General features: G+C 38.8%; 1 protein-coding gene across 1 annotated transcript; it reads left to right on the top strand.

The window, feature by feature from the left end:
- Positions 1 to 9,829: 9,829 nt before the first annotated feature.
- Positions 9,830 to 52,777, top strand: LOC128792447 (vitellogenin-1-like). The gene is made up of 36 exons (XM_053950881.1): positions 9,830 to 9,869; positions 10,183 to 10,203; positions 10,427 to 10,578; positions 13,016 to 13,267; positions 15,396 to 15,557; positions 16,236 to 16,387; positions 19,059 to 19,209; positions 19,313 to 19,470; positions 19,564 to 19,729; positions 20,799 to 20,921; positions 22,488 to 22,706; positions 24,761 to 24,978; positions 25,058 to 25,155; positions 29,386 to 29,510; positions 29,596 to 29,697; positions 29,782 to 29,901; positions 30,155 to 30,344; positions 30,433 to 30,526; positions 30,639 to 30,824; positions 35,895 to 36,039; positions 37,556 to 37,775; positions 38,660 to 38,829; positions 39,462 to 39,882; positions 40,060 to 40,316; positions 40,399 to 40,455; positions 41,279 to 41,485; positions 42,499 to 42,705; positions 43,881 to 44,023; positions 44,542 to 44,680; positions 45,834 to 45,969; positions 46,670 to 46,856; positions 47,286 to 47,383; positions 47,960 to 48,054; positions 48,162 to 48,321; positions 49,503 to 49,664; positions 52,659 to 52,777. The coding sequence occupies exons 1-36, from the start codon at positions 9,830 to 9,832 to the stop codon at positions 52,775 to 52,777; spliced, it is 5,652 nt and encodes a 1,883-aa protein (XP_053806856.1).
- Positions 52,778 to 67,811: the final 15,034 nt, after the last annotated feature.

The raw sequence follows: 67,811 nt of genomic DNA, 5'->3' as shown, positions 1-67,811 counted from the left end.
TGACTTTGAGACAGTCACTGTGTCTACAATGCAACAAAGCAAGAGACAAGCTAAAGATGGTGGGAGATGTTAAAATAAATTTTCTGTATAAAAAAGAAACAACAGAATATATAAAATTCAGTTATTCCAGAAGTTCTTCAAGACTAAGAAAAAGAAAGTATCTGATGCCCTTTTCTATTCTGAAGGATATGTGAAGGTATCAAAGAGAAAAATAAAAAGTTTTCCTTGGTTCCTTTTTTTCTGCATTGTACACTTGCTCCTGGCTTCAGATAAGAGACTGAAGTAGACACCTTTTTCCAGCCTTCTAATCTGAAGTATATTAAATGGACTTCAAAATGGAAAAGTAGAATTTTCTATATATCTCTATCTTTTTTATTGTGTAGCTTCAAATTATTCTCATTTGTTTCCAGAGTAATTTTTACCATGTATTTATCTAAACTGTTTAAAACCTCTCTATAGTCTTTCATATTCAAGAGCAAATACAAACCATTTTTCCCCAAGACAGAGAGACAAAAATAAACTACTTAATACTGAGGTAATAACATGGACAAAATGTCACTCGTGTCTTTCAGTTTAAATCCCTTTTTCCCTCATGTTATTTCGATCTGCCTATTGAGGAGACCTTAGAGTCTCCCTGTAAAAACAATAGGTTTCCAATTAAGTCTCATTAGTAGGACAAAACCACCTGTTTTGGGTTAAAGATCTTATAAGGCTCTAGAGCAAAATGAGTGACAGTGAGGGCAAAGTGCTCTGATGAGAAATCGAACAACTCCTTCCCTGAGAAGTCCATCATCCCTTCCCGCTCTCCAGATCAATCTGAAGCTGTTGTCAGCATCTCACGTGTCTCGTGCTTTTTAGCAAAGTAGACTCCCCTTATCTCTTGGGGTCAGGGAATACCCTCATGAAAAACCTGGCTGCTTCTCTGAACCTGCACTTCCATACAGTTGTCACAAGTCTTCTCCTCACACCTTGTGCCACCTTTCATGGCAGGCAGCTCAAGTCTGATTCAGGGATATTCTTCCCACTGGTTCTGAAGAATCACACTCCTTGATTCACAATCTTCCTCTTGCCTTCAGTCGTGCTCCTTGCACCTTATTTCTTATAGCTGGACATTCATCAGCTCAGTCCAGGTCCATTTTAAAGAACTGTCCACAGGTCTAACTGTTCCTGTATGAGGAATTTTACCCATTAAATGGCAATGAAATCTTATTTGCTGTAACTTCAGGATGGAAAGACTGTTTCAAACTCTTTGCTAAACTGCTCCTTGGAGTCAGGGAAAGGTATCTAGAAACTCCTATAATGGTCTTCATTTCAATGTGCTTTGAACCTGCTGCTCCAGTAATCTTCAGTGACAAGGCTGGCTCACATACCTGTAGTTCCATGTGTGCTATAGACAGTTCTATAATTTTAGAGCCCATTAAGCACTAACTTACAAGTCTATGGTACTTATATTTTGTGAATGCTTTGTGAGGCTTAGGCTGATAGCCTATTTTCTTGGTTTGCCTTTTTTTCTTGTTTCCCAGGTGACTGGCCTGGCTTTTGAAACTTACTGTGAGATTGGTTTCTTTTCCATGCTTCATTAAGACAGAACATTTGTTACCCTCTCTTCAGACATTGCCTAAGTCTTTGTACATGCACTTTTATCTTTTTCTATATATTTCCCAACATGTTGAATGAGTAGAAACTTACAGATGGAGCTGCTGATGTGCTTTCATGTAGAGCATATTTTCTTTTACAGTTGTATGTCTCATATTTTAATTTTCCTTTGCTGATACCAGCAGTTACTTTTATGCCTGGAAGATTAGCTGTTCCCACACTCCTCCATAGTTTTTCCTAGCAGCATTTCTTTGTAGATTGGTTGGTGAGGAGAACTGAAAGCTTGTAGGGCTGCTACCTTCCAGAAAGACACTGAATTATTCAGTTGTGGCAGCAGCTCTCTGGCCATAGAGAGCAGGCACAGACTTTCCCAGGCTGTGATTTTCCTGAGGAAGGCTGTGAGAAAACCAGAGGAAAGAATAAGAAACAATTATCTCCACTTGTTGCACCTGCTGATGTGGAATGTGTCATGGAGATTTGTTTACCAAAGGGTGATTTCTTAATTGGGCACTGGATGGTGTTTGGATGGATTGACCAATTAGGTCAAAGCTGTATGGGACTGGCTGTAAGGGTTACTGAGTTTCTTAATAAGGATAGTGTGATATAGTATAAGATGATATAACAAAGCAATTAATCAGCTTTCTGCAACCATGGAGTCAATGCTAATTATTACCCAGCTGGGGGCCTGCAGGGACATTTAGTATCACCACTTCTACCTAAAATGATAGCATCATTTAACTCCAAGTTCAACAGTGGCACTGCCATGACCTGCTCAAGCACTCTGCTGCTGCAGAAAGCCCAGGAGCTGTCTGGAGAGGCTAAACATAGGCAGATTTGAAAAAAATCTTTAATGCTTATAAATAATAATTACACTAAGAAAGATAGTTGAGCTTTATATACATGAAAATCTTGTGTTAAGAGCCTTGGCTGTGTTAATGGGCTCTTCTGCTGTGGCCCTGTGTGATGTGGCAGTCAATGGCCCCTGAACTGAAGTGTAGATGCCTGTGATAGGTGGACCAAGAACACAAGTGGTATAAAAGGTTTGTTTAATTAATTAGGAGTTAAAAAATGGATATGCTTAAATGCACATATTTTTTACACCTGCTTGTGGTATATGCTGCATATATTTAGAAGTGCACAAGTACAGAATGGAGTGGTAAAGTTAACATTCACTTCTGAAAACTCACAGATATATGAATCCAAATCAGGAATCACAGGGGTTTTTTTGGTTGGGTTTTTTGGTTTTGTTTGTTTGTTTGTTTGTTGTTTTTGTTTTTGTTTTTGTTTTTGTTTTTTGTTTGGTTGGGTTTTTTTTGCTGTAGGAAAGATCTTAAATCAATCTAAATCAAGAGGAAGACAAATTTCCATTCACTTGTGTCAGTGTCCAGAAATTCTGGGAAGATGAATAGGAATGCTTGAATCATTTACTAGACTGCATTTATGGTTCTTTGTGTTTTGCAGTATAAGTCCTCAATTAGAGGGTTTATGCACTAATAATCAGTTCAATAACTTAGTTGCCTGTAAGAAAGTCTCTAGAAAAACAAGTTAGCATCTACAATATCAACCAACATCTTTCTGTGTTAAAAACTATAAAATACTAAATACACATCTGGAGTAAAGTGACCCAATTCCATTTAATTGGAGCTACATCAGTTTATTCCAGAAGAAATTCAGCCAGTGAATGAATTAGAAATAAATTTTCAGAGGGGAAAGGAAAGCCAACAAGACAAAACTACAGAAAATATCCATGGAATCTCTCTGGCTTCATTCTATTGCCTTCTCTGAAGAATTAAAAAAATGGATAATTACATCCAATTTAAGTTTTGAGATTGACATTATTTGTTGATCAGTGCAGGCACTCCTTGAGAATTAAATTTAGACGTTTCCTTCCCAGTTATTTGCCTTTGAAAACCAAGAAAATAACAATCTTCCTAGTGTTCTCTTAAAGGTGAGCAAAAAGAAATTAATTTAGGTATTGTTATAAAAAATTTATTGAATAGCTAAAAAATTGGATGGCTTCTGAAATGAAGTTCTCATAGGATTGTTAGTGTTCTTAGTGGTACCCATACTAGAGCAGATTTTCAAGTCCTGTTCATACTGAGAACTGTTTTATTCCTCAAGTGTTTGCACTGAAGTTACAGTGAATTCTCAAAGAGCAAATTAGTGTCAGCACACCTTAGATATAGCTCCAGTTAAACTCCATGAACAGATACCATTAACTTCAGTGCAGGGTACAGAGAGTAGAGAGCAGGGCCTGCCTTTAACTTTTTCCTGTATTTATATTTAAAAGTCTTGAAAATAGAATTTGAGCAGTTACACATCAAGGCTGCACATACCACACTGGAGAACAGAATTTTAGTGATATATGTTCTTCTTGCAGGAAAAGACAGTCTTTATCATAAGTGTTAGAATTGCTCCCAGTCAAATGGTTAAGAGATTTTCTGCAAGATGGGAGAAAATGCAGTTGTGTAAGTATGCAAGACAGCAGGCCTGGGTCTGCATCCAGATCCCACTTCTCCTGGATACACAAATTTGTTCAGCCTTAATTCCTTATACTAGGGGGATTAAATTAAATCTTCAGGGTCTTAGCCAAAGGTGTGTTCAAGAGTTAATTTTCCCTCTGATTTTTATTGGCAATGCTGAACCAAAGTGCTGAAGTCCTTGATAAGCAGGTATGAATATCAGTGCTCCATTTATCTGTAACTGTCTTATACAGAAAATATTAGGATGATTAATACATATTGTTGTGGGAATAACCATGTAGCAACTTTCTTTTAAAGTGATGAAACAGAATGATGGTGCTTAATCTATTACTGAACTAACTTTCACACTAACTTAAAAACAAAATGTGTTCTTATTTGTACAGGATTAGACCTTTTATACTTTGGAAGTCACAGTCTTTCATTAAATACTGGTAGGTGATGTTGCCTTTTTTACCTATTTTTTGAGGGTAAAGTCAATGCCTGTTGTTTGAATTGGCTGGGTATTATCTGCTCCTTCCTTAGGAATAATACACAGCTTATCTTATCTGACCCATGACCTAATGTCACAGTGACACAGTGCTGTGAAACTAAGGTATCACTCACCTCACATATTCCATACTGAGAGGAAATTCATGGTGAGCTTCCTCCTGACACCATAAACCTGTCTGTTACTCTGGCACTAGAAAGGGATGATCCAGACCCATCCTGTTCTTGCAGTAGTGCTATGATATAAAGGAATGTGTTACTAAGATGAAGGTCCATGAAACAAAAAAAGAATCACCATTATAACTGAGAATGTTGACTTCTAAGAAAAATCAGTGCTTTCCCCTTCATTCTTAAGAAATTTTGCACATTTTGAGTGGGACCACAATATAAGTAACAATTTTGAGAAATCGTTATATATTTTTATAGCTCCACACTTTGAAAATAAAAAACAATAAGCCAAATTCCTTTCTTAGGAGAGTCTGAACTTTTGCAGTGTAATACACCTGGACTGTTGTCCAGGTGAAAAATAAAGCCTTGAGAATTTCCTTCTTTTTAAAATTCTTCCACCACTGACTTGGGCATTGTTTCTCCAGGGATAGAAAAGCATCCTCATGCAGTACAGCAGAGGGTCATGGGTTGTTTTCTAAAGTGGCAGCATCTGTTTTATGTGTTCACAATGCCCCCTAAAAAGAGTTGTGATGCTGAGTTTCCTAGACCAGGTGTTCTCCCTCTTCCTGCTTTCGTCCTGAGGTGCAAGGGGTGGTGTGGGTTCTCCTCACCTCCCTGCAGCAGTGCCCTCACTTTATAGAGCCACAGTTGTCACAATAAACCTTACACAAGTATTCTTCCCTTCAGGTGAGTTACCAGCCATGCCATTTGGAGGCAGGCATGCAGTCACAAGCAGCAGCTCAGCCTACTGAGCAGGGCAGTGCAGGGCACAGAGCTCTGTGTCCTGTCTGTGCTGTCACCATTTCATCCCCAAAGTGACTGAGCTGGACTCCTGACATGGCTACATTTCAGGGCTACCTGACTTCCTGTCAGCACCAACCCCACAGGAGCTAATCACTCTGTGACCATGAAGTCTAAGGGTTAAGATAAACTTATTAGTTATCTTCTAGTGCAATGGAATTACATAGCAAACAGCAGTCCTCAAATATGACGTGACTCCAACCTCAGATGCAAGTTGTCTAACATTTAACTTTACTGAATGACTTGGGAAATAGTATATCCTGAAAGGGGAGGGGAAATCCTGAAGCCACTGAATCAGTATGCTAGCTGATGAGCCAATGATGGTAGCCACAGTGGTGGACTGTCAGGCTTCAGAACGTGTTTTCCATATTTGAATACAAATAAAAACCTTTGAGCTTCTTAGTAAAACTAAGTCATATCAAAACAATCTATTTTCTGATCGAGAATGTCAGAGTTAGATTCCCCCCTCCTCTTTATAATTTCATTCTTTTGTCTGGAAATGACAGGCAATGCACATTTGGCCTTAGGAACAGTCCCAACAACTACTTCCCAAAATGCACCAAAATGTGGCTTTATCTTAGCAGCATATATTAGCAAAAAGCAAATTTATCAAAATAAAATTCTACAGGTATTCTATTAATCTAGACCAACAGTATCTTTTAAACCATGCCGACATCAAAAGCTAGACAACATAAATAGCATTTCTACCTGTTTTAGTTTTTAAACTTTGTATCCAATTCCCTCAGTTATCACTCCAGTGGTGGTGTGCCAGCATCAAACTGGGATAACGGTCAAAAAAAAAAAAAAACCAAAACCCCTTTTAAAGCAATCTAATGGAAAAAAATCCCTTTGTGAATGTACTAGAATAAGCATATGGCAATTTAGCCCAACCTCGAGCACATTCTCATTCATTAGACAATGTCTCTGGAGAGAATATCAAACATTATCTTGGAGGCTTTGCCACTCTTACAAATGCTGAATGTTTTGAGAAAAAAATTCAAGGAGTGAATGCTAAATATGAAATAGGTGTGAAGCTTCCTTTTAAAAATCTTTTGAAATTAGGAAAACTGAAGGCGAAAAAGCCAACTGATTATATCTATTTTAACCTGCTGTGGTTGCTCGGGAGCTGTTTGGCTAATCTCTGCTTTGTCATTAGGCTATACATTAGCAGGATGGAAATGGTATCACTGCACCATAATTCAGCAATGTGAATACAGAACAAGGAGAGTGCAGAGCTATCAGTGGCAGTACAACAGCAGATAATAAGACTCTGTTACTCAAGCAGAATGTGTTATGTAAAGACAATTGCTGTGTAGAAGCAATAGCTCTAATCAGGTTAATTAGGCTGTATTCATGTTTCATTTATGGTGCAAGTGCCCTGTAAAATCAAAGCAGTCTACCTCCACTTACTGCACTCCTTATACAGCCTTCACATCCTCTGTAGCACTCAGCACCATATATTTTCTTCTTTAAAAGAAAAAAATCCCAAGATATTTCCCACTGCTTTTTAACAATCCCTTTTCTTCATTGTTTATGCCTAAAAGAAGAAAAAAGGAAAAGATACAGGTTGTGTATAAAGCCTCTGCCCACATTAAATTTCCTTCCTCTGCAACCAAATTAGGCACTTGGAAATTGCTTGTGGAGGGCCTGTTTGATTGTGGATTATTTATTTTTCATGTGTTTTCTTGCTCACTAACATGACCTATTGAATGTTTAAGAAAAATTGTACTGCCTTTAAAAAGTGTACCTCTTACCTTTCCTCCTTTTATCCATTTTCTTAAAGTGATAGATCTCCTGTTTATTCACTCAGAACTAGCTGGAATGATGTATCTACTTTGAAGAAAGGATTAGAGCTCAGTGCTGTGACCCTCAAACTCTAGCTGTGTCTCCTCTCTACTTACTGCATTCATTTGGTAGTTCCTTTAAAGTAATAATGGGTACAACAATTCTGAGATCACTTTCTTTTCTCCTCCAAGGGAACCAGCCTGGGTAGAGAGGAGTTATTATAAAGAGAGAGTACATGCTGCAAATGAAGAGAAAATGGCAGCCTGCACCATCTTAATTATTATAGTTGTTATTTTCACAATCAGGTATCCACATGGTGATTGTAAGCTTAGATTCAGTGTGCTTCATTAGAAAAAAGAAATGCAGTATTTTCACTACTCATTTAGAACAAATGTATTCATGTTACACATTAATTATAAAACCTTTTGTTAAACTTGAAAAATGCTATAGTTCTGTTTTAATATGTATTTGTCCCTCACACCATATTTCAATGAGCCATTAATAACAATGATTAAATAAATATTCTTTCTCATAGAGTTCTGTACTTTATCTTATACATTCTGCTCTGTGGAATGGAGCTAGTTGAGCTCAATATGATAGCACAATATTACTGCAGAGGTCAAGCTGTGGCAGTGATGAGCAGGGTGCATGTTATCACTTACAGTATTACTTTACTGCTGTGCATTTACTTCCATTCTGGCTGCAAAAAATGTAGCTGTTTGTAAGGATGTTTCTGACTACATCTCACAGCGCCAAGGTGTGCTGCTGAATTTCACAGGGCTCACAAACATGGTGTACCTTGTCATAGCTCACAGGGCTTAGCACCTTAAGGGAAAACATCAAGGGAAATCTGTGTGCACTTAATTTTTCACCACCTGAGCTCACACTGAACCAAAACCACAATCATTAATCATTTTTAATGGTTCATATGTCTACTATACATTTAAATATTTTACTGGGTAGATTTCATTTCAGGGAAGGTCTGACTAACTATACAATTCTGTATCACTCCCTTCATAAAGGAAAGCTGTGACACTAAAATCCTCAAGATTTCGGGAGGTTTTGGTAGTGAAGGAGCCCTCATTTGACTCCTGGTGGAGCAATGATGGAGTAGAGGGACCATGCAGCTGCATCCCTGACTCCAGCTCAAGTGCCCTGGCACCACAACAATGAACTTCAATATTCCTCAGTCAGGTGGCATCGCTCCAAGTAAATGAAGCAATAATGTAAAGGACTGTTTGATGGGGCCTGCAGTAAATGTGCCTTCAGGCCTGAAGGTGAAGACCTCAGGACCTGGGTTTAGGTTTCTCCCTTCCCTTCTCTTCCCTTCCCCTCTGCACCAGCAGAGAAATCCTTGTTCCCCTCCTGAAGGATAAAGTCTAGCTGCCTGACTTAGTGCAGTGTTTGCGGTGATGCACCTTCCACAGCCTTATGGAAATACCAGCTATACATTCCTGAGCTCTCCTTCCTGCCCCCTCAGTAACCTTTGTACGCAGGTGGTTTTTTACATGATATTTAATTTATCATTTGAGCAAAAGACACATTTAAATTCAAAGTAAATGTTAAACGCTTGCAAAAAATACATATAATTGAAGTTAGGGAGCAAACTCCCTCCTGACATGGTTTTGCTAAGGATTGATCTAAATGTTATTGCTGCAAGTGGGAAATTCTGGATATATTTCCCCAAGAGTGACAGCAGAAAAAGCCCCATGAGAACCTACTGAGAAGTTCCCAATGGTCCCAACTCACGGAGGTCCTGCTGGAAATGTAACACACTTCTTATTAAATTCTTCTTATAAACAAAGAGATTCATTTCCCTCCTGTTTTCTTAGTATAAACTTTCACTGTTAACCACAGGCTAATGTGATGGTCATGCTGACAAGTTTTGTCTTTCCAGGTGTGGGTAACAAGATATGCCTGCAAAGACAGACATGGTAGATACCGTGGAAAGGCAGTTTCTCGTTGCATGCCTGTGAGCTGTAAGGTGTCTCAAGCCTAAATCTGTAAAATCAACCACAAATTCTCCTCTAAAAGTAGAATTTCAATGTGAGCAAGGTTTGTCTCCAAAGCAGTGACCCTTATGAAGAGTAAAATATCAGTAGATTGAAGACATGACTGGAAGAAAACTAAATTATTTCAGTTAGGATGGAGGAACTATATTTGCATAATTTAAATTTTAGTGGATTTTTACTGTATAAATAAAATGGAGGAAAATAGCAAGCAGGATATTTTGAAAATTATATCTCTTTTCCAGCACATACCTGCCAAGGTGTCCTGCTGAATATCAAAGGGATATCAAACATGGTGAACTATATAGAAAGGTAGCTGAAATCATGAGGTGATTTGAAGTTGTCAGCATTCGTGACCTCAGAAATGTTTATTTTTTGATTGATCAATATGCATTCTAGAATACACTTATTTGTCAAACTAACGTGCCAAAAGAAACATGTGATATCACATGCCTTTATAAAAGAGAAGCTCATCACGTTCACCTTTACTTTATCTCCATCATGAGGGGCTTGGTATTAGCCCTGGTTTTAACCCTGGTGGGTAAGTATCTAACTTACCTTCTTTCATGAATTTAAAATTGTATATTCAGGAAAAGGTTTTAGAACCTAAATATAGGTCACTGGCAGATGTGAACTTTAACATGTTGTAGGAAAAATATTTTATTGCTTCTTTTGTTGTTTAAAGAAAGAAAAAAGGCATTTGGCTGGCACTGAAATAGAAGTAAAGTTAATTAGAAAGGTTTATGCTATATGTGCAAGATGAGGTATAGCCTTTTATACTATAGTACATTAACATTTTGGGGTTGTTTTTCTTTCTTTGTCATTTCATTCCTCTATTTTTTCTTCTCTTTCAGGGAGCCAGCATCTTAATTACCGTAAGTAATTTTCCTATCAACTAATATACTTATAATGAGTGAAATTATAAATAGAATCTGAAAAGTGTATCAATTTTTAATATAGCTTTACAACAGCTAATTTAGTTCAGGTGCAATGCAAAAATGAACAAATTCATCTTTTTTTGTTCCATAAATTCTAAAGGGTACATTAATATGTTCTGTATATTGTGTATAATATTTTATGGGAACCATTTCTTTGCAGAACCCGATTTCAGTGAAAACAAGGTTTATACATTTGATTATGAAACCACACTTCTCAGTGGACTTCCAGAAAAAGGACTTGCAAGAGCTGGAATAAGAATAAAAAGTAAAGTGGAAATTAGTGGTATTGGGCCAAAACTTTGTCTTATTAGGGTAAGAAATTGTATTCAATTTGAAAGGTAAAATTCTCCTCATACTTAGCTTCTTTTTTAAGCTTTTGTGAACTTATTAGGTTTCATCATGTGTCGTGCTTACTCAGGGATAATGCAGCTAACACTGTTATTTTTTATACAGTGCCCTAAATTCTATTTGCACTTTGCAAGGTAATTCTCAGCTCAAGCCAACCTTGGGCTTGAAGGATTTCTTCTGCTTTGTGGTCAGGGAGACAATGGAATGTAATTTGAAATGCACAATAATTTATTACTGGATCAATCCAATTGTTTCAAACTGTACAACCTAGGATTATTTAATCAACTGATTTCATAACCAGCAGACAAAAGGCAATAAAACATGCGACAGGAGTTGCATGTGATTCAATATTTAGCATAATTAATGTCATCCTTCTTTTTTCTGAAGGGTCCTGAGTGATATTCTTTGTCATCCTCAATTGTATGCTTTTACTGCTTGCTGAGTAATTACTGAGGGTTTTGATTATGTGGAATACACTTTTGTATTTAACAAGAGCCGATACATGCTTATAATGAGTGTATAGAAATGCACACCTCAATTGCTTTACACAAACTCCACTTAGTCTTGTGTATGCAGGGAAGAAAAATGTTATTTTTAAAAGTTTTAATTTGGCATATTGAAAACTTTAGGTTAAAAAGACTGGTGGTCTTCTAATAAATGCTTGTAAATGTTGTAGCCTTCCAGGCTGAATTAGCCTGCTGTTACTAGGTATTTTTTAAGTTCAAATTATAATAGATCTAGATGGGAAATATTGCTTTTCCATGACATTTGTAAGGGGATGGATTTCAAAATAAAAAAAGCCAACGAAATAAGATTCATGCATCTGGGGTGGTGAGTAGAAAGCTTCCCTGCCAGAAAAGAAGCAGAAGCAGTCCTTATCCTAGATCCTCCTTCATTCCTGCCTAAACAGCTCTTGGTGTGCCAGAGTGAGTCTTCACCAAAAATTGACTCCTGTTCTCTAAAACTTTCCAACATAATTTTACTGGTGTTACTGCATTTGTGAAAAGTTTCCATTTCAGAAATAATTTCAGGCAAGAAAAGGAGACAAGGAAAAAAAACAAACATAACTTTTCGGGCAAGTTCTAAGCTAAAGGTAATAGTAGATTTATTCCCTTCTTCTCTGGGAAAAGTTTATTTTGCTGCTGTTATATTTAAATTAGACAGTTTGGAGGGATGGTTCAGGGAATTAAACTTTCATCTGCAGCCTACTAGTTCACATTCAGCCCAAACAAAAAGCTGTGCTCCCTGGGCAGTTTCCAGCTGACAATTTTTTCATCACAAACCTACAAGTAAGAATTGCCAGCTGTGTTCAAAACCAAGCAGACAGCCTAAGTCCTGCCAGGGCCCCAAGGGCTGGGGAAAACTACCTCGTCCTGACCCTGCAGAGCAGTCCCAAACCTGCCTGTATGCAATATGCCAGAAGCATGTCCGAGAGGCAGCATGAGGGATTTACTCTCTAACAGCCTTCCCTGTAAGCTTCAGTTACAGGGGTTGGCAGTGATCTCCACCAACAATAACAAAAATAAATATGAAAGTGCAGTCTCCAGCGATTTGCTGTATGAGTAGTTAGTTTGTGTGGCTTTTTGAGAAATTAATCTGGGTCTTGCACCACATCGCCAGCCTGAGGTGTCAGAGAAAAGTCTCCTTAAATTGTCAAAATATATAGAAGGGAAGGGTCCTCTGAGAAACTAAGCTAAACATGCCCATTCCCTGGGGTAGGAATTTTTCAAGTTATGCATAGTTTAGCAAAACTTTCCACTTGTTTGGATGTGCCCCATGTTGAGGCTGGAGTGTGAAGTACAGAGTGGGGTTGGAGCCAGTGCCCCAGCCTTTGTTCCACAGCAAAACGTGTAGGGAAGGACAATTTCTGTAACCTGCTGTCCACTGCTCAAACTAATTCTGCATGTCTGGCTGGCCTAGAGGCAATGTGTTTATTAGTTTCAGATTGCTGCCTGTGCTCTGTGACCCCAGTGAGGGAAATGACAGAGTTCACAACAGGAGTTAATGATGCTTTATGCAACATTAACTTTCTCCTGCAATTTCCTGCAGATCTTCCATACTACTTTCGGGTAGCAACCTGATGCATGTGGCTCTTCTCTGGCTCATTTCTTTGCACAAGTCAACCTTTGGCAATATGGATTGTCCATGAAACAGAACAGAGTGCAGTGGCTGTGGAAATATCAGCCATTTGCGGTGCTCTCTTTCCTTTTATATACAGAAATATGTGTATCAACACTGGTTATGCTAAATGACAACTTCTAAGTTTCCCCTTTGAAGAAGCTTTGTGTTATTTAAAAGCTTTTTTTTAACGTGATTAAAGCTCTAGATGCTTATGTGTATTGAAAAAAAGTTAACTGGGGTAAAAAACTGAAAAAGGAGTTTTATTCCCCCTTTGTTGTAGATTCACTCAATCGAAGCCGCGGAGTACAACGGCATCTGGCCCACGAGCTCATTCTCTCGATCGCTGAAACTGACCCAGGTCCTCACTGGGCAGCTCAGTAACCCCATCAAGTTTGAGTACAGCAATGGCCACGTTGGGAACATCATGGCTCCTGATTCTGTCTCAGATGATGGTCTGAACATCTACAGAGGGATTATGAACGTGCTGGAGCTGAGCATAAAGAAGATGCAGAATTCATACAGTCTACAGGAGGTGAGTTTTGGTAATTGTAGTGCCTTTGTAAATAAATAAACTTTCACTTCAGAGTCTTCTACCACATTTTCTGAATTCATCCTTGACATAAACTTTACTTAGAGGAAGACCTAAGCTTGAGAAATCACATTTGGTGGAGATATACTTAAACAAGACAACAGAAGAGCATATTTTTAAACTGGTTGATGAAAGTATTTCAAAAAATGCATTTGCAGAATTAAACATTTAGAAAATCTGGCTTGTGATTCCAGAGAAAGTAAACTGTGAAAGATGAAGCCTACATAAAATGTGAACACTGTATAAAACATGCTTGAAAATACAGTTTAATATTGAAGTCAAAATAACACTAATTTGACTTTTTCTACCAATCATATATACTTTAATCTCTTCTATCTCCTCTTTTAGGAAGAAAATAGTATATATGTCATAACATTACCGTAACAGCTTTGACAGTTGCAGTTGATGCTCTGTTGGAATTTCCACTGTTTTTCAAGTTTTAATACATTAGTCAAGGTCAATCATCTGATATTACTATTCACCACAGAAATTGCAATGTGTTTAGTTTTTGTGAAACCATATTTACATTGATTAGACTACATTCAATTCAGAGATCGGCAAAAACATTGAAATTATCATACTTTCATGTTATTTTTATTGAAACTATAGACCAGAGTAACTTCAATTTTTTTTAAATTTATTTCTGTGTAAGTAGAGTTGTTTCTGGGAAAGGAACTAGATGATTTAATTTTTGCACACTGTTTTCTGCACATAAAAATCCAGCAGTGTTGTTGGATATTCTGCAACACTATTTTCTCATATCTAGTTTCACATCTTAATTCTTTCTAATTCAGTTAGCAATATGTTCTACTGTCACTGCTAGGCAATAGATGTGACTTCACCTTCTGTAATAATTTCCAAGTTTTCTTTGCTTTCCTCAGACAGCAACTGATTAATGAGCTTTGGCACCCATGCTTGACAATCCTGAGTCACTCTGCAAAGGAAGCTAAACATTATTAGTGCCAAAATCTGGTCTGCAGAGAGGTTTAAAGGACTAACCTGGGAAAGTGTACATCCCATCCTGTGGGTTCAGGGTACCTGAGCTAGCCATAAACTGCACACAGCCATGAAGCTCAGCTAGGCAGGAGTCTGCTTCATCCCACTGAACTCTCTGGGCTGGACATTCCCTTTAAAGTCTGGATGTCTCTACTGTACCCTGCAGTGTGCAGAGACCCACACCTATATTGGCAGACTGCAAGACTTCCAGAAAGCTTGGGCAATTCCTATTTCTAGCCCTTACCAAAGACACAGTGTCTCAGGGAATTCTGTTAAGCTGAAGATGAAGTGAGTACATCTTGCTTCCTAAACACCACGTGACCATTTCTCTGCTCTCACATAGCCCAGAGCTGGTCTCTGCACTAGCTATGCTATAAATAACAATAATAAAAAAATCAGGAAAATAAGTCTTCCTCCTAAAATGCCATCAAGCATTTTTCCTCTACAAAAATTTCACTGACTGTGGAGACATAAAAGCTCTTATAAATGTATATACTCAAAATATTATTGAAGAGCTCAGCTAAACCTGTGAACTCAGGAAGACCCACAATCAAAACTTTGTTATCCTGATTTTTTTTTTAATTATTGCTGGTCATATTGTGACAGATCACCTGATATTGCAAGGCCTGTTCCATAGGCATTTGTAAGCTCTCTGTTAAAGCAAGTTTTGAGGGCAACCTTAAAAATAAACCTTAAAACACTTTGCTGTTAAGATCTCATTCTGACTGATAAAATTACTTTGATGCTTTTTTTATTAATATTTACTCAAAACATATTTCATAATCAGCAGCTCTAACTGAAAATTATTCCTCCCCTTTCCTGAGGCTCCAAGTGAAACTTTGGGGAGATTTAGTGCTCTCTGTAACTCTGATTTGGCTTACTGAAAACTATACTTGTAAAAAAGAGATTGAAGTAATGATCATCACAATTTTGCTTCTGAAGATTATAAGGAAAAATAAAGCGTTCATTTCCATCAGTAATTTTTAAAATGCAGAATTAAACAGGAAATTTCATGTGGTAAGGTGAAGCTTTGCATAATAGTGACCTTCTCTGATCCTGTTCTAATTTTTGCCAGGCTGGGATTGGAGGTATTTGTAACACAACATATGCAATTCAAGAAAACAAGAGAGCAAACCTAGTCTATGTGACCAAATCCAAGGACCTGGACAGCTGTGAAGAGAAAGTTCAATTTGTCACAGGTTCAGCATATACTCATCCATGCAAGACCTGCCAGCAGGTAAATCAGAGTGGTATTATGTATAAGTATTTACAATTCTTATGCAGAACACCATTTGATATTCACACAATCTCTTAATTTGAAATACTAAAAATGAGGGGGAAATCAGATCTGCTGTATCCACTTGTCAATATTTTCTTTCTTTTTGAAAATGATTCCACAGAGAAGCAGAGGTCTGGGCTGCACACTGTCGTGTACTGCAAACACACTTGAGCTAGCTCTAACTACCTGGCTTGGAAACCATTAATTATTAGAATGAGTTAATTCACCTACTCTGTTGAGTAAAAAAATAGTAACGATGTCCATTTTCTGCTATTTAAGACAGGTACTGCTGAATTTTATTATAATCCTGTCTTTTAAATAAAAAATTGCGTGGTTTATGCAGCTGCTCTCCTCAGAAAAATGTGTCTGCTTCTCAAGGGAATGACCAATTACTTAGATTTGGGAAAAGGAAAAAGCAGCTAACACTTCTTAGCAGTAAAAGTAATGGAGACAGGCAGTGTGCCTGACCTCTCCCATGCACAGAATTCACATTGATTGCTCTTATGGCCAATGAACAAAACAGCCTTGGAAAACAAATGAGTTGAAGTGGGTGATGTAATAGCCTCTAGTCACAGAATTTCAAAGTTCAATGACTTCTTATTTTCTTTGTTTCATTGTTTTTTTTATATTATAAAGAGGAACAAGAATTCCCGTGCAACTGCTACTTACAATTACAAAATTAAATATACACGTAGTGAAGCTGTAATTACACAAGCTGATGTCGAGGAAATCCACCAGTTTGCACCCTTCAATGAGATTACAGGAGGAAATGCTCTTGTAGAAGCAAGGTACTGTACACATTCCTTTAATTCAGCAACCCAGTAATCTGAGTGAAGGTCTGCAAGTGAAATAAATCCTTTACTTCCACAGCCTATTGTTTGGCAGTACTTAATTACATAAAATCCCAAACAGCTCATAAAAACAGCCTTGATTGTTAGTTGTAAATCTGAAACATGCACATCACTATCCACATTTTGTTAGCTAAACTTGGCAGGAGTTGACTATTTTATTTCTCAGGGATATTTGATTTATGCCATAAAAGCCAAAACAAATGTAATTCCATCTGAGAAATTGTGAACTAATATATTTGAAGTAAAATACTTTGAAAGACAGTTACTCAGGAAAGAGAGTTCCCTGGAAAATAATAATGCGATAAGAGATCCTTGGAGACTAGTTCACAAGAAACCTAGATAGGACTTTGGATTCCTAAATACCATGGGCAGCTTGCAAATCTCCCATCAAAACTGTTTCTTGATAGGAAATTTGGTTTTATTGCAAAACAATTGGGCACAAGACATATTAAATGCATTTGCTTTTTCCACAGCAAATGTTGCATATTTCTTAAAGAAATTTGGGGCAAAACATGAATATGGTTGTCTATGAAATTGTACCCCTAGCTCAAACTTTCACTATTTGAAATTTTTTCATCTATCAAATTCATTTACTGAAAAAATTATCAGTTACTTATTTAATTATGGACTCTGTAAATAGAAGTGCCCTACTGAAGGGAGAGGCTTTTTGCATAAATGCCACAGTCCAGAAGGTGTTCTTCAATCCCACTCTACAGCTGCTGTAATCTTCATTGCTCCATTAGCTTCTGCAAGGATCTATTGGACACAGCAATGTCAGAAAGTTTGTGTCACTAACTCACTGATAACTTCATATATATAATGAACATATTCAATTTGACTAACCAAACAAAACTAAAGAAAAAAAAAAAAAAAAAAAAAAGAAGTGAAAGTGGCTTTACTATCTTATGCAATCAAGGTGTAGATAGACACAACTGCAGTGTTTTTATGAAATTATAGGTTTTTGTAAGTCAGCATTAGTCTGGAGACAATGGACTTATGATGCTTTACACTCTCCTTCTGCAGCCTGTAGAGATTGTCTTCAGTAAGGTCTTTCTCAGCTCTCAGAAGGGTAGTACCTTTCCTTTTCCCATTTTCTCTGCATTTTTATCATTACCCACATGAAGGGGACAAATATAAGATAGTTGGGAAGATGTGACTATCTCACTCAAGTCTTCAGAAGTCATTTCCACAATGCATTCTCTTTAAAAAAAAAAAAAAAAGTTATCTATCAAGGCACTTGGAGCTGTTTTCAGACCTGCTCAGTATAAGACTCTTGCAGCACCTTTCAAGGCCAAGAGAGATTTTACTACAGTTTCACCATTCTAATCCTATCTTTAGCATTCATTTGCACTTCTCTTCAGAATACAGCATTCTCCCTTCTATTCTAGGCAGATATATCTCTTCCCAAAACAATGAAAATGTAGGCATAATAGATTCATCATGATTTGAGAGAGGGAGTTAAATCTGCCCAAGTATACCTGATGTTATACTTTGTGACCCAAATGCCCTTTCAACAATATTGTATAAAATTTAAAGAGAGAAAAAATCTCTGCTGATTCTGTAGCAGTTTCTATTCAAATTCCAGTGGCTTGTCTGTAAAGCAGTTATATGCTATTTTTCTGCAGCAGTTCTCTGCAATCCATATGGAAGGAGTGAATAGAAATGATACAGAAGATCACAGAGATTCCAAAATAAACACACCAATTTTCTACAGAGATTTTGAGAGACTGTAGTACAGCAATATTGCTTTTGGAATGTTTTCAGTTGTTCAGTACAAATACCTAAGTTTATTATAGTGTCCTAAATGACCCATTTTGAACATAATTGGTAGGGTAGGCTGCATCTCTTTAGCTGAAAATGTAAAAAGATAGCAAATATTTACAAAGACAGTCTCTTATTGGAATTATTCTTAATAACAAATGATGAAGGTTTGTTGCTTCTTAAAAAGTTTTCAAAAGGTTGAGCACTTTTCCAAAGACTGATCCTGAATTTATGTAGCCCTTTTCTTTTAAAATCCAATTTAAAGCTTCATGAGAACCTTCTTTTGTAGTCCCCAGGATATTCAGCTTACCAAACAAAATGGGGAGGGAATTGTAATAGTTCAAGTAAAAAGATTGTAGCATTTCTTATTGTATCTAAAAACTTTCAATTCCATTTGAAGCTTCCAGGAGAGACACAGATACATAACAGCTTTTATGAATTTCTTAAAATGATTAAATTAAATTATAATTTCTGAGCAAGTTTCCCATCTCTGTTTTTCTAGAGTCCATAGTTTAGTCCTTAAGACACAACAAATACTTCCTGTGATACTCTTCAGGCCACAGCCTCTCACCTCCCTCTGCTTCTATAAATTCTCAAGCCCAGTTATTCCCAAAGGAAGGCAAAGGCTGGCTCTCCTCTGAGCCCTGTTGTGCAAGTGCACACCTTCTCAGAGTATGGCTCTGAGCAGCATGTCCAAATGCATCTGTCTTTAAATACCCCCAATAACCAAACCTTTTGTAGTTGCATTGCAATATGGGGAAGCAGAGTTACTGGGTTGTGTTTTTTCTTTTTTTTAGTTTGTACCCTGCATCTTGTGATGTTTTCTTCCTGGGGTTCTCCATTCCAGGCAGAAACTTGCTTTGACTGATGTGCAGAAGCAGAGGGCAGAGGTCCCACCAAAAGAGTACCAGAATCGTGGATCTCTTCAGTATCAGTTTGGCAGTGAATTGCTTCAGCTTCCTGTCCACTTATTCAAAATAAAGGATGTGGAAAGCCAGGTAAAGCCCAGCCACTGGACAGATCTTTTGTTGGAGATTTAAATCCCTGCATGTGGGAAATTATGCATATGAGCTTCCTTCCTGCATTTTCATCTTTCTGCAGATAGGGGAAAGCTTGCAAGAATTAGTGGAGGCCACCTCTGACCAGCTTCCCAGTGATGCACCAGCAAAAGCTCTCAAGCTTCTGCACCTCTTCCGTGCAGCAAACGAGGAGAATTATGAATCAGTGTGGAAGCGATTCTCCAGTCGGCCAGCCTACAGGTACAGGCCGTAAAGGTGGTGCTGCTTCTGCTCTCTGGAATGCTTGTGTTCAGAGGCAGATTTGTAAAATGCTGCTTGCCTTTCCCATTGCAGGCGCCACATTTTGGATATAATTCCTGCAGTGGCCAGTCACCGTGCACTCAGGTTCCTGCGGCACAAAATGGAAAGGCAGGAGCTCACCAGCTGGGAAGTGACTCAAACAGTGCTTGTGGCTCTGCACTCCAGCACTCCAACTCAGGATGTGATGGAGGAAGCAACGGTAGGATTCTCTAAACACTCTCAAACCACTCTGCTGATTCTAGCACCTGTTGTATTTATTCCTTTGACAAGATAGCAAAGACTTTGAAAAGATAAAGGTTTTATACCCTCTAGCGAGGTTGAAAGGGCTTTGTTTCCTGAGTGTCTTAAGGGGAGGAGAATGCAAATCAAAAGGGCAAAAATAAGTCCAGAATGAAACAAGAAATAAAGACTAAAATACCCCTCAGGGACAGAGGTTATTGCTGCAAACAGTGGCTTCTAGTCTCTCTTTTTCCAAATGTACTTTATAGTTACATCAAATTAGATCTCTGACTGTCTACAAAGACAAGGGAGCAAGAAATACATATTTGTTATATCCACATATTTGTCCTAATTGTCCTAGAAGGATGGCTATGAATTTGAGAAGATCTGTCAAAACCAAGGGAATTATGTCAATGTGAAGGGCATGTAGGAGGAAGTCTAATTATTTTTGCATTTTTTTCAGTTTACACAGGCTTTAATCCCAGTCTCAGATGCAAGAATTTATCTCTGCCTACCCTAGTAGACGGTGAACCTCAGACTAGAGTTTTTCCCCAGTGAAAGCCCTGACAGCCCAACTGTCACTGTGTGCTGGTGCTCTCTTCCCACACAAGAAACCAGTGGGCTGGTGCCTCCTGTCAGCTCCTACATCTATAAAAGATGTTCCTGTCTGCCCAAGTAGTGAGGTCCATTCACAACAAATCTCAAATTCATAGTACCTATAGCTGAGACAATCACAAAACATGATGAATGTTTCTTCAATAGTGTGCATTTTTCCACTCCATAACTGGGTGATTTCTTCCCTTTGGATTATAGGCTATGCCAAATTTAAATGTGAAACACTGTAAAAGAAACAGATCTGCCTTCTAAATGTTACTTGGTATTACTTTACAATTACAATGTCAAATACAGTACTATCCACAGATTAACTGAAAATCCATCAACAAAAAAAAAATCAAAAGCCTGGTTTTGTCTTTCATTGGGCAGAAACATATTTTTCAATAATGTTTCTCTTCATTAATGGTAGTAACAAACAACTGCCTTCTCCCCAGCTCATTGTAAAGAAGCATTGCCCACGCTCCAGCTCCGTGCTTGGGAAGGTTTGCCACCTCAGCTACGCGTCCCTGTGCCACAAGCAGTGCTCCTCGTCAGACTCCTGCTCTGAATGTCTCCAGGTAACACAGGGTTATTTATCATTTAAAAGAAAAATTAAGCCTTGAGTTCTTTCTTTATTATTCAGAAAGCTGTATTCCGCTTCACTACGGTGCTTCCTTTGGGGAAAGGAACCCCAGTTGGTTAAATACAGCATTTTTATCTTTAGATTAGCACACAAAAAAGAGTGAGAGGAAGAAGCAAACAATTCATAACATTTTCTATATGAATGTCTCTGAGTACTTTGTTGCCAATTATTAATGAAGTCCTGTGACATTCCTCGAAAATACTTTAAATATAGGTTTTATGTATATTTATAAATTAACTAAGTGATATAAAAGCCCAGGTTTTTGTCAGAATTAATGTATCCTAGCCAGAAGCAGAGCCCAGTCATCAATATAGACTATAAGGTTGTTATAACAGCAGTAACACCCTCCCTGTTCTACACTGCTTTTAATCAGCAGGCCTCAAAACACTTTGAGTAGTCATTAAATAGCATTTCCCAGTTCTAAAAATGCATGTCATGTTTTATGGGGCCAGCAACTCAGCCAGTAACAGGGAGGGAAAGAGAAATATGTGTTTAGTCTTGGCACCCGTCAATCCAGCATCCCCAGCGAGAGCAGGGTGTTCCAATTACACCGTGTGCCTGACGTGTTTTTCCTGTAGTACATAGGCATGGCCAACATTCCTACATTTGTCTCCTGTGTTACAATTGCCACCAATGCTCTTGAGCTAATTAAATCTGAGAAGCCCTGTGTCAGGGAATGAAAATCCTTTCCCAAAGCAAATGATTGTTTAGGCTTATTCAATGCACTTCCAGAGTCCCTTCATTTGATCAGTAATATCAAGTAGACTGTTTCTGCACCATCAAGGGATCTCAAATGTGTTATTTTAAAGTACAGAATCTGTACTGAAATTATTCTCTAACATCTCGGTTGCTTTTTTTAGAGCCATTTAAAACTATTTATTTATTATTTAGAGTCATTTAAAACTATTATCTATTAGGATTTAGTTCTTTGCTCTTATTCAACCTTCAGACAACTACTTCTAATCTTGCCATACTAATGGAAGTGTGAACCAGTTGCTTACAATGGAGGCTGTAAAATTACCTAGTTGTTGGCAGAGATCTCATTTTCCATCTATTAATCCACACTGAAAAGAGGCTGTCATAAGCTGGTTAAGGGCACCACCACTAGCCATATCTTCAGGAATCTTTTTTAAGGGTCTGAAGGTTGAACTGTATCTGTATTTATATCTCTCTCTCTTCAACCATGAGAGAGATGCCCAAGCAGCATTATTTCAGGGTTCCCAACTTGCCTTGAAAGGCAGTGGGCACTAGGTCCAAGCTGTTATTTTTTCCTTTAAAAATCTTACTTGATAACTTTAAGGTATAGTGAGAAGAAGCTGTTCATTGCAGCTACACTTGTTCTATGAATAAAATGTTCTATTCATGAGGAAAAATCAGAATTTGAAAATATTTAAAATAAATGAACTGAACAAACTGAAATTATGGAAGTCAAACCCCAAAGGTGGATGGAATATAGATAAGAGCTGGAACTGAACTCAACAGATTTGTTTTCATTTTTCAGCTTCTTCATGGCTTTGCAGGAGAGGCATTGAGCAAGTCTAGTGCAGAAGAAATTTCCCTGGCTTTGAAAGCCCTTGGGAATGTAGGACATCCAGCCAGCATCAAGCACATCAAGAAGTTTTTGCCAGGATATGCAGCTGGTGCCTCGGATTTGCCACTTAGGGTCCATGTGACTGCTGTGATGGCCCTGAAAAACATAGGCCTAAAAGACCCCAAAATGGTAAGAAAACAAAGCTGCCTCCTTTGCCCTTGTGACTTCCACTTACAAGGCTGCTGATGGATAATGGGTGATGAGGGAAAAAGAGATTTTTTTTTTTTTCCGAAGATAACATTATTTTTAAAAAAATACTTAGCCATTCTTTGGTAGGCATGCCTTATTTCTTTTGACATTAACCTCCAGTATTTCAGACTGCAACAAAAAATCCCATTAAAAGGATACATTCATTGTTGTTGAAGACAAATCAGTATTTCTATTACAAACATTTAATTTCCAAGGACATTAGACAGAAAACTAAATTATTGACCCAAATGTGTTTAGTGCTACTTCACCTTTGGTATGTGAGAGAACCACAAAATAAGGTTTTCAGAAAATTGACATTTAATACCGAGTGTCACATCTAATTGTAATTCAAGACCAGATTTTATTGTAAATAGATACCAGGGGTTTGCATCCTAATTACAAATTTACAGACATTGTGTGGGTTTAAGTCATAAACAGAACATTTACCAAATGTGACTTTTGTCCCTGACTGAGATAATTATTAGATCTCACATACAATGCCTACACCAGCATACTCTCATGTACCACAGGCATCACTTTACAATTGTTTTCACTTTGAAGCAATGTGCTTTTAAACAGAAACCTTTTCAAGCTTTTCAAGATTTTTTCCTGATGTTGAAATTTCTTGTTTAATATAAGTAAATTCTTAATATAAAAAGTAAAATCAAAGCTTTCATTAACTATTCACCTACTAATCAGAATCAGTGTTTCCATTATACTCATTTTTTGCATGTGCTTCCCAGTTTGAGTGCACATATTGATCCACAGACAATAGTGAGCCAGGGTATGCTTTTAACCAAAAGAATAACGAAACAATTTAGTGGAGTGCAGGAGCTGGATGGGGAAATGCAGGGGAGGGAAGGGAGAGAATTGCAAGTGTAGAAGTTAAAGTATTTTCTGGGGAAGAAAAAAAGCTAATTTGGTGTTTGAGAGCAACACTGCATCTCTGATTGGTCATTGGCCTGGCTTTCCACAGGTGCCCCAGACAACTCAATTTCATTTTCTATGCATTTTCTTTGGAGAAAATGGATCTGGAACAAGTTAATGATTGTGACTGCTTTTTAAATTGTTTAAAACATGGTTCAATGCCTGGTTTGCAGCTAGGTACAGACCCATATTTGGATTAAACATACTTAATTCATGGCCTTTTTTATTGTTTAATTTGAAAAGCCTCATTTAGGCCTACTGCATCTTTGTCATCTTGTCTACACTGGCACTTGATAATCAACATATTGAAATTCATAAAACGAGTCAAGGTTTCTTCCAAAGTTTGCTGAAGTTTCCTGGGTCATTCTTCATTACAGCTCATGGATGTGCACTCTCCCAGGCAGGACAAGGCCGTGCAGAAGGGTTACCAGAACAGTAATACATCAGCCACATCCATTTTAAACCTAGGGCCAATGGCTCCTGTGCCCCCTGGAAACTGCAAAGGTTCCAGTACAAAACTGGTCTTGGTAGTGAATATTGCTGAGGGCAAACATGTCAACCACAGTACTAATAAGGAAATTACATTTATTGCATTAAATTTTGGTTTAAGATGCCTATATGGCATAGAGATTTCTGGTAATAAATTAGGTTTAATTTGTTTCATTTTTATTCTGTTATTTAGCAGAAAGTACTTCAGAAGATCACATTATTAGAAATAAGTTGTACCTTTATGCGTAGGGATAAGTGATTACTGAAATCACTTCTCAGGTATGTAATGGATTAATAAAATCTCTTTTACCTAGAGTGGGATAGCTCAGAAAAGGATAGAAGACTTGATGTAGAAGTTATCCAGTGAAGTTCCTTGGCTTTGATTGTGTAGGAAGTCAGACTACATTACCATAATGCCCCTTCCAGCCCTTGGACTAAGAAACCACAGAGTTGCCATAATAATTAAATAATCCAAATTTTACTGCCCTAGTGATGAAACAGATCATTCACTGGTGTTGGGTGGTTATTAGCAAAATGTTCAAACATACAGTAAAACTGGATATATCTATTATTTTCAGGTCCAGGCTATTACCCTTGAGATTTTCCTGAATCAAAAAATTCATCCTCGAATCCGAATGTTGGCTGCAGCGGTTTTACTTGAAACCAAGCCAGGCCTTCCAATCGTGATGACATTAGCTGATGCTGTGCTGAAGGAACCTAGCATGCAAGTGGCAAGTTTCATCTACTCTCACTTGAGGGCCCTGGGTAGAAGCACAGCTCCAGATCTTCAAGTGATGTAAGGAAAATTCCTTTCCTAGGAGAAACGCTTCTTGCAAGCTAATTGAAATGTTAATGTGCTCACCGAAATTTTTCAGGGCTTCTGCCTGCAGAATGGCTGTCAGAGCACTAAGTCCCAAGTTTGACAGATCTGGATATCAGTTCAGCAAAGTTTTCCGCTTCAGTATCTTTAAAGGTAAGATCCAGAAGATTTTGTAGAGAAATATACACTGGTGAATGTGTGGGGGGAAAAATTGTGCAGTATGAGAACCCAATTCTCCTAGCCAGCTGTTAGGCTGCATGTTGCTCCTCCATATTTTCCTATTTTCAGTGAAAAAAATATCAGAATCTCAGGGTCTCCATTTGAAGAGTGTTTGTGTCCCTGTGTGTTTTGCATTGTACACTGCCAGCATGAAATTACCACAGGGCTTGTGGGGCTCTAACCCTCCATTTTCATTAGTCAGGGAGGCACATGCTCCTGTATCAAATGCTGTATTCTCAGTGGTGCTTAACAATTTCATACCATTGTTCAGCACCAAACAAACAGAAGGGACCTAAATTACTGCTGAAGTGGATTAATTTCTACCAGTGTTGAACACCTACAACTCCTGCTGCATCCAAATGTGATGCTAAATACTCTTCACCCCAACAATTGTGCCCAGTGAAACAGAAAACTGAAAACATTCAGGTGTGACAATTCAGTGCACCCATAAGCAGCTACATCAGGTTTATTGTCTAAAGATTTTTCTTGCATCTTCCTACCAAGATTCTTTACTAGAATGAGTAGATCCATGTATGGTACCTGGAGACTGGCCAGTTAGATCTGAGTTGCACATAAAAATGTAGTTAAAGTAGGGAAGGACCAGATTAGAAGACAGGTTTTGCTGGGCCACATTGTAGCTTTTGCTATTTTCCATGTATGTTATTTTTCTCAGTAGATTTTTTAAAGGAACTCCTCTATATAAATGACCGTGACAGCCTCAGTGATTTGGCATATGTAGCTGGTAGATTTGGGAGATTATAGCTGCAAACACAGTCTCCTTACACATGCTGCTTATCTATCAGGAGCTGGATTTAGAACTTTTGTTATTCACTGGTATGTGTTAAGTAATCAATATTAAGAGACTCTGAAACATCTGAAATCCACAGTGCTGAGTGTACAAGTACTGCTGCCTCCTTTTTGGAGACAGGGGTATGGTTTGGAAGACTTTTGTAAATCTTGTTGTCTTGCCCCAGTTTTGTGGGTTTTACATGGCCATTTAATGTGCTTATAATAGAAATAAATATAATATATACTGTAAGAATCACAGTAATATACTATACATGTGCTTGCTGCCTCAGTGATGGAGACAGCAAGTGCCCAAAGAAACACAGTCACTAATATACACCACGTGAACTTTAGTGCTACTTGAAATACATTCAGGGATAGATACATTTTCTGTTAATATGAAGATATGTGTTTCTTGGTTTAGGCACTCATTTTGTCTTCTAATTTTTGCTTTTAAAATTAAGCCATCTAAATTTTTACACAGCGAGAAAGAAGGGTGCAATATGTATGAGGGATGCTGGCAGGAGGCTATGTGAAATGGAATATTTTATTTTGGCTGTAGCCTGGAAATGCAGTACATCAGGGAATTGCTGTTACTTCCTGGTGAAGACCATTTTCAGTAATTTGGCTACCATGGATAGGAAGGTCCTCATCCTGAAAAATAAAAAACAAGATCTTTTTCTCGCACATGCTAATCTTAGACTTGTATAACTCAGCTAAATTAAGTCAATCTCCTACTACACTAGTATGGGAAGAGGATCCATCCTCCAGCTTTCTAATTTGACTTGTCTCCACTAGCCACAGGTAAAATGTGTTTCTGTGAGTCCATTCTGGAGGAGTTACCATAGTGACGGCTGTAATGCAGTACCTATTTCCTTGATAAAAACAAAAATCTGCCCCCAGCATCACAGATCTTTGTGGTGCTAGATGCTGAATTTTTAATGACGGGCAATAATGTCAGCTGAATCTATCTCTAATCTGGAATTTGTCACACATGGCCACCACAAATAGTGCTTCATGCTCTACACGTTGCTATTGAAATCAAAGGGGTGATTCACGTTCTGCTCAGTGTGAGGACTGTGAGAATCTGACTCTCAATATGCACAGATTCATACAATTAAATGTGTACTGATGTTTGTATGTACCAAAGACTGCTTTCTTTGCTCATTTAGCCTTCTTTCCCTCATCTTTGGGGCAAGATAGTAATCAGATGCAGGTGTCATCAAACTGTCACAGTGAAATGGCAAATATATTCTTGGAGAATTAGCACTATGTAATGCCTGAGGTATGGAAAATAGTCCTGCTCTCTTGAAGTCAATGAATTCTATGTAATCATTTAATAATTTCTAAGCAATACTTCTTATTAAGTATCAGGAAGTACCATGGACTTTTTGACTAACGGGTTTTGTGGTAAGAACATAAAAAATAGCTTTAACAAATTCACTTAAAATACTGTGCCTCAGTTTTAGTGTCCTGTCCACAAAACACCTGGCATTGCCTTAGCTAAGCTCATGCCGAGAAAAAGCAGTCTTCCCATTTCCAAGTTTCCTATCAACTCACTAGTAATGTCCCAGTGTGGCACCACTTTGTTGTTTTGGGTTTTTTTTTAATAAGATCATCATTACTATCTACTAAATGTTCTCCACTCATTCCTCTGTCAAAAGTGGGGTGGCATAAATAGCTGTGTCTTGATTGCAGGAGCTGTTTATGAATCTCATCTGCTGTGGGTAGATAGTGCCCAACACTTTGGATAGCACAATAAATTCATACAGCAAAACAATGAAGGCAATGTGGCAAAATTACAGTTCATACCTATTTCCCTATTCTCCAAAAGGTGTAGGAACAGAGGAAGAGGGCTAGAAAAAAAGCACAACGAGGGTGTCTACATATCCTCTCAGCCTTGTTTCTCTTGAAACCTAAGGAAACTTAGAAAAGCAGAGGTATTACTTTAATTCATAAAACAGGACAGGATCTAACTGTGCCAAGACCAAGAGAAATAAATAGAAACAAATTGCTCAAAGTTCACTCAATAGTTAACAATAATTTAACAATTGGTGCATTTCATGTAAGGATTACAGCATTTGCGACTAGATTTATTAAATAGTTTTTGAGTCATTTGAGAGACAAATCTATAGCTCACCATCTGTCCTTATAGGACATCTGTATCATTTTCCCTGAACTATTAGCAAAGGATGGCAAATCTCTTTTCATTTCTCATCTCCTTAGTCAAGGTGCCCTAAATGACATCTCGTAAAAGCATTTCATAAGCTGATTTTACAGAGTGTGACTGGATGTAAATTATATAGATAGGCATATTTTCCATACTTGGAGAACTTCATGAGGTGGGCCCATAGGAATTTCAGGAGGTTTAACAAGACCAAGTGCCAGATGCTACACGTAGGTCGGGACAACCCCCCATATCAATCCAGGCTGGGGAATGAACAGACCAAAAGAAGCCCTGCCAAGAAGGACTCAGGGTGCTGGAGAAGGAGAGCCTGGACATGAGCCAGCCATGTGCACTTGCAGCCCAGAAAGCCAGTCGTGTCCTGGGCTGCAGCAAAATAAGCCTGACCAGCAGGACACGGGGGAATTTCTGCACCTCTCCTCTGTTCTTGTGTGCCCCACCTGCAGTGCTGCATCCAGCTCTGGGGCCCTCAGCACAGGAAGGACATGGACCTGTTGGGGCAAGTGTTAAGGAGGACCAGAAAGATGATCAGATGGGTTGAACACCTTTCCTATGAGGAAAGGCTAAGTGAATTGGGACTGTTCAGTCTGGAGAAGAGGTGGCCTGATTGTGGCCTTCCAGCACCTGAAGGGAGTGTGCAAGAGACCTGGAGAGCATCTTTACACAAAGACATGGAGTGACAGGATAAGGGGGAATGTATTCAAACTGAAAGGGAATCAGTTTATATTAGATATTACAAAGAAATTCTTTACTGTGAGGGTGATGAGACACTGGCACAGGTTGCCCAGAGAAGTTGTGGATGCCCCAATTCTGGAAGTATTCAAGGCCAGGCTGGATGCAGATTTGAGCAAACTGGTCTACTGGAGGGTGCCCATGCCCATGCCCATGGCAGGAGGTTAGATGATCCTTGAGGTCACTTTCAACCCAAACTATATATATTCTATGATATAGCAAAAGCAACTGGAAAAATAGCCTAACCACCATGCAGTGACCAGTGAGCTTGTAGCTTTGCCCATTATTACTTTATAAAATCAGAGTATTCTGTTTATAACTGTTTTAGAACACCAGTTTTATAGCTAAGTTTTCTGGCCTTGCTCATAAGATATTGATTATTAAATTAGTAAATAGATATAATCTGCACACTCTGATCTAAAAGCTAACTGTGCTGTGGTTTACTGCCTGTTTCTCTGCAGAGTTCCTTATGAGTGGGCTGGCAGCTAAATATTTGTCATTGAATAATGCGGGTAGCTTAATTCCAGCTATGGCAATGTCCCAGCTACGGACTCATTTCCTTGGAAGAGTGGCTGATCCCTTGGAGGTAATTGGGTCTATCCACAGTTTGCCCTCTAATCCCTTCTTACCACCATCCTTCACTGACATCTGCACTTAACTTCTTCCTACAGGTAGGAATAACAGCTGAGGGACTGCAGGAAATGTTTGCCAAAGGTTATGCTCCTGACAGGGACTGGGAGACTGACTATGACTTCAAGAAAATCCTGAAAACGGTAAATTCTGGGGGAAAAGAAAATCTCTGATATTGTTTTCTCAGATGTTATGAAGAATCAGGCTTTTTTCATCTTCTCACACAGCTCTCTGACTGGAAGGCATTCCCCAGTGACAAACCTTTTGCATCATGCTACTTGAAGATGTTTGGCCAAGAGCTGTTTTTTGGTGGACTTGATAAAAACGCCATCCAAAATGCACTGCAGGTATCATTTTTAAAGCACCACAACCTATGCATCAAAAGCTCTAAAATACTGTTACTTTCATACATTCTCTCCCTTTTATAAATTCATGGTTGGGTTTTTTGTCTCTAGTATTAATCAAGGCAAATAAGGTCAAGCTTTGATCAGGATTATTTATAATCATTGCTGGCAGAATTTCCCCTGAGGCATGGTTAATGACATGGATCATGATATTCAAGTTCTGCTTATTTAGACATGTTGAACTCTGTAATTGCAGGCATGGTATGGATCTGATGAAAAAATCCCTTCAATAAGGAGAGTAATCAGTAGCCTTCAAAGTGGTGTAGGGAGGCAGTGGACCAAAGCTCTCCTGTCCTCTGAGATCCGACGCATTGTGCCCACCTGCACTGGCTTCCCAATGGAGACCAGCTTCTATTACTCTTCTATTACAAAAGTGGCAGGAAATGGTAACATATCTCATTGCATTAGTAATACAAACATTCTTGCTAGGACTGGAGGTCGTTTTTAACCCTTTCTTTTCTTTCTTTTTAATAGTTCAAGCACAGATTACACCTTCTCCAAAGTCTGATTTCAGATTGACTGAGTTACTAAATGCCAACATTAGGCTGAGATCCAAAACAAGTCTAAGGTAAGTATTTAGTATAAAATAAAAGAATAATATTTTCAAGTAACAGAGACCATAAATATTCAACAGCTGATTGCTGCATGAACATAATTATACCCTCCTTCTACCTTTTCAGCATGGCCAAGGAGATGACCTTTGTAATGGGAATTAACACACATACAGTCCAGGCAGGGCTGGAAGCACGCACCAAAATGAATGCTCATGTACCTGTGAATGTTGTTGCCACTATCCAGATGAGAGAAAAAAATATCAAAATTGAAATTCCGCCATGTAAAGATGAGACTAACGTAATTACCATAAGGTAAGACCTAGCACTTACTATCTTTCTATGTAGCAAAGCAGAGTCACCCAAATATATTTAGGAATCTTGTCTCTGACTTACAGCTTGGATAAGTGGTGGTGATTGATACAGTCAATGTTTATTTTGAATGAAGTGACATGCACTAAAGCTTTGTTTGAAAATACGTTTTACTTTCTGTGGTCTTCACCTGAAAATTCTTGGGACTATATCTCAGTTGTTGAGATCCATAAGATATCTGAAACAAGAATTACATAAAATTTCTATCTTGGTACAAATATTTGAACTGGAAACACTAGGTAAGATATAAGCCAGATGAATCCTATCAGTTAGAACAGTTAACCCATCTATATTTGCATTAGATGCCTTGAAGCATAGAGGGTTTGGTGTTTTTTATGTTTTTACCTTGTTCCCCTGTGGCTGCCATTTGGTTTTCTTACCTGTTAGGTCTCCTTGATTTATTATCAGTGCATGCAATTACAATACACTCTGGAAAACTGTTGTAGCCAGATGCCAAACAAATGAAAACAGATGGAAATACAAATGCAAAGAGCAGGACGAAACAGAAAGAATATGTCCAAGGAATCAAAGCAGTAGACCAAACTTAGAAACCCTTCTCACGCACACACATGAAAAAAAAAACCTGAGAAAGAGAAGCTGAAAATTCTTCACAAAGGAAAAAGCTTCACTGACAACAGAAATCAGCGATTATACAAACCACGGAAATGTTAACAAGTTTCTGCTCTAGGAATACAGCTGTAACAAAAGAGATCAGTTCCTTGATCCAGTTGCAATTAGCATTCATGGCTGCTGGGCCAGAGATGCTCTGCAGGTCTCCTCAGTTTAGCCACCAGTTAGGCTAATCATTATTTTCCCTTGTCTTTCAATAGTCACAGACCATTTGACGTGCGTTTGACATGTCATCCTCCTCCCTAAGACAATTCCTTCACTCCATCAAGTATGGCTGTAATAAGGTTCTCTCCATGCAGAGGTAGGGTGGGTCTCAGCATTTCAGAGATGAAAAGTTAGCTGCATGGTTTTTTTGGTTCAGTTTCTTATGGAGGCCAGAACAGTCTGCTCCTAAGGTCATCAGGGACAGCAGACAACAACTCTCACTAGTTCTCACTGTTAGAGAGAGTGAGGCAGATATTAATGAACTCAATAAGCACACTGAACTGAAATGAGAATATTGAATACTGATAGGGAGTTTAGAGCCTCAAGGAGAGAGAAATATTAGCAGAAGGATCCTCCCTGCAAATAGATAAAAATGTTCTCCTCCTTTGACTTAAGGGGAGATCAAATGAGACACAAAAAGGGTTAAATGCATTGCCATAAAGCAGAAAGCAAGTCAGTATCAGAAACAAGGCATTACAGCAGAGAAGCCCATGAGTTCCAGCACAAGCCCTGCTCTAGACCCTGCAGCATTACCATTTATAAAGTGAAGTAGTCACTTGGAAATAGCTCCATAATGCCAAGTATATGAGAAAGCTAATACTCACTAGATGACTTCTAGCACCATCAATTTCTCTCCAAAAAGCATTCCCATTCACTGTTACAAAACAAATGGCCAGTGGAAACCACACCGAGCAATGAAACAGCAATGAGTGCAAGTGAAGGCAAAGCAATAACTAGAGATTGTAACATTGAACCACATCACTGAGGAGGTCAAAGACCAAGCAAAGTAAAATCTTAGAGGTATGAAGAGAAACAAGCAGGCACAGTAGAGAGAAAGGAAATAGATATATAGATATATAAATATATAGATATATCTATATGTAGCTATATAGACTGAGTTAAAAAATTTAATTCAGCATAGTCATTTTCTTCCTTTTGCATAGATCTACTAAATAATAAAGATCCAATTGAAGTCAATGTTTTAGAGATATTGTGACATATTCCCTTGTTAGCTTTGAATTCCTCATTTAAAGAAATAGTTCTAGAAAGCTATTGATCTTTCATGTGTTTGTAAGCTCTGTTCAAAATATTTTTGTATTGGGCACTGTCTTGATGGTCAGCAGGTTACCTTCTACAATCCCATGGCATTAAGGCTAGACAGGATGTGTATTTTCCCCATCATCTCTCACATTCAGACACAGGAAGCAAACAGTTTTCAATAGCATTAGGTTAATTTATATCCTACACACCATAAAGGTTATAACCTGTCACAGCAGTGGGATTTATATAAATTTTCAAGAGCCGAAGAGAAATTCAGGTTAGTAATCACAGGCTCAAAAGAAGAAGAAAAAAAAAAAAAAAAAAAAAAAGAGAGAAAACTTTGGTGATGGAGAGGTTGCATTCCCAAGACAAATCAGCACATTATGGGCTCAACTCTCTCTGTAGCAAAAATCAGAGCACAGTAATTAATCGTACTATGGAGAGACTATATAGCATGTGTTTCAATTCAATCCTATCAAAATTTAATTAAAATAATGGTTATTTTTAAGGCTCTTTTAACATAATTATTTAGTATACTACAGATGGCTACTTCAACATACTTTTAAACAAAATTTACAAGAAGTAAAAATCAAATAAATTTCAGGGGAAATTAGAGCTCTGTGATTAAAGTATATATATGGAGAGCTGCCAGAGAATGCACTTTGCTAATATACCACATATTCATAATGACAGCCTACTGAATTATACACATAATCATGAATAGAGCTTGTGTCATAAGGTTTTTTGCTTATTTTAGCTGTAGGATAAGCAGAAATTGCTTCACATAGGCATCTTATTTGTAAGATGAACCAGGTAACTAGAAATCTCTTTGTCCAACATGACTACACCATGTGTAGCAGAAGATGCAGCATATGCTGTGATCTTGTTGAGGCAGTGAAGTGCGTTTGGGGGTAAGAAAAGGGAAACAGGTGGGGCTCCAAGTCTCTGTTTTTATAACACCTTTGCACCAAAGTTGGAAGGAAGATCCATAGGAAAGGCAGAAGATTTTGTTTCACCACATCAGAAAGAGAGTTAAAGTTTTGGTTGGCTAATTGTATCTTGTTTCTCATTTATTTACATGTGATGTCACACTGTGTTTCAAAATCTGGGAAAATAGTTTTTTGTTGATTGTTTTTTGTTTTAAACAGACATTTGGGCTCTCCTGTCCCCATGTTAGGGATGTATGTAAGGCCACACTCTCTGAAACATCAGCGTGTCCAACACAGCTGAGTTGCTTGTCCCTTACCCATGCAGTGAGTTTGGCTTATATTATAGCACAGCTTCTTCTCTCATCCAAAAAAATGCACTAATACATATTGGAAAACCTCTTTTTTATTTTTTCTCCCTTGTGTGGGATCAGAGAGAACAGATTCTTTCATACCATAGCTTTAGGCCTTCTTTGTGACTGTTTTTTCTTGTTAAAGCACCAGAGCTGGCTCTTGTAGCCTATTTTTACTGTGCCGTGTGATTCTGCAGACATTGACATGTGTCACCTGTGATGCAGCTACATTTGTCGGCTCTCTGTGCTCAACAGGGAGGAATCGATCCTTCGCTTTCATTAGGTGGCAGGAGTAGACTATTGGCATAAAAATACTAAAAAAAATTGGAAAAGAAACCCCAGGGCTTTCTGCTTGGAGATCCAGCCTGCAGTTCAGCGGTCATTTGAATTATTGAATGGGATTAAAATAAAACCATTTCCCTTTTTGTCTCTTTACCCAGATGAACTATCTGAAATGCAAGTTGATTTGTATTTTCTTTTATCCCCTCAGCTTGTTAGGGAGAATATTTTATTTCAGATTCCATTCTTCAAGGTTCTCCTATCACCCAGCGTGGAGCGTTGCTGTCATGTCCTTATCTAAAAAAAGAGAGATGGAAAAGAAAACAAAGCCCACAGGTGACACACGTTTTATTGAGGTGTTCCACATGAAGAGCAATTGTGTGCTTTACATTGCACACAGCACGGTAGGAGCCTTCAAGAGGAAGAGAGGGCTATCAAATGAATACAAATTCATCTTTCAAATAGGTTAGATTGGAATTGCTCAGGCTAGTACAGTGTGGACCGTATTAAAATAAAGACCATTTTGAGACCATCTTTCCATTCACTGTCACAGCGGCCACCTCCATTGGCAGACCACAAAAGCCCCAGGGCAAAGAGATCAGCTTCATCCTTGAGAAAGAACGCATGGGGAATTTTGAGACTGATAAACGGCTAATAAGGTAGAGCCTAGCACAGTGTTAATAGCTGAGGAAAATAGGGTTTTGTCTCTCAGAAACATTTCAGCATTCGAGATGTTTCTCTGACCCAATACAAAGCTCATAGTTCACAGCATCATAACAAGTTCCACGAAGAATGTGGGGTATGAAGCCAGGGGTTCAGGATATTTTGCCATGAGAGCCTCAGTCTGATGCTGCATCTTCTGTCACTTATCTGGGACCCTGACTAATACACTTAGAATTCACAACATTGGAAACAATGTACTGAACAGATTTACATAAAAAGGCTCTTAACCTTCCTGCTCAACTCTCTTGACCTCTTGCCAAGTCATGGCCAAGCCATGAGTATTAGTGAATTTAAATCAAGCTGGAGACACTTAGTTTCATGATTTCACAGTCCTTGCTTCAATTCTGCTCTAATAAAAATTGCACAGGAAACAGCATTCAATTGCTACCAGTCCCCAGGCTGTTTTTTGAAGTTATGGCACTATTTTTTCCAAATACAATGTCAAAAGAAGTCAGAACTAAGGCTACTACAGTGAACACAGAGAAGATGAGTTTAAAATTTTAGAAGTCCAGGCTCAAAATAGGAGACTCAAAAATTTAATAATGTAATCCACAACCAGACTTCTAAGTGTGCTGTTTTATGGTATTAGGATATGAAGATCCACCCAACTCTATGGTTTTTAAACTGTACACATTAGTCTAAAATCCCAACTGGGCTATCTGCCCCCAGGATTGGTCTGTGTTTTTATTGACTCTTAGCAGTCCTTGAAAACACAACAGGAAGGATGCTGTAAATATCTGTAAAGCAATTTGCAAGGTATGATGCTTGTTGCTGAGTGCAGGCTACAAGGCATTATTCAGGTCTGCTCCTCAGCAGTGCTTTATCAATTCAGGTTTCCTCTAATGTTTATTCTGCAGGTCTAAGACATTTGCTGTTACGCGAAATATTGGGGATTTGGCTGCTAGTAAGATGACTCCAGTTCTTTTACCTGAAGCAGTGCCTGACATAATGAAGATGTCCTTCAATTCAGATTCGGCATCAGGCGAGACTGATAACATTGGGGTAAATGATGTAGTGTCTGACTATTCTTTTTTGGGCTTTTAAACAGTAGGGAACCATTTCTTTTCTCTATAGGAAAGGGTACAATTCATCTCTGACCAATGCTGCTTCACTCAAATAAGTCAGGTTCAATCTAATAACACAAATAGCCCTATAGTAACATTATTTTAAAATCTGGAGTGTAATATATCAAACTTGCAACACTTTGTCTAAAGCAAAAGCATTTTCTTTGGTAATTAATTTTGCACTGCCATCTACAGGCCCATGATCTTTAAAATACTTTGCAACCATTATGGAAGCATCACATTCCTGGGGCAGTCACAAATGTTCCACAAGATGCTCGACTTATAGAGCCGAATTTAATGTTTATAAGCATCCTGATTCAAGCATGGAGCGCAGTTTGTGTCATGACTTCCTGAGCCAGGTTTCCTTAAAAGCCAGGAAAGACTTTCTAAGATGGGCAGTGCTGTGAAGGCATCACTGTGACAATTCATTCAGACCGACAGAGGCAGGAAAACATGTCCTGTTCTGGTTTCATTGTTATCCTACAGCTCTGAAGGGTTTTCAGATAAAATAAGAGATGAACAGAGGACAAGAACAGAACTTTCCTATGGAGAAGTCAATAGACAAACATGCTATCAGTGAGAGCAGTTTCCAATATCCTGGAACAAGCTTTCTTCTGCTTTGTGCCGCTGTGCTGCCCTTCCTGAAAACTCAGCACTCCACAGTTATTCTTAAATGAACAGCTACTGAAAAATGGCACTGAGTGGAGCATTTCCCAGTATCACTAGAAATTCCAGGTTTTTGGTAGGGTTCATGCAAGGCTGGAATCTTGTGAGACATGATAAACTGCATAAAAAACCTAATTGCAAACCTGAATTATATGTGAAATGAAATCTTGTGATTATTGTGTCTTTAGGTATTTGCTTCATTGCTTCAGGAAATCATAGTTTTCATTTCATGGATTTGATTCCAATTTTAATTAATTTTAATTTGTTCTTCTGTAAGCATTGCTTATCACATGTAAATTACATAGTTTTTAGTGGAAATTTCTAATACATTATATGTTTTGACCATTTCATTGATATAGCGTCACATTCATGTCAGACTTCATCTGAGTCAGAATTTTTGTGGACATAGTTGAAAGTCCTGTTGTCTGACACATCAAAAATCAAAGAAAAGAACTCCAGTCACTCTAAAGAACACACAGTTTTATCAAGAATCTGTTAACACTGTCTAATATTCCAGGAAAACAAAATTAAATATTTAGAATTAATTTGTGATATAATTTCCTAAACCTGAAGCTCTTTTTACAGTAGGTAGTCTAATCAACCTATTCAGATGCTAATTTTGTCCTCTTTAAAGCCAAGTTTTCCTATGTCTCTGCCTTGGTATCTCAAATAAACTGGTTAATTCTCCCTGCAGAGTACAGGTAACTGTTACCAAAATATGATGCATAACATGCAGGTATTGCTCTCATTTTTCTCCGGGTTAACTTGAAGTGTGTGCTATCTAATAGGGTATACAGTCTGCAGAGGATGTTTCATCTGGAAATCCCTTTTCTTCTGGACGCTCTTCTTCCCAAAAAGAGCCATTTGCTCAGTCCATGTGCTTCAATGCGAGTACATTTGGAGTTCAAGTGTGCATGGAGAAGAAAAGTGTACATGCAGCATTTATCAAAAACCTGCCTCTTTATTACCTAGTTGGAGAGCATGCCCTGAGAATGAGCTTCAAGCCAGGTAAATACAAGTGGGCATAAAAGAGAAAACAGTGGGTGGAGGTGTGTATATACACACACACACACACATATAGATAGGTAGATACACGTGTATATGTACATATATATTTTTTGCATCTTAAGTACCACTAAACCTACAATTAGAAGTACCAGACCAGCCAGTATTGGCAACAGTCTATGCTCACAGCAGGAATCCATTTCTCCCCCACTTGCCTGAGCAGCAATTTCCCAGCTCTCCCAGCAATGTCACTCAGCGTGGCCAGCGTCAAGCAGAGCTGATCTGTGCCTGCAGAGTGTGTCTGATGCATCCTGAATCATTGGATTTGGGATGTAAGCACGGAGCAATTGGACATGGGCAACAGATCTGATGCAGTGTCCTGTAGCTACATTCTAAAACCCAGACTCTAAAAGGGAATTATGGATTAACCCTGCCAGGATCTAGTCCTTAATGTCTTAATCCATGATCATAAGAAATAAAAGCACAGCAGGCCACTGAATCTAGGTCTCCTAAGCATCAAACTAATGGCCTACACATTGGGCCATTCTTTAGCATTTAAGAGTTGAGCCTCATTTCCTGTCTGACATTTAATTCTCTAACCCATGGTTTATATCTTTAAACAATCAAATTCTTTTGACTTAAATCTGCTGATCATTCTGTTTATTGACTTGAAAATAATCCAGTATCACGGTAGTATTTTAAAATTTGGTTGCCATTAAGTGCTTTAGCTATTAGAGAAAATTTTTAACAAAAGTGCTCAATACCAATAATAATCACTGAACATTTATATTTGAGAAAAAATGGCTAAATAAATTATGGTAAAATTGGCTTATTCTCTCATTCAGTTGCTAATAGTAACAGCAATACTAATTGTCATGCAATTTCAGTTTACACTGAGGCACCTATTGAAAAAATACAAGTCACAATTCAAGCAGGAGACCAAGCTCCAACAAAAATGGTACGTCTAGTAACATTTGAAGATCCAGAGGCACAAGTATCTTCCAGAAAAGAAGCAATTAAAAAAGTGAAGAAAATCCTTGCTGACACTGATGACCAGGTACTGCTGCGAAATTCCACTTCTGGATTTGTGGGAGACATTACACAAAGCTTATTTTTATTCCTTCTACTAAGTAGCTTCCTTTGTTTAGATATTATGCCAAAGTGGAAAATAAAGACAGACTTTTGGATACACAAGTCTTTCAGCAGGTCTTTTGTTTGCACTCATCCTATCCTTTCTGCAAGTGAAAGACATTAGAAGGAGCAGGTTGGTTTTGCATGCTTTTCTGAAAATCTCTTATAAGAGATAAAATAGCTGTTGTGTGGCCAAAAAGTAGTCTGTTATTTACAGCTACTGCAGCTTAAGCAAAATGTTCTGACACCAACTACACAACCTGTCCTGAGATAGTGACAGCTACAGTATTGTTGTTACTGATACCAGTTACATGTCACTGTGTGGTCAACAACTGCTGCACATGCTCCTTATCACAAAAGTGTTTGGGGTGTTGTTCTGCTTATGTGTAAGTTTAACACATTATTATGAAATTGCCTTTGAATTATTGTGATGTGTATCAAGCATACAACTTGTCTTCTAAAGCAGCAGAGATTCAGAGACATCTGCATCTGATTTTACTTATGCCATCCTGCAGGAATACAGAAAAATATTTTTTTTCCAATGTTACCCTTGACTAGGGGACAAGAAAAGACAGGAGCTCGTCATCCAGTGCCAGCAGCGCCAGCGGAAGTGCCGAGAGTACAACGAGCAGCCCCTCCAGCAGCGACTCTGATGACCGAGCATCACAGGGAGGCACCCAGATAAATCTGAAAACAGGGCAGTCCAAAGCCAAAGGAAAGAAGTTCTACCCATTTGGGGACAGAAGCAGTAGCAGCAGTAGTGGTAGCAGCAGCAGCAAAAGCAGTAGTAGTAGTAGCAGTAGTGGCAGTAGCAAAAGCAGTAGTAGTAGCAGCAGTGATAGTAGTGACAGCAGTAGCAGTGGTAGTAGCAGTAGCAAGAGCAGCAGTAGTAGCAGCAAGAATAGCAGTAGTAAGAGCAGTAGTAGTAGTAGCAGCAAGAACAGCAGTAGTAGCAGCAAGAACAGCAGTAGTAGTAGCAGTAAGAGCAGCAGTAGTAGCAGCAAGAACAGCAGCAGTAGTAGCAGCAAGAACAGCAGTAGTAGTAGTAAGAGCAGTAGCAGTAGGAGCAGTAGGAGCAGCAGAAGCAGTAGTAGCAGCAGCCAGAGCAGCAGAAGCAGCAGTAGCAGCAGCAAAGGCAGTACCAGAGGCAGCGCAGGTAGCAGCAGCAGTAGCAAAGCATCTGGTGTAAAGCATAAGGCTAAGAAGCAGTCCAAGACCACATCATTTCCGCTTGCCAGTGCTGCTGAAGGAGAGAGAAGTGTCCGTGAGCAGAAGCCTAAAACACAGAGTAGCAGCAGCAGCAGTGAAAGCACTGGTACTTCCCGTTGGCGCAGCAAATCTGACCAAGGAGCTGAGACCAACCACGTCAAGTCCCAAGTTCACAGTGGCAGTAGTCAGAGTTCCACAGAATGGGTAAAATGTCTAATACTTTGACTTCTGCTAGGAGGTGATCTTGACTGAGCTGTAGGTAATAACTTCTTTTGGAATTTTGCAGGAATATCACCTTCCAAAAGTATACAGTCTCCGCTTCAGGTCTGCTCACATCCATTGGGTAGGTGCCTAATTCAAGTGCACATTGCCATGGTAGCTGCAGCTGATGTGATCAAACCTGTTACTGAAGGGCTTTATTTGGGCCATTTCCCTTGACCATTTCATAATACCCAATAACTATTGATGATGAACAAAAAGAGTAGATTTATTACTAATATGCTATTACACTATATCCTTTTGGCATTGCAGCACTTGCAATTCTCAAATTTGGGTCAGGACACACAAATGCAGCCAAAACTAGGTTAACAAAGATCATGGGGGAAAGATAAAAGAGTGGGACCTTCCAATGGGAATAGTTATTTCCACAGTTCTTAGGCAACCATGGCAAAATAATTTCACGGATTTTTTCAGAAACCAGGTTCAGTACACATTATGGCACAGAGGTATTTTTAGCATATATTAGAAGGGTGATAATGGAGTGGCTTTTGTAGGTGTCACTTGTACAGCTGTTATATATCCTGCATGTGAAAGAGGAAGATGATTTATAGTGTTATTCATAAAATTGTATTATCTTTTTTTTTCTGGATATGGATGTATTTGACCACTTATGAAATGCTACTTTTCATTTTCCCTAGCATTAGACCCGAACAGTGTGATGTTGCAATCAGTGTCTGTGCAGTCTTCCTTTCAGCAAAGATGTTGAGGTGGATCCACGGCACATGCCAACCCAACATAATTCATGTCTATATATGGAAATAAAAATAACACTCTAGATATGTCCAAGTCTGTTACCTATAAAGGGAGGCTGATAGCTCTGATTTTGATATTTACACTGTAAAACTAGAGGCTATCTCATAGATTTTTAACCTATTTTTATTTCATAGCATCCAGATCATAAAGGATCAAGCAGCTCATCATCGTCTTCCTCTGAGCTGGGAAGCAGCCACAGAAACAGCAGCAGTAGCAGTGACAGCAGCAGCAGCAGCCACCACCACCATCACCACCACGGAGAAAATTCTGCCCACAACTCAAGGAGGAGCAAAAGAGTCAGCATCCACCACCACAGCCATGGCTCCAGCCTGACACGTGAGGTACAGCTCTGTGGTACCCAGAGTAGCCAGGCTTAGCTGGCTGCTGAGCAAGAGCTGTAGATGTGGTGGCACAAACAAGATGACAGCGTTAGGCTCAGGAGGGACACTAAAAGTAAAGTCTGTAAATTGAAAGTCAAAGTTTATTGAGATATTTCCCCCCACAAAAAAACTCAACTTTTTTTTTTTCAAATCCCCCTGCTTTCAGGTTTGTCTGTTTCCTTTCCTTCATTTCTGAAGGTATTTGCAGTATGTGAAAGCCTGGATTTGGAAATCATACATGTTGAAGGGAATGTAGCTGTGAGTTAAAGAAGAAATAATTTTCTTTTTCCTGTGAAAGCCCAGAATACAAAATCAGTTGCTTTAGGTAAAAATGAGGAAGAAATAAATAAGTCTGCCTAATTATTTTTAAATGTAGACTGGAGGTCATGAGTGCATGCAGAGTATAACTAAAATCAGACTTTCCATGGACATTACTGATTGGTAAATGTGAAGGCCCATTAAGCACAGACTGCCTTTATCTTTATTATGCACATAGTATTCTATAATTGTACTGCATTAAGGTATCTACATAATAATAGAACAAATAGCTCTGCAAATGCAGGCAATGTCATGGGGAATTCTGCTACTAAGTAGGACTTCAAAATATTTGACTGGCTTAAAGAAACTGTAGTATTGTAAAATAAGTTGTGAATGTGTATACCACTCTGGATGTCTCTAGTACACATTGTAGGCAACTATTTGAAACATTACCATAATGAACAAAATCTTGCTATATGCATAAAGCTAGCTTGGAAGTGTCTTGGATCCCTCATCAAAATAATCACATCTTTGAATAATTAAGTTTGCAACCAAATTCATCCTTAAATATTGTGGATATAGAAATATGTACTGCAAACTAATCTGATGAAGGACAAGGGCTGCTGCCTGCTGTCAATGCACATTAACTGGACTGCAGGCTCTCCAGTGAACACACAGAAATACTTAAACACAGATGGTTTGGGGCTCTTTTTCAGCGCAACTTCCTGGGAGACGTAATTCCACCTGGCATTACGATTGTGGCACAGGCAGTACGGAGTGACAACACAAATCAAGGTTATCAAGCTACAGCATATGTTCGTTCTGATGCTGCCAAAGTTGATGTGCAACTAGTTGTGGTTCAGCTGGCTGAAACCAATTGGAAAGCGTGTGCTGATGCTGTGATACTGCCTCTGAAAGCACAGGTAAGTGCCCAGGCAGCTTCGCACAGAGAGACATCTACGAAGCCCAGAGTAGGCACAGAGAATCTGCTGATTAGGAGTATTAAACAGGAAAGGCATACTTATTTTGAAATGTTTCATAAAGTTGGGGAAGTTTCAGAAAATGTTTCACCATTCTTTTGAATAGAAAATAGTAAAAAAAAAAAAAAAAAAAAAAAACAAAAAAAAAAAAAACACATCAAAATCTGGGGAAAAAATATTGATTTTCAAGATAAATCAAAATATAACCAGTAGAAGCATTAAAAAAATTAAAATTGACTTCTTCATCACTATTTATTATTTATTTTACTATGAGTTTTCTTGTCTGGGAATCTACCTGTTTTTCTGTATATAATTTATTGACCCCAAGTTTAGCTCATCTGTTTAGAGCATGGTGTTGATTGCACTAAGGACACTGGATTTGATCCCTGTATGGGCCATTCAGTTGGGAACTGAATTCTTTCTGGATGGAGTTGGATGATCCTTCTCGGTCCCTTCCAAGTCAGACTGTTCTGTGATTTCAAAAGACCCATAACTCAAATATATTTACATTGTATTTCTTAGGATTTATATGAAAAGATGGAAAAAGCAAAGTTGGGTAACGGGTTGAAGCCAAAGACAGCAATATAAATGAAAGAACAGGTCCTTACTTTTTTTGCATATCCCTGTGCTGTGCTTCCCATGAGCTTTTTGGAGCAAGAGATGTTTGTGCAACAATTTATAAACCTCTGTTTTTTGCAGCTGCAATTAACAAATTCAGCATGATATTCAGTATTGAAGAAAGTGGGATGGGTTCGAATCAGGAGGTCTTGGGGAAGGCAAAGAGAAATTATAGTGCAGTCCTCCTCTAGGAGAAAATGCATATTGATTTAAGAAGTTACCACGTCTAAGGAAATCTCAACATGTTTCAGTGGCTCCTTTGAGACAGGAACACGTATATGTAGTTCTGCACAGACCAGAAAACTTTTTTTCCTACTGTGCCTCAGATTTTGCACGAACAAGTCAAAATTTCTCTGTGAGACTCTGTTTAGAGAAAAGTATTGGAAATATGAAGGATCAATGCACAAATTGGTGAAAGAAAATTTTGCATTTTGAAATGGTCAAGGTTCATTCTGGGATTCTTTTCTGAATTTTGGGTGACTGTTTCCCTGTTTACAAAGGCCAGACTGAGATGGGGCAAGGAGTGCCAGGATTACAGGATAGAAGCAGTGGCTACCACAGGACAACTGGCAAGGAAGCCAGCTGCACAGCTGAAGGTGCAATGGGGAAAACTTCCATCCTGGATAAAAAAGACAAGCACAGCGTATGTAATTCATTATTTCCTAAGTTTTTATTTGACTTTTTTACCCTACTTGGCTTTTGAAAAACGCTGAAAGAATTGGATCAAATTTTTCAACCCAAACATTCTTGTCCAGGCAGTGCTTGGATGGTAACCACAAGTTCAGTTGTACACAAGCATTTTATGAATGTGTTCTACTTTTTCCACATGTTTCATATTAAATGATAGCCTCCAATTATTTAAAATGTATGCATGATTTCATTTTCCATATTAAATTATTTTCTATTTCAGTTCAAAATGCCTTTTTGTTTTAAAATGTTCTTCTATTCAGTCTCAAAAAATAACCATTTTAAATAGGCAAAATAAAACCAGTGTGTTTTTTCTGGATAAAATCAACCATTTAATTTGACCCAAAGTAATATTTTCTTGACTTTTCAGTTCTTCCATTTTTTCCTGAGTTTTTGGATCTGCCAGTAGTCTTCGCTGTCCCATGTGTGCTTTTGTTTATGCACCTGAGTTTGTCACATCTTGTTTATCTCTAGAGTCATGCAATACATTCCTGGTGCAGCACTCATGTTGGGCTTCTCAGAAGTACATCAGAGAAATCCATCTCATGAATTAATAGTAAGAGCAGCTGCAACATCTCCACGAACCATTGATACAGTAATTAAAGCTCCTGAGGTACGTTAAATTTTTATTTTCATTTTCATTACGTTGAATGATTTTCAACTTAGAATGTTTTGACACTTAACGTAAAGAAACAAAAAAGCAAAACATTCCCTTTTAGAGAAGCTGCTATATACCTGACTATATTAGGTGGCTGTTCAAATACATACAACAGCTCCCTTGATTTTGTGCTGCTTCGGCCCGGTGCAGTAGTAAGTTGAAAATCAGACTCTGTAGTCCAGTATTTCATTTGTATTCTGAGAACAGCAGTGAGGCCAAACTATCTCAAGTATGACTGCTCTGCACTCACACCTTTATGCATTTTTACTCAGTGTGACTAGCTCTTGAATGAGGGTCTCAGAGCAGATAGAGGGGCCTTGAGAACACTTTGCACTCTGCTGCAGCCACAAACAGCATCTGTGTGTGTGGCACTCCAGTCCCACATCTGCAGTAACCATGCTTGATGTGACTGGTCTGAGTGAGCCACAAATGCAACTCTGCTCCAACCAAACTGGAGCAGTTAGTCACCCTCTTACAGCAGCCTGCAGAGGCAGGGTCTGCAGAGTCCCACTGATTAATTGGTCCTTGTCCACTAAATTCCTATGGATCTCTGGCAAATTAATAAAAGCTAGCTATTCATACACAGAAACTTGTGTGTCTTTAACCCTCCACAGTGCTCCAGTACTGCAGGATCTTTAATCCATGATCATGAGGAAGTCGGTGCAATAGGCATTCGTTTGAGTCTCTTGGCAAATACAATTTGTAGCTACAGCGAAGGATCTTACCCCAGTGCTGAACATGCTGGTTTTCAGCCTTTAATGGATGAGATTCATTTTTCCAAACACATCCATCATCTCAGTTACTCAACTTGTTAGCTTATTTTTTAAGAAGTCACTCAAATATCACTTAAACTCATCTCTACCAGTTACTTTTCAATGTTCTTAACAATTTCTCAAAAAGTCAAGTATGACTAGAAGAGATGTGATTTCTCACAAAAGCAGAAGGTTAGGGTACGTTCTGCCAAGACTAACACAACTGCAATTGTAGAAATGCATCTTCAAGGGTTTTTTTTTTTTTTTCCAAGATAAGAGTTGGGGGTTTTTTTGCAGTCATTTCTTGAACATATGGTTCAATTTATCTTAATGTATTTTCATTTCTGCTTTTTCAGGTAACACTTTATTGTCAGGGATTCCGATTGCCATTCACTCTGCCCTTAGGCCCATCTCCAGCTTACGAGAGTCGAGATATCACTGCCTGGAATTTATTTCCTGAAATAGCTTCACAAATAGCACAAGAAGATCAATGTAAATGTTACTTATATGTTTGTCTCATGAATAAGCAATGTGTGTAGATCCATACTCTGCCATGGCTGGGCCTTGCCTTTCCTTCTAATGATCTTATAGGGAAGCATAGCATGCATCTGTAGCCCTGCTTCCAGCAGTTCGTTCCCTCACAGAGAAGCAGGTTTCTTAGCAGGTGAATGAAAAGGCTTCAAACTGCTGTAAACATTCAGAGCTTGGGAATTACTCCTGTCCTCAAGGACTGGAGGTTGTCTTTTGCCCCTCCTGAGAAGGTGCCAACTCTGCATTGAGAGGCATCAGGTGATGGGCACAAGAGAGTTCACATATTTTCTGTCCAGTTTATTTTATTCAAAAAGGAGCCACGTGAGCCTCTACCTGGTTGGTGTCTAGAACACCTGTGGGAAATGGGGTTTTTATCACAGTTTATTATGGCATCCAGTTTCTCAAGAATTTTGTACATTTTAGTCCCTGTTAGCTTGAATTTTGTGTTTGGCATGTAACCGAAATCAATACTAGTATAGTCTACAGCAGGTAGTTATTTTGTAGTGTTCTCATGTCCTTACAGACTCTGTCTTCTGCCAAGGAGGTGAAGTTTTCTTCCTGTTTGCTGGGTAGTTCAGTTTCGTAGAGGTGTCTTTCAGTACTTCACAGCAACACATACAGTGGTCACATCTGCCATTCCTTTTATGGTTTTGTTTTGCAGCCACGTGTGAAATCAGGGAGAGAGATTTCAAAACATTTGATCGTGTGAGCTATTCATATTCTTTCAATAAAAGCTGCAACCTGGTGGTGGTTCAAGACTGTACTGAACACCCAAAATTCATCATTACTACAAGAAATGTTGATCCTCAATCTTTCTCAAGAGAGGTTCACATAAATACAACATCAGCGTAAGTGTGGTTTATACTGAGGCTTAGAAATTAGGTATAAAGTTTCTCAGGGAGTTACTCTGGGAGTGGGAGATATCTAGTTATAGATATCCAGTGGGAGATATCCAGTTTCTAGCTGAAACTGGTTTTCAGTGAGACATATGGGAAAGACAGAATTTCCAGAAGGGATCCTTGTCTGAGGCTCTATGGTGCAGTTGATCTTGTCTTGAATTACACAGCCACCAATATCTGATAACTTGCTCACTAAGTTCTCACGCTGTCTTTTCTTTAAAGGTTGAATATTAAAGCCCACAGTCCCAATGAATTCTGCACTTTGGAAAGAAAACTGCTTGTTCATTCATTCAAATTCAGATAGTCACAAATATCTATACTTTTCACATTTTAAATTAACCACTAATCTATTGTCTTTTATTTTTGCTTTTTCTGAAGGAACATCACAATCTGTCCTGCGTCAAATTCGTCTCTCCTTGTGGCATGCAACGAAGAACAAGTTCTATCACACAGTGGAGATTCTAAGTATGAAAAAGGTAAACTGTGATACCCAGTTTTCCAGGACTGACCTGGGAACTCAATATCAAGATTTTATAAATTTCACAGAAAAATCTCAGTGTAAAGAAAACACAAGTGGAATTCATTCAAAGAGAAAACTAAAGACTGCTTTTTTAAGTTTTGTAGTGACTCATGTTCACGTTTCCTACAGTATATACACACTTACTTTCTGCCAGCATACCTGACAGGTGAATAAAGCCCTTTTTTATAATATACCCAGGTTGGTGATTGTTCAGAAAAAAAGTTCATGCTATAGTCAAAGAGAGATGCTTTAGTTCAGACATTTAGCTGGAGCACCACCACTGTCATTATCATTTCAAAATTTAGCACACTGGATACAGAAGTCAGTACCTACTATAGGTAACAGTAGTAGAATATTTTTGAAAATATATTATTTCTTCTATTTTTGTGTTTCCTCTCCACTTAAATATACATATTTAACTGTAGCAGCAAAATTATCATTGTGAAGGCAAATGCATTGTGGTAGGTTTTGTGTTATACAATTTCTCCATTAATTTAAGATGATCACTGTATGATTCACCATCTTTTTACAGACAATGTTAAAATTTATAAAAATGGAGAAACAGTCACCGTGGAAGTTCCAGCACTCGGGCTGAAGAAGGTGACTTTTGATGGTGTAAATCTTAAGGTACTGCACTTACTTTCAAGGTTACTGCTTTCTTTTTGCCTAGTGTGCCTTGCCAGTGTGACAGACGAACACTTCAGCATTCACTACAAATGTGTGCTATTTTGCAGGTTACAGTTGCTTCATGGATGAGAGGAAAGACCTGTGGAGTTTGTGGTAATAATGACAGAGAAAAAGAAAATGAGCTCCTCATGCCAAACCATAGGCTGGCACGCAGCTCTTCTGCATTTGTTCATTCATGGGTATTGCTAGAAGAAACCTGCTCTGGTGGTGAGTGGATCTGGAAAAATTTTATGCTCGGATAGATTATGATTTCACTTTACCTCTGCCGACATCTAGAAAATATTTTTTTTTAAGCAGTACATACCTTTTACTTAGAAATTTCATTAGCCATATGTATCCATTTTAACTTTATTAACCACTGACTGTTTAAAACACTGCTTGAGAATATAAAAAATTATACTCCAGCAAAAGTGTTTGTCTCATGTACAATTCAATGTTAAATAATTGATTTTTATCTCTTACACTGAGTAGCTTTTTTCTTGAGAGGCAAAATCAACCCTAATCTCCCTCCCACTGAAAAAAAATGTGATTTTCACCATTGTACCAAAACAGTTTCAGCTGTTGTCCGCAGACTTAATTTCACCACACAAGTTGCAGACTATGAATACAGTGTCAGATCCTACACTCGTGTAAATTTCCAAAGTGCAAAAAAAATTCATTTTTGTTCTGCACCATGTGAGGGTGCAATCTCAGGAAAATATTTAGAACTACTCCTACTGAAAAGAGCTTCATCTCACACCTAGCTGGAAAAATAGTGTTAGACTCCCATAATATCAATACAGTTTTGTTTGGTAGGTCTCCATTTACCTTGGACCTGAAATAATTTTATTGAAGTTAATGGTTGCTTTCTCCTTGACTTGAGTGGCAGCAGAATTATGCTTATGTGTGTGTCAGGAAACAGAGTCGTAGCTGGGATCCTGTTAAGTTACATTATACCTTTCTAGTGAGATAATTGCAGCATTATAAAAATCATCCGATACAAAAATTATCCTTGTTGTTATTAAATAAATGCTGCCCTATTTTTATCCATTCACTACAGTTGACATTTTTCCTAATGCAATGAAGTAGACATTGTGCTTGCCGTATCTATTCTTAATAGCTTTCAGACATGAGAGGTTATTTTCTGTGTATTATGTAGTTCTAAAAAACTGAGTATACACGATTCCATTTGGGTTCTATTGTGCAATTAGATTTTAAAAATAGCTCCCCTTTCAGACTCTTTCCTCAACTTATTATTGTCCTATCTTGATAACCTCACTACTGTGAAAATGGTTTGTCAGATACCTGTGTTTTAATAAAAGCTGAAGAGAAAATATGGACCTTTATTATTATAAGGATCGATTGGGATTTATTTCTTCAGTTTTAACTACCTTTCCTTTTCCTCTTAGGGTGCAAGCTGCAGCGCAGTTATGTGAAGCTGAATCGAAATCCTACTATTGATGGTGAGGAATCTACGTGCTACTCTGTTGACCCAGTACTGAAATGTATGAAAGACTGTACTCCAATCGAAAAAGCCCCAGTAAAGGTTGGCTTCCACTGCTTCCCAAAAGGTACAGTATTTTTCTCCCTCTGTGTGTCACGTACTGCAGGAGCTGTCAGAGCACTTGAAAGAACAAAACACAGCACAGCCATGCACAGACCTGTATTGCTCTGGCTCCTCTCTGAGCTGCTGTTTTTAATCCCATTAGTATTTGCTATAACTGCTGACAGTGCTGGCCAGCTAAAAGCCAGGTTAGGTGATGGCAAGTAGCATCATCTGAGAAAAACATTTGAGGAGGTAAAAGGGGCAGCAGCAATCAATAAAATCACAAAATAAAATTTGTCATGTCTTCAGGATCTCCATAAAGTTGAGATAAGCAACACTGAGTCTCTTTATGTACATTACAGCCTGCAATTTTGTGTAGACCAGGGCAGGCAAGGCAATTGAAAGTCAGTCAGGTAGTGTGACAGGAGTGCTGTAATTAGACTGCCATGCTATGCCACTGTGCAATACATCAGCAAAAACACATTGCTGGAAGTTTCTGTAGATTGTTCCAGAAAATGGTTTGGTTTTTAAGGTATTTTATACACACATACTCATGTCCCAAATTGAAAAAAAGAAAAACAAGAAACAAAAGAACACAAACATTTTTCTCATTTCATTTATACCAGGATATGAGGCACTGTCTAATACAGTTTCACACTGAAGTTATGTAATCATGAAAGGAGAATCCAACCTGGAACCTACAGATATTTCTGGTGCATTCTTTCCTAAGTCTTTTAATTAATTACCTATATAGCTTACAGGGAGATCTACCATTAGGAAGTATCTATGAGTATCTATTGAAGTGGTTTGTTCTCTGTTAACCATTGCTGGCCAAATCCATTGCTAGCTGAGATAATCCAGTGTAGTTTCACTGGAGCCAATGCACCCCTGTGTTGAGTAGTACTGGAAAGGACAGGGTATTTTATGTCTGAATTTAAACATCAGTGTAGAACTTTGCACTTTGCTTGGGATATTAATATCTGCAATGTGCTGAATCAGCCCAGAAAAGCAGACAGGAACTCTCTATAATAGTCAAAGACCTGCAACAGCCTATTCAACAAGTAGCACAGAGAGAGCGTTAATAGTTTTCTGATGGCTCCCTGAGATGAGAATAAATACATTCTTTCATAAATAGAAAAACCCACCCTCTACAAAAAATCCTTCCAAAATCTTGTTATATCCATGTTTCACAGATTTCTATTGTGTATCCAAGTCTGTATCTCTGAAGTGTCATAACCCCAGATCACTCAGTTCCTTAGAATATTAGGCTATAATAAAGCTATCTCACTCTCACAAAACTGTTTGAGAAAAGAGGAAAATCAGAAAAAAATATGTTAGTTGTTGCAGCCAGTGCTATTTTCAGAGCAACTGCAGGCTTCTCTTATTCCTTTACTGAAGCAGAGACTGGGAAGTCTGCTTGCAATGCTTCTAACCAAGGCCTTACTTGTTTGTTTGTTTATTTATTTATCCTGAAGAGGAAGCACAAAAAAGAGCAGGAGAGGGAGGAGGAAGAAAAAAGATGCCATTTATCGTTCTTTAGCTTACTAAATTGATTACTTTTTCTTAGGCTAAGGATCAATAGGAATACAAGGCCAGCACTTAAAAACTATCCTTTTTCTTTCTTTGTCTAATGACTTGGAGAAGTAGTAGAAGCAGTAGAAATCTTCACCTTTCTCAATCCAGGACCATGCATGCACAGGACAAAGAATTTTTCTCAACTCTTTATATGAGAATTCAGAGATGATATTTTGCTGTTTCAAAATTCAAGGACCCCATCACTGTCACCAGTGGAGCAAGGATAAAATGAAGTACAAGAATGCATAATTTCTCCTGTTGTCCTCAAATCAGCCAGACTGTGCCCTTAGGAACTTGACTGAGGCAGGCATCACTCCAAGTTTAAGTCCACATATTGGTTTATATTTCAAACATGCCACAAGGCCTACACCTGGGGATCAGTTAGTTATTCAGCCACAATCCAGTTTACAAGGAAATCATTTCCTACATGGATATGAATGTGCTCAGACCCACAGTGTGCCAAGAGTAAGAGGCATAATGTATATAAAAAACAGAATTCAGACATTTTATAGCATTTCTCATTTCACAACCTGAAAATATAATGTACATTTTAAAAAGCATCTCCAGCATCTTCCTGGGAAATATTTATTATCCAGTTTATCAAATCCTGCACTTAATGTTGGACAGTAATTTAGCCATGGAGAGTGTTAACCTTTCAGAAGATGACTGATGACTGATGCAACCTGAACTCATACAGCAGTGCCCATATTTCCCTGTGATGAGGGATGGCATGTTAGAAATGTACTGTCCAAATAAGGAATAAAACAAATGGAAAATTATAAAAGCTTTACACATTCTCATTACACAAACTTAATCTAAATGGATGTCCTAATAATCTTCCAGATGCAATGATAAACCTCCAACTAGCTAGGAATATTTATTGGGAGGATGAATAACATTATTCCATTTAGATTATTTCAGCATTAAGGAATATGGCTTATTCAAGCTGCTGTTGATAAAGCAGTGTGGTAAGGTTAATACTGCAACTGACAATTCTCTGCCAGATTTCACAATATATGGGAAACTTTAATTAGAAGTTTATGAACCTCTGAAAATTCTCCAAAGGGCTTACCCTTCAGAAATGAACTTCGACAAACAGTCAGCAGAAATACCCAGTGATATGCAGCACTAACAGAAGTGATTGCTGATTGGAGCGGTATGTGGTGGTCTTACACTGACAGGGGCTACCTCCAGCACGTCCACAGCCTCCTTTTGTCTTTGTGCTGCATGAAATGTAATTCATTTGGGGTTTAGGGAAGTATTACAGTAATTATATCATGGATGAAAATCCTGTTCCAAGTCAATGAGTCAGTTAGATGTCAGTCGTGAGGGCAGGATTTCATTCTTTACTTGATGAGGGAGTTGACAGCCATCAAAACAGTATTTCTTTGAAATGTGTTAATTTGCTTGATGTTAGTTAACAATGGCTTTGCTCTTCTGACAGAAACTGCTGTAAGCCTGTTGGAATGGCAGAAAAGCAGCGATAAGAAATCTGCATTTGAGGATGTTGTGGAGTCTGTGGATGCTGACATTGATTGTACCTGCACTGGCAACTGTAGTTAAGCTAAACGTTTTGGCATTGTGCTATAGACATACTACACAAATAATTGAATAGCTGGACAGATAAGAAGGGAACATAATAGCTGTAGTAAAATATTAAGAAAGGTGCTTGAAGAAAATAAGTCTACTGCAAAGTCAAATGCATTATGTACAGTCTGCACTGCTTAATAAATATGTTCATTAAATAAGTATTCATGTGGTCTCTCTTTATTTTTCCCTATCAACAAAACAATCAGGCCAACTATAATATTATACAGAAATTCTGCTCCCTTTTATCTGCAATATAATTACAGCAGTCCGCTCTTAAAATTATGTTCACTAGGTGATGAAAGGAAAACATGATTACGGCTACTGCTAACATTCCATTGTGCAAAGAATTTCATATTTAGCATACTAAAGACACAGTAAGCATTTGTTTTCTTTTATGTTTTCTGGTAAAGAGCAACGTCTGTTCCTGGAACCGTTCTGCAAAAAAATATATTTTACTCCCAGCAAGACCATTAGCCTTAGTACATTCTACAAAGGAATGAATTGGACTGCTAGACTCCCACTGTAGCTTTCCAGAGAGCTATAGTGTGTGACACAGTCCCCATTTTCATTTAAATTTCAATGGATGTGCTGTTGCTTCATGAACTAACTAAAAGTGTGAATAGGAACTTTTTTTTGCTTTACCATCTCCTATTGTATATTTATGAAAATGATGGCTTCAAAAACTTCAGGGAACAATAATACATCAAGTAGCATTCCAAATACTCCAAAAAGCAATATGTAGAAAGATATGTAAGATCAATAGCATCATAAAGCTAAAATAAAATACAAGCAGGACAGTCAGACTGTGTTTAACCAGTGAAGAGTCAATCTGCTAGCTTTCACTGTGCAGAAAGGTAATTCTCTCCCACCCCAGGGGACCAGGAATAGGAGGCACCTTCAAACCCCCAAGCAATGGCACAATAAGTCTTCACCCTGTGTCACAAATCAGCCATGCACTGAACCATGGTATGTTTTCCACAGCAGTCAATAGCAGCCAGCACACTTTTCCAAGAGAAGCCTTAGCGTGGGCAAAGGTACAGCTGAACCCAAGCTCTGGCAGGAAACTGTCATTAGAGAAAATACTTTTCTTTCTAACTAAAAACTGATCTATCAGAAGGATGATTGAAAACTAAATAGTTGAACAATTACAGCATAACACTTCACAGTGCTTTTCTTTCAAGAGCAGTGTAAGGAGCTATTCCTTTTACTCTCTCTTGAGTTGCAGCTTGCCACCAACTTTCAGAAAAGGCCCAGTTTCTCTCCGTGTACAGCCACAACATCATTACTTCCAGAAGTAAATCATTACAAGTTTGTTCAAACCAGATGCCTGATGCATTCTCTGGGGGAAGGGTATTTGCCTCTTCCTCAAGCCTCTCTCCTGGGGATTACCTACAAAGGCAAAATGCAGTTACCTGCCTCTTTCTCCTCCCCCAGCCTTAATTTCATTTGTATATTGTATTTGAGAATATATGTAAATAGTCAGTGCTCTATTCAACAGCTTTTTTTCATGCATTTATCTTCAAACTAAGACCAGTAACATGAATTCTTATTCTGTATTTTTATTTGTAATAAAGCTTTCACAACTTGTACAAAAGCTGTGTTTTACTAACTCATCAGAAGTGCTAGATTGCAAAACAGATAGCCTCAAACAAGAGGCTAATATTGCATTCCACTTTCCCTTAAAAATCACACTAGTCTTACACCTGGAGAGTTCTTTTCTTGCTGGTATTGTTTTCACTGTGGCTTATGGGAGATTTGACATTGACTTTCATAGGCTCAGACTGTCATCTTTAATCCAACACCTCTCTCTTTAATCCGCTTGTTTACAAAAGAGAAACTTTTGCCAGGCAGCCACTTCAGATAAGACAAAGGTAGTAGGGAAAGAAGAAAAATGAAGTTTCATGCTCAACTACTAAAACAGGGATTTAGTAACAGCAAAGAGCCATTAGTAAGAGAAGAAATTCTGCCCCCCCGGAGCAGGAAATTCACTCACCATCACCCCACCAGTACTGCAGCCTGGGCCGGGGTGCAGGCTCAACCCGGGGGAAAGCAGTGGCTGCTAAAGCCCCAGCACAGACCTTTCTCTGGTCTGCACAGGGCATGGGTGGGACACAGCTCTCATTTCCACTTGGAAGGGGCAGCTTTCCTTTCTGTCCAACTCCTGTTCATTACTGCCCTCTCGCTGAGACAGCTGAATGCCTTTGACCGCCTGAAAGGCTTCACTGCAGCTGTAAAATCACAATGTAATGAACGTTAGAAAAGCCTGAGGTGGTAGTGTGCAAAGCAAAGCAAAAGACTTAGAACCAGCTCATTTTGCCAAAGGAATTAAGAACATTAGTTGTACAAGTGTGAAAAAGCCCTTCTGGAATTTCTAATGCACCACACAGACATTTCCAACCCATCTGGGAGAATATCTGCAGTCCAGATTTAAACCTCATTTGGAAATCATGCCTGTCCTATCTTATAAAGCAAGCCAAAGCTACGTACCCAACTGAGTATTAAAATGTGCACTACACAGGCTGAGCTTTTATGCATTCCACTTTTCATTCCTAGTGCTTCTCAATTGTATGTATTAGTGAATTCTGGACTTTAGTGCAGTAACCAAGTAATATAATCTTGCAATTCTGATACTCTAGTATTGTTTTTTTTAAGTGTCAGAAAAAAGATGCAGAGCTAAGCATAAGCCAGGCTTGTGTCCTAATCCTGCCCTTGCAGCTCTGTAATGTGGTTTCGCATGAGGCTGGGGACTTCTGTGTCTCATTTTCTGCATCAGAAAGATATGACTACTTACCTACTTGATGGAGTCAGAAATGCTTATGAATTTATAGTCCCATATGTCTTTTGCAAGTTCTTCAGTGATTCTAGAAATGAAAAGTAAATTTTTCCACTAGATCTCCTAACCACATGAGTATATTTTATTGCTAAGTTGAAGGTTTTCATTTTCCAATTCATCCAACTGTAAAATAACTATACATTTGGAAAAAATCAAAACAATAGACTTAATTTGTTCATGGTCAGCTTTGGTTAAAACTTAGCGGATTATTCCTAAAAGGCTAGAATTGGATGGTGCTATTACAGACAGATAGGCAAAAAGGCTGTTGGAGACACAGCCTTTTATATCCCAGACAAAGACAACAAACCTTTTGTCCATCAGACCTGGCTCTTTTGGTTCACTAATTTTAAACGACACAGTGACTCTCAGGAAAGCCCGATCATTCTGCTCCAGAGAAAGGACCTGTGGTGTGATAGGAAAAGACAAAACTACTCATACCAGACCTTCCTGGAAATGAAATGCCAGCTCCACAGCATGAGCATGTAAAAAAAAAAAAAAAGTCTTCAATTCTAACCCCACTGAAGCCAATGGTTAAACTCAACAGAGCTAGGCTTTTACTCAGCATGTTTGAATGAGTTATTAAATGAACTTTAGTTGTCCCTAAAAATAAATGTACTGTGCAGATCTAAGTGCAGCTGATGAATAAGAAACCTCAGGAATCTAGCAAATATAGTAGTTAGGGCTAAAACCAGAGACAGCTCAGAAGGTTGCTGGAGTAGCTATTAGTGGCCATCTGAGTTTTAGGTCCAATCTCAAGGTCTCTCATGCCATCTACTGGCTTTTTTTTTCTATTTTGTTACAACGGTTTAAATGTTTTGCCTTTAGTTTTTTTATAGGTCTGATATATTCTAGGTAGTTTTACATAAATTCCATTTAAGGTTTGGGGTGGGGTGTTTTTCCCTCTTATCTCCACACTTGATTACTATGTGATTTTTTTTCCTGCAAGTACATTACAGTTTAGTACTGTTCTGAATACCATTTCACATTGTCCCCAGAGGAAAGACATTGCATAAGACATTTTTATTTCTGGTATTGCTGGATAGGCAATAATTATACTGTAACCAGTACTGGAAGAACAGTTTACTAAGAAAATCCAAAGGTGTTCAAAAATAGTACTTACAGTTCATCCTGAATTGGTGTGAGAAGGTTGTTATTTTGGTACCTGAAAAGGCTTAATGTACAGAAAAAAATCTAGTTATCCCTCTTTTTTCACTTGCAGTTCACTTAGCTGTAATTCACAGCCAACACTTCTATGTCCTGATATTAAGTTGCCTTTCAGATGGGGTTTGATAAGCAGGAATTATGTATATTGACAGATCTGACCACAGAGCTTTCCCTTCATTATCTGTAGCCTGTCTCTTCCTGCAGTCCCAGTTTCCCCTCCCTATCTATGCATCCACTGGTCTGGTCAGGACACATGCAGGCACCTCAGCACACCCTCACCCTGTTCCTGGGAGAGCAGGCAGTGCTACAGCTCTGAACCATGCCCCATCTATTCAGGCATCTTCAGAATTCACATTGTAGCCCAGGTTAAAATATCAGTGAGCTGAAGATTTTGGAGCTTTACAAACTTGCTCCCTCTCCTCTCTGGACTTTCCTTCTGCAGTGCCTTTCACTTGTCTGTGATCACAAACAGGCTGAGTCAGGGGCATATGTGACACCATAGTTGTTGTAAAGGTGATGTTGTTTTTTGGCAAGGTTGGAGTTCAAGCCCCAGAACATCCAAGTTTGAACATCCAAAACCTCTATGGATTATTTTGGATGACTGCAATTGCCATCTGCATACTTAAGTCAAAATCTTTAGAGTAGCAGCTAACCCAAGTATACTTGGGTCCTCTTACTAAAAAGCCATATTTGATGCATTTGGTCTTTAGGCAAATTGAGAGTGCTTTGGAGAAAAATACTAATTGGAGACTTGCACCATCAAACCCCAAGTCCTGCATAAACTCTGCAAGGGTCACTATAACAAGCATAGTGTTAAACTAGGGTGCTGAAATAATAATCCTCAGGCTTTTGCCACATCTCTGTTTTGTTTCACTTGGAAAAATGATCACAGTTTCTTTTCATACTGAAGCTTCAGAACATTTTAAATTATGACTCTTAAAATTTTCTTGGGAATGAAATTAATTTCAAAACAGAGTAAATGGTAATAAACACATTAAATTATGTGATTAACTCCCCCAAACTTATCTCCATTTTTCTTTAATTGTTTCCTCCATGTATCTTCTTAACCTTCACAAGAAAAAGTAACTCTACATTCCTTATAGACATTATAGGAAAAAATATTTAAATGCCTAGTGTAGCTGTGGTCATATCTGTCTCTTATGTGCTTGAGAATTTACTCTAATTAGAGCTGCTTTGATGCTTTGTTTTTTGCCAGCTGATAAGATAATTACAGAAAAAAAAAAACAGACAAGAATTTGGGCTGAATAAACTAACATTCTACTCAGATTCCTGCTTCTGAGGTCGAAACAAAACTAGTACTATTCAAGATCTATTCATGATTTGGGGGATGATATACAGATTAGATTCACTATGGCCATAAGAGATTAACATAGGCTCAGGCTGGGCTAGAACTGGCAGACAAGTGCTTGTCTCACTGTGGCATTAACCTGCCTACATTCCTGCAGACTCAACACAGAGATACATCAGTATCTCGGAATGTTTCACCTTTGAGAAATAACACCACTTCCTTTTGATCTGCACCATGAGTCATGGTGCCCCCGTGGCCTCTGGCATTCCAACTCTGCATTACAAGGCCTGACTTTCCTGTGTCTGGAGCCAGAGCGCAGCACTCATCCCAGAGCAATGTACTCACTTCCCTTATTAAGGAGAGTAAAGCACTTCAGGTGGGATCTAAGGCATCTTTCCCTCCAGCCTGATACCTACCAAGACTTCAGTAGGAAATGCTGAAGATGTCATCATACACAGCCCATTTCACAGGGCCCTGGGCTCCCTGGGAACAGGCTTCTGTACCTGAAATCACCTTCTAGGTTTTGGACATGCATTGCCCATTCTGAAACACAGCTGAGGAGGGTGGGCCAGGAAAAGAGGCTCACAACTCTGATGATTGCTCAACCTGTTAAATCAGTGTATGAAAATAGGCATAAGCATAATCACAGGTGGAGCATAGAGGGAAGAGCAAGTTGTGTGATGCTTTTCATATCATATGTGTGAGAAGGCGCTGAGCCCTGCAGATTTTCCACCATTTCTGAACAAAGGCAAGGCTGCTTTTTAAGATGCTGGAGGGCTCTACAGCTTGTGAAAATTAGGCAGTGAAAGACTTCGCTATTTAAAGGTATAGAAGGGAGTATTAAGGATTTCAGTCTTGAGTATAAGCACGTGCATTGTATCTAAGTCTTTTTCTTTCCTCTGTGAAGCTGGGCATCAATCTCTACCACACTACAGCTTCACACTGGAAAATCCTAATGCAACCAAACTGAAATGCTCCAGAGGAATTAATTGGTGACCTTGCCTGACAGACCAAAATAAATCTGGCAGGCATGATGTCCCCTTTGCCAAGTGCTCAGATCCCCAGCTGCAGCCACACGGGTTACACTGCTTCCCGGGCTGGGTAAGGTTGCCAACTCCGAGTCCAGCTACAGCCAACTCCCCTGCGCTGCCTCCTGCCTGCAGCTTGGCTCTGCAGGCTCCTAAGCTTGCCCAGGGCCAGCTGGTTAGCACCAGGCAGACAGGGAAGCTGGCACTGCCCGCACCTTTTGGCCAGCTGGAAGATCGACAAAATGGATTGCTCCACTCATGAGAAATTCTGGGATGCTGACGTCCCCCCGCGCAGAGCGAGGCGCGGTGTGACAGCCCCAAACCGCCCTGGAAGTGGGTTCTTTCTGCAGCACCTGCAGCCTGCTCTCTGCCTCACCTTCTTCACTCAGGCAGGGGACAAAGGAGCTTTTCAGATGTGCTGTGATGAATTTATTTCATTTATATTCCTCAAAGGATACGAAGCTCAAAGCACTAAATTTTTGCACATCATTTGGTATCCCATTTCAGCTTTCTCTTAATGAGTAGGGACAGACTGGCTGAATTAAAGGGGTTTAGGTTATAGGCACAGGCAAAGCTCTGTGCTCTGTGTTCTACCAAATTTGCAGCCTTACATGAATGAACATCTACAGAGTAAACCCTGTCCTGGCCAAGCAGAATCATAGCTCAAAGTATAGTATGGTTCTGTATCATGTCAATATAAATATAAAAATAATTAAGAAGGATTTCTCATTTCTTATACAGCTTCTATTATCAATTCTAGGGGTAACTCCTTTATAGTACAAACATTTGAATGTCACTTTCACTCATCTGCTGCATGTTTTCAGCATGGTGCCAAAGAGTAGTTGAAATGTGTAAGTTTTTGCTCTTCCTGAGCTTGTTTCTCCTTAAAAGTCTCACTTTAAAGGAGGTTTTTTAATTATTTATATATACATCTGATTTGTCCTAAAATCAATGATCAGGACTCTGAATGACCCCATAACAGCAACAGAAATATTTCCTGTAATTGTGTCCATCCCTTTACCATTGCTTCCAGTCATCAAGTGTCCTTTTAACAGCAGCTCCATATGGAGCAGAAGAGACAAGCAGTGCCACAACAGCTTACATTTGCATAACCTCTGGGCTGGAGACAGTGTGAGATTTTCACAACTGCTAGCTGGAAATGTATTTGTTTAGCCAAGCTGCCAAAACTCATATTTTAGCTTGGGAAGTCTCTCATCCAATAAGGCTTTCATTACACTTCCACTGTTCTACAAGCACTTCATCCTAAGGCAATCAAGACATGATAAATAGTGCTTTTTAAAACCCAGTGGCCCTGAGTCATAGGTTTTAGGAATACAGATGGAGTGGGATCACCCAGAGTCAGCCCCTCAGGAAAATACCTGGTAATTTCCTCATTACATCATCCTTAAATGTCAACAATTTCCTCTATACTTGCACTAACACGGAAAACATGAGCCTTGCTCTTTTCCTCCACATCAATATGCACTTAAGGAAGAAAGGAAAAAAGTTGCTTCTGCTGCAAAATTATTGCTAGATCTTTTAAAACAGTATATGAGAAATAAAATGTGTGTGGCAGAATCTTCCTTACTATTCTAATGTCTCAAGACTGAAAACTGCAATAATTTTTCTGAATGACAAACCAAGCGCTTTTCTTGCTTGGTGATCACACAGCAATTTCACAGCTACTGGGTTTCATTACCCTCTTCCCTCCCCAGAAGATTTCTTCCTATGAAAAGACCTTTCCTACTTTAAGTTCTTCTCTTTTCCTGAATTCTGCATTATGCTATTTGTAGGGCTTATTTTTCCCTTGTTAGTCAGTAAGCAGGACTGTCAGGAAAGCACTACATAACCAAGTGTGTCCCAACAAGCTGAACAGATTCCTATAGCAAACCCTCAGGAAACCAAACTGCAGCCCCCTCTGCTCCTACCAGCTGCTGCTGCATTTACCTTCTAGGTAAGAGACGTGGGGATCTCCTCTATGGTTTTACCCTTGAGGGAATGGAGCAGCAGGATATAGGTGTACTCACTCTTCACCCTGAACTCTAGGTGAGAGGAAGCCTTCCCTGTACAGATATATGCTCACAGCAGAGGTTGATAAATAGAACCACAAAACAAGCAACAGAGTTTCTCTGCTCCTCTTGGCCATTTCCGGGGGTCCATCAGCTGCAAACTCACTGCCAATAGAGGGCAAACATGACCAAGCCACTTAACAAAAGAAATCCCTGTACATTAATATATAATTCGTTTTCATTATGGCTGATTTTGTGAGAAGAAGCCTCTTGGCCTACTTGTACCTTCAGAAAGGATACTGTGATGGTATCTTCTACCAGAGACGTGGATGTCAGACACACTAAAAATATTCATGGTTGGAACTTTCCCAAAACACATGGACACTTCATTGCACATGTCCCTAAAAAATTTTATAACTGCAAACAGGCAAAACACTCTCCTCAGATATTCAAGTAACTGTAGAGATCCCACTCTAGGTGTTTCCTATTAATGCAGGAGGTGAAACAATGAGACATCCAGACTAACTTCCTCTAAAAGGCTCTTGTCTGTCTTTCAACTCATTCTGAATGAGCACATAGGCAGCTCAAGTCTTGTTCAATAACTCTTCATAATGGCTTCAGGGTCTGTATGTGGAGTTAGTCATTATCACATAATAAGGGTGTTTAACTATTCAGCTATTCAAGATACAGAAGGTAGTTCCCAGTGCAGCAAAGTGAAAGGAGAAAGTAAAGAAAACTGTGTAGGGAATCATTCAAGATATAATTTAAACTGTGAAGAGAAAACAGTATTCATTTGATAATTTATTGAAAGATTTGTGCAGGTGATTTTTCTAATGGAAAGAAATGATAGGTTTAGAAAGATCCTGCAGAATTGGTATCAAAGTTCAGAAGATCCCTTTAATGTAAGCAAGGCAATATTTTTTGTTAACAGGAGGTCCCTAACTGTAATGAAATGCAGTCTCTGGGGTTGCATTTGCCTTTGGTATCAGTAAGTGACCTCACAACATCAGGATTTTACAAAGATTAGCCCAGCAAGCACATAAAATGTCAAAAGCTACAGGAAATTTTCAGTACTTTCCTCCTTTAGCTTCTCAGAAGGAAAGTTGTCAAAGTAGCTGTCTGCTAAACATATCATCTGACTTACTATAGAAAGAAGGATGTCAACACTGCATGTCAAATCCAACACTGAGATGTATTTTTTAATGGGCAGGATCTGACTTAGACAGATCCCAAATCTCTCTGCAATTACCTGCATCTGTAAGAAAGGCACAAAAGGATTTAGCTTAAAGAGCTCTCAAACTATCTTCTAGCCTTGCTTTTTGTGACAAAAGCAAATTAAAATTCTTAGGAAGATACTTTCTAAGGCATTTTTTGAGGAGACTGTAAGTGTTAGCTGCTCCCCTGCCGTCACACCAGCAATGGGGCCACATGGGTGCAGTTTGGCTGATGACATTTGCTTTCAACCAACACCTTTCCTGGGGGTCTGGTGACCCTTCCCACATGAACTCCATCCCTCTGACAGCAGGCAGACACCAGGACACCCAGTGGCTTTAAGGAAACAGTTCACAGGTGGGCTAATGCCACCAGAACTATTCATCCACTGCTGCAGCCTGTTGCCTTCAGAGAAAGTGTTTGGGACAACAGAATGAGAATTGAAATTACTCTCTCTGCACCATCCTTTAGCCAGACACCCCCCAAACATAAGGAGAGAGAGAACAGAAATGCAAGAACATTAAAAAAAAAAAAAAAAAAGCTGGCTACTTTCAAGATGTTTCAGCTTGATAAGCTGAACCTATTGAGTGTGTCAGTGGTCCCCATGGCCACCAAGGACATGCCACGGCAGTGGGAACAGACACTGCTTCCTGAAGCCAATGTTCACACAAGTGTAAGAAACAAATTAATTCATTCCTGCCAACATGGGCTATCATCTGCTCCCTGCTAGGCTTTCTTCCTGTTCAAAGCATACTTCAAAAACAAGCAGTAATGTGACCTGAAGTCTAAATTTTGCTACAAGAGCTTCAGCTTCTGGGAGCCCTTCCCACAGGTTAAGGGAAGTCATGTCAGTCAGGTGTGAGAGTCCCCATGTTTCATAGCTGGTTTCTCAGCTACCCCCCTGTAGATGGTCACTTCAGAGTTATATCCAGCCACTACATCTAATTAATCACCCAGTATTAGCCCAAGAGCAGGTCTACAGATGCAAATAACAAATAATGCCACTTAAAGATTCTGACCTGTGATCCTATACATCCTTCTTTTTGTGTGTCATTCTTACACCCACACAAGGTATGTACAGAGCCCTAATGTCTGTCTCTTTTTACAAAAACTTCATGAATGTTCACAGAAGGGGAAAAAAAGGAGACACAAGCCCTTAAGGTTAGAGCAAAATTTTTGCCTTTGTAACTAAACTTTATTCCCTCCTGAATTAGATTCACCAAGCATACAAAGATGTGCTTTTGTGGCCCAGGAAAGAAAAGCTCTGGAGAGGTTTTGCAAGTGCCCCCATAGAATCTTAAGTGGAACGTGAGGAGCTGCTCACATTTAAGCCAGCAGTGTGCAGGTGTTAGGGAATGAGGCAGCACATCCTCTAACAGCCAGCATACCTCACTCCCTGTCTCCTTTCCCTAATGAAAATTAAAAAAAAAAAAAATAGAGGGAGTTTTGTAGAAGGTGATTGCCCAAAAACATATGAACAATATTTTTTTCCTTCTAGGGAACTCCTCAGCTGGGTGGGTAAACTCCTGCTGTTCTGGATTGGGCTGGATGCAGCAAGTCATGCTAGCCCTTACTTTTCCAAAGTTGTCTTTTTCTCTGCTAACAGAAGAAAATTTACTCTTTGAGGAATATGAATATCATCTCAACATATCATAACTTTTTAGAAGGGGAAAAATTAATATCATTTCAGCATATCTTAACTTTTTAGAAGGTGAAAAATTATCATACAACTTATGTATTCAGAGTATGGTGATCCCTAAAGGGAAAAAAGTACGCCAGAAATGGAGTACAACTGCGCTCTCCTCAGCTGATGTGCTTGAGTACAAGGCCTGAGCACCTTCCTCAATAGAAGGAAATGTTTTCCTCATTCTAGAGGAAAGTCTGCTCTGGCACCAAACAAATGGGCAACCTTCTAGGAACTGCTCCCCAGGAAGTCTCTCTGCAATTGCTTCTGGTCGAAACTCACACAAGAATTCAGTTTTTCACAAAGGCATTAGGTAGAAAAGCTTTAATTATTAAAAGAGTGTGAATTAAGCAGACAGTAGTGCTACACCTACAGAGCCTCGGTGAGAAGGCACTCTGTAAACAGAATTATTATTTCATCAACACAGTAGAGTCCTCACTTAATGGCTCACTAACTGGAACAGAGATGAGATTCGATGTGAAGAAATCAATGACTCAAAGCAAGAGATTCAGCAAATATGAAACACCTAGAGCTTAGCTCTTAGGATTGCATATTGTCTCCTGTGGAAGTGACTCGTATCATGCAGGGAGAAAATAACACTCCTGCTGCTGCATCCAACTGTATCCATAGGAGATAAGGCTGAACTGGTGCTTGCCAGCACTAGAGTCCCATACTTTAAGGGGGCGTTATTTGCTTTTTGGTGTTCTCCTTCTGTGCTCTATCTGCTAAATTAGTAAGCATTGCTGCTTCATATTTTCAAAATGGTCTTACTGCTTTCTTTCTTCTTTTTGTAATTCATTAGTTCAAAGTCAGTATTTCTTAGTAATGGTAGCCTTATTTTGGTGTCCACCAGATGTATACATCAATCAGAATGACTCTGCTGTACTGCAGAGCAGAAGCACCAAAGGGCATCCTGCAAAATTAAATGGGAAGAATAATGAAGTCCTTCACAATTCTTCTCTGTTCTAACCATTATAACAACTCGAGAGAGCAGAGAAGATATTTTCAACATGTGGCTATAGGTGCATGACTCTTCTTCAGACAGCTGGCTAGAGGGTAAATGGCAAGAGCAATAAGTATCTATCTCTTCTCCCCGGGAGTGAGCATGATTCATGGGTGAAGAATACTTTATTTTCCTACTCACCAGCACACTGAGGCTTTTCTATGAAATTCCTTCTTAAGTTTTCCCCTTCTCTTCAGTGCTAATTTAGGAATATAAAATTCACCATGCTGGCTCACATTTCACTGAAGTGATTTCAGCTTCACTTCCAGATTCTCAGGGAAAATCTCAGCTTTACATTCATCAGCTCCTAATGAAAAACAGCAAATCTGACTCTGCAAAGAAAGGTTCCTGGTATAGTGAGGATTGCCTGTGCAAAGAGGGAAAGATGAGTTAAATTGCAGAAGAAATCCTTCATTAATAGTACCAAAGGACTGCATAAAACCCAACTAATTCTCTGAATGAAAGAAGGATTAATATCCCATTTTATAGGAAGGAAAGTGAGATAACAGAGCAAACACTCAGGAAAATTAACAGACAGGATCACTGTGGCTTCAATTCCACATGCATTCCCATGGGTGGAGAGCTAAATTTGGGCAGAATCTCTTCTATTGGTATGGCAGTTTGTTTATTTGTTGCAATAGAAGGAACTGCCTGGCAAAATTTCTCACAAGCAATTTTCTTTAGAAAATCCTGCCATTTCTCGTTTGGATTTTTTTCCTATCAGCATGCATCTTTACCAAACAGGACCACAACAGTTAATGCAACAGAAAACAAATACAAATTGCACAAAACTGTGTTAAAATCAGACTGACACCTTTCATGTGTTTTTGAAGATAATGTCTTCCTGACACACCTTCTGGCTGCTTTTTGTAGAGAGGAATAATGCAGCACAGAGATACAGCGCTGGAAAATGGCAGCTTACAGTGCCTTCCTCAAAAAAAGTAATAACCTTTTTCTACACATAATTGCACTAAATTCACCAAAAGCACATAATGGACAGGAATACAAAAATGAATAACAGCATTTCTATATGAAACAGCTGTTCCATGAACTGGCCACGAGGATTTTTGACTGTGTGACTGCATCTGTAGTTTGGAAACAATTAGCCAGGAGCAATTATTTATCTTGAGTTGTCACACTGGTTTTATCAGCTCTTTAGGGGGTACTCCTGGAGAACTTGTAGAGCTGAAAAAGCAGAATTTTCCTACTCCAGTTGGACCAAGAAATAAAATGCAAATCAATGACAGAGTGTTTAAATAAAATTTGTGACATCCAATTTCATCCATCATTTTCTTCCTTTCCTTGTTAAGACAAAAAAAAAAATTACATTCTTACTATGACTCAGGGGATCTCAAAATATATTTAGTAGTCACACCAGCATACAGGAACCAGGAGAATGCAAATAAATCCCATCCTTCATTGCCTCCACTCCTCTAATTTGCAGTGGTAAATCTGAAATCTGAACAGTGTCATTTTTCAGCAAGCACTGAGCACTCCCAGGTGCCTTTTGCTGCCACTGGGACATGCAGCTGTGACATCCAACACCTATGTAAATCTGGGCCGAGTTATCTGCAGAGACAACTAATGCAGCTGAGGAAAAGAGTTGCTTTACCATCTCACAAGGGAATGAAATATCAGTAGTGAGCTGCTGGCTCTGTTAGAGGTAACTCAACAACTTTACAATAATGTAAGCAGCCTTAGGAATAGGCTAAAAGTCATTAGGAGGTTGGTTTTCAGAGCATATCAGGAGACAATATAGGGCACTGTCACACATTCAGGAAATCATGTTCTGGTTTTATAAACCACAAATGCAAATAAGCCCTGGCAATCCTTATACTATGAACACATAAATAGATTTAGTATGTATAAGCCATTGTGTAACTCAGTTGGAGAATTAATACTGTCTGGGAAAAGATGCCAGAGTAGTAAGAAGTTTCTGAGCACCCAGGACAGACATATCAGGCTTTCCAATTTCACATGTCTGAGACAAGAACCAAGTGACAAATGTTGTTGACATTAGACATCATCTTCCAGGACATTCTGAGCAGTTAGCCAAGTGCAGCATAGCTGCACAAAAGAACTTGCTGTCACTTGTTATTAAGTTATCTGGCTGCTTAGGTATGGGCCACAGCCTCTGGACAGCTGTTCTGAGTGCTCAGTTTGTAAGCAATAAGCATCACTTTTTGGGAAACCAGCAAGGGTGAGACTTTAACTGCTCAAGTGTGTAGAAAAAGGCTGTTTCCTTTCAAAACTGAATTAAAATTTGGGCTTATACAATTCTTTTTAAATTAACCTCTTTGTTCTATCTATAACCTTTTTTCTCCTTAAAAAAAAAAAAAAAAAAAAAAACAGCTTTTGAACATGTAAGCTGACTGGGATCTGTTTGTGCTTTCCCTCTTGATACATTCACCAGTCTCCTGTTCTGAATTTTGATTCACTGGGTGCTGTCCCCTCAAACAGTGCAGCACTGCTCTTGCTCTCACTGTGCTGTTGCTCTTTGGCCACAAATCCTTTCACAGGAAAGGGGCTCTGGGTGCAGCTGCTATAGGTGCACAGGACAGGCAAAGCACCTCATCCTGCATGCCAAACACGAATACTTCTCCTCACAGCTCAGGGGGTAATGAAAACTGAAGACACAAAGGGATTTTGCACTAGATTTCTGAAAAATCCAAGCTGAGCTGACAATCTAAGCACTTCTCTGTCAACAAAGGCTGCTTGGGATTTACAAACTAGCTGTCCCTCCTGAAGAGCCTGATTTATTTGGT

The sequence above is a fragment of the Vidua chalybeata genome, chromosome 9 (assembly GCF_026979565.1).
Source record: "Vidua chalybeata isolate OUT-0048 chromosome 9, bVidCha1 merged haplotype, whole genome shotgun sequence".
Taxonomy (NCBI): Eukaryota; Metazoa; Chordata; class Aves; order Passeriformes; family Viduidae; genus Vidua; species Vidua chalybeata.
The sequence above is the reverse complement of the archived record's forward strand: the minus strand, read 5'-3'. Positions and strand labels throughout refer to the sequence as shown.

Coding starts and splice junctions, on each gene's coding strand:
- LOC128792447 (XM_053950881.1), top strand. CDS start 9,830: ATGAGGGGCTTGGTATTAGCCCTGGTTTTAACCCTGGTGG. Junction 13,268..15,395: donor ATTCATACAGTCTACAGGAG/GTGAGTTTTGGT, acceptor AATTTTTGCCAG/GCTGGGATTGGAGGTATTTG. Junction 42,706..43,880: donor TACTGCCTCTGAAAGCACAG/GTAAGTGCCCAG, acceptor CTGTTTACAAAG/GCCAGACTGAGATGGGGCAA.